Here is a 72,089-nt window from a genome sequence, read left to right on the forward strand (position 1 = left end):
TTACTCCTCCAGGAAAGTAGGTAGAAAGCCAGGAACTGCATGGACTGGACATCACAGAGCAATCTGACTTTGGGCATACTTCATACAACACTCATGAAAACGTGGAACTGCTGAGATCAGCGAAATCTGTAAGTTTTTGTGGCCTGGGGACGAGCACCCCTCCCTGCCAGGCTCAGTCCTGTGGGAGGAGGGGCTGTCAGCTCCGGAAAGGAGAAGGGAGAACTGCAGTGGCAGCCCTTATCGGAAACTCATTCTACTGATCCAAACTCCAACCATAGATAGACTGTGACCAGACACCAGAGAATCTGAGAGCAGCCAGCCCAGCAGAGAGGAGACAGGCATAGAAAAAAACAACACGAAAAACTCCAAAATAAAAGCGGAGGATTTTTGGAGTTCTGGTGAACATAGAAAGGAGAAGGGCAGAGCTCAGGCCCTGAGGCTCATATGCAAATCCCGAAGAAAAGCTGATCTCTCTGCCCTGTGGACCTTTCCTTAATGGCCCTAATTGCTTTGTCTCTTAGCATTTCAATAACCCATTAGATCTCTGAGGAGGGCCCTTTTTTTAATCCTTTTTTCTTTTTCTAAAACAATTACTCTAAGAAGCCCAGTACAGAAAGCTTCAAAGACTTGCAATTTGGGCAGGTCAAGACAAGAGCAGAACTAAGAGAGCTCTGAGACAAAAGGCAATAATCCAGTGGCCGAGAAAATTCACTAAACACCACAACTTCCCAAGAAAAGGGGGGTGTCTGCTCACAGCCATCATCCTAGTGGACAGGAAACACTCCTGCCCGTCGCCAGCCCCATAGCCCAGACCTGCCCCAGACAACCCAGTGGGATGGAAGCGCTTCAAATAACAGGCACACACCACAAAACTGGGTGTGGACATTAGCCTTCCCTGCAACCTCAGCTGATTGTCCCAGAGCTGGGAAAGTGGAGCAGTGTGAATTAACAAAGCCCCATTCAGCCATCATTTCAGCAGACTGGGAGCCTCCCTACACAGCCCAGCAGCCCGGAACTGCCCTGGGGGGATGGCACTCACCTGTGACATAGCACAGTCATCCCTCAACAGAGGACCCGGGGTGCACAGCCTGGAAGAGGGGCCCACTTGCAAGTCTCAGGAGCCATACGCCAATACCAAGGACTTGTGGGTCAGTGGCAGAGACAAACTGTGGCAGGACTGAACTGAAGGATTAGACTATTGCAGCAGCTTTAGAACTCTAGGATCGCCAGGGAGATTTGATTGTTAGAGCCACCCCCCCTCCCTGACTGCCCAGAAACACGCCCCATATACAGGGCAGGCAACACCAACTACACACGCAAGCTTGGTACACCAATTGGACCCCACAAGACTCACTCCCCCACTCACCAAAAAGGCTAAGCAGGGGAGAACTGGCTTGTGGAGAACAGGTGGCTCGTGGACGCCACCTGCTGCTTAGTTAGAGAAAGTGTACTCCACGAAGCTGTAGATCTGATAAATTAGAGATAAGGACTTCAATTGGTCTACAAATCCTAAAAGAACCCTATCAAGTTCAGCAAATGCCATGAGGCCAAAAACAACAGAAAATTATAAAGCACATGAAAAAAACAGACGATATGGATAACCCAAGGCCAAGCACCCAAATCAAAAGATCAGAAGAGTCACAGCACCTAGAGCAGCTACTCAAAGAACTAAAGATGAACAATGAGACCATAGTACGGGATACAAAGGAGATCAAGAAGACCCTAGAAGAGCATAAAGAAGACATTGCAAGACTAAATAAAAAAATGGATGATCTTATGGAAATTAAAGAAACTGTTGACCAAATTAAAAAGATTCTGGACACTCATAGTACAAGACTAGAGGAAGTTGAGCAACGAATCAGTGACCTGGAAGATGACAGAATGGAAAATGAAAGCATAAGAGAAAGAATGGGGAAAAAAATTGAAAAAATCGAAATGGACCTCAGGGATATGATAGATAATATGAAATGTCCGAATATAAGACTCATTGGTGTTCCAGAAGGGGAAGAAAAGGGTAAAGGTCTAGGAAGAGTATTCAAAGAAATTGTTGGGGAAAACTTACCAAATCTTCTAAACAACATAAATACACAAATCATAAATGCTCAGCGAACTCCAAATAGAATAAATCCAAATAAACCCACTCCGAGACATATTCTGATCACACTGTCAAACACAGAAGAGAAGGAGCAAGTTCTGAAAGCAGCAAGAGAAAAGCAATTCACCACATACAAAGGAAACAGCATAATACTAAGTAGTGACTACTTAGCAGCCACCACAGAGGCAAGAAGGCAGTGGCACGATATATTTAAAATTCTGAGTGAGAAAAATTTCCAACCAAGAATACTTTATCCAGCAAAGCTCTCCTTCACATTTGAGGGAGAGCTTAAATTTTTCACAGACAAACAAATGCTGAGAGAATTTGCTAACAAGAGGCCTGCCCTACTGGAGACACTAAAGGGAGCCCTACAGACAGAGAAACAAAGAAAGGACAGAGAGACTTGGAGAAAAGTTCAGTACTAAAGAGATTCGGTATGGGTACAATAAAGGATATTAATAGACAGAGGGGAAAAATATGACAAACATAAACCAAAGGATAAGATGGCTGATTCAAGAAATGCCTTCACGGTTATAACGTTGAATGTAAATGGATTAAACTCCCCAATTAAAAGATATAGATTCGCAGAAGGGATCAATAAAAATGAACCATCAATATGTTGCATACAAGAGACTCATCTTAGACACAGGGACACAAAGAAACTGAAAGTGAAAGGATGGAAAAAAATATTTCATGCAAGCTACAGCCAAAAGAAAGCAGGTGTAGCAATATTAACCTCAGATAAAATAGACTTTAAATGCAGGTATGTTTTGAGAGACAAAGAAGGCTACTACATACTAATAAAAGGGGCAATTCAACAAGAAGAAATAACAATCATAAATGTCTATGCACCCAATCAAGGTGCCACAAAATACATGAGAGAAACACTGGCAAAGCTAAAGGAAGCAATTGATGTTTCCACAATGATTGTGGGAGGCTTCAACACATCACTCTCTCCTATAGATAGATCAACCAGACAGAGGACCAATAAGGAAATTGAAAACCTAAACAATCTGATAAATGAATTGGATTTAACAGACATATATAGGACATTACATCCCAAATCACCAGGATACACATACTTTTCTAGTGCTCATGGAACTTTCTCCAGAATAGATCATATGCTGGGACATAAAACAAGCCTCAATAAATTTAAAAAGATTGAAATTATTCAAAGCACATTCTCTGACCACAATGGAATACAATTAGAAGTCAATAACCATCAGAGACTTAGAAAATTCACAAATACCTGGAGGTTAAACAACACACTCCTAAACAGTCAGTGGGTTAAAGAAGAAATAGCAAGAGAAATTGCTAAATATATAGAGACGAATGAAAATGAGAACACAACATACCAAAACCTATGGGATGCAGCAAAAGCAGTGCTAAGGGGGAAATTTATAGCACTAAACGCATATATTAAAAAGGAAGAACGAGCCAAAATCAAAGAACTAATGGATCAACTGAAGAAGCTAGAAAATGAACAGCAAACCAATCCTAAACCAAGTAGAAGAAAACAAATAACAAGGATTAAAGCAGAAATAAATGACATAGAGAACAAAAAAAAATAGAGAGGATAAATATCACCAAAAGTTGGTTCTTTGAGAAGATCAACAAGATTGACAAGCCCCTAGCTAGACTGACAAAATCAAAAAGAGAGAAGACCCATATAAACAAAATAATGAATGAAAAAGGTGACATAACTGCAGATCCTGAAGAAATTAAAAAAATTATAAGAGGATACTATGAACAACTGCATGCCAACAAACTGGATAACATAGAGGAAATGGACAATTTCCTGGAAACATATGAACAACCTAGACTGACCAGAGAAGAAATAGAAGACCTCAACCAACCCATCACAAGCAAAGAGATCCAATCAGTCATCAAAAATCTTCCCACAAATAAATGCCCAGGGCCAGATGGCTTCACAGGGGAATTCTACCAAACTTTCCAGAAAGAACTGACAGCAATCTTACTCAAACTCTTTCAAAACATTGAAGAAAATGGAACACTACCTAACTCATTTTATGAAGCTAACATCAATCTAATACCAAAACCAGGCAAAGATGCTACAAAAAAGGAAAACTACCGACCAATCTCCCTAATGAATATAGATGCAAAAATCCTCAACAAAATACTTGCAAATCGAATCCAAAGACACATTAAAAAAATCATACACCATGACCAAGTGGGGTTCATTCCAGGCATGCAAGGATGGTTCAACATAAGAAAATCAATCAATGTATTACAACACATTAACAAGTCAAAAGGGAAAAATCAATTGATCATCTCAATAGATGCTGAAAAAGCATTTGACAAAATCCAACATCCCTTTTTGATAAAAAACACTTCAAAAGGTAGGAATTGAAGGAAACTTCCTCAACATGATAAAGAGCATATATGAAAAACCCACAGCCAGCATAGTACTCAATGGTGAGAGACTGAAAGCCTTCCCTCTAAGATCAGGAACAAGACAAGGATGCCCGCTGTCACCACTGTAATTCAACATTGTGCTGGAAGTGCTAGCCAGGGCAATCCGGCAAGACAAAGAAATAAAAGGCATCCAAATTGGAAAAGAAGAAGTAAAACTGTCATTGTTTGCAGATGATATGATCTTATATCTAGAAAACCCTGAGAAATCGATGATACAGCTACTAGAGCTAATAAACAAATTTAGCAAAGTAGCGGGATACAAGATTAATGCACATAAGTCAGTAATGTTTCTATATGCTAGAAATGAACAAACTGAAGAGACACTCAAGAAAAAGATACCATTTTCAATAGCAACTAAAAAAATCAAGTACCTAGGAATAAACTTAACCAAGATGTAAAAGACCTATACAAAGAAAACTACATAACTCTACTAAAAGAAATAGAAGGGGACCTTAAAAGATGGAAAAATATTCCATGTTCATGGATAGGAAGACTAAATGTCATTAAGATGTCAATTCTACCCAAACTCATCTACAGATTCAATGCAATCCCAATCAAAATTCCAACCACCTACTTTGCAGACTTGGAAAAGCTAGTTATCAAATTTATTTGGAAAGGGAAGATGCCTCGAATTGCTAAAGACACTAAAAAAGAAAAACGAAGTGGGAGGACTTACACTCCCTGACTTTGAAGCTTATTATAAAGCCATAGTTGCCAAAACAGCATGGTACTGGCACAAAGATAGACATATAGATCAATGGAATCGAATTGAGAATTCAGAGATAGACCCTCAGATCTATGGCTGACTGATCTTTGATAAGGCCCCCAAAGTCACTGAACTGAGTCATAATGGTCTTTTCAACAAATGGGGCTGGGAGAGTTGGATATCCACATCCAAAAGAATAAAAGAGGACCCCTACCTCACCCCGTACACAAAAATTAACTCAAAATGGACCAAAGATCTCAATATAAAAGAAAGTACCATAAAACTCCTAGAAGATAATGTAGGAAATCATCTTCAAGACCTTGTATTAGGTGGCCACTTCCTAGACTTTACACCCAAAGCACAAGCAACAAAAGAAAAAATAGATAAATGGGAACTCCTCAAGCTTGAAGCTTCTGCACCTCAAAGGAATTTCTCAAAAAGGTAAAGAGGCAGCCAACTCAATGGGAAAAATTTTTTGGAAACCTTGTATCTGACAAAAGACTGATACCTTGCATATATAAAGAAATCCTACAACTCAATGACAATAGTACAGACAGCCCAATTATAAAATGGGCAAAAGATATGAAAAGACAGTTCTCTGAAGAGGAAATACAAATGGCCAAGAAACACATGAAGAAATGTTCAGCTTCACTAGCTATTAGAGAGATGCAGATTAAGACCACAATGAGATACCATCTAACACCGATTAGAATGGCTGCCATTAAACAAACAGGAAACTACAAATGCTGGAGGGGATGTGGAGAAATTGGAACTCTTATTCATTGTTGGTGGGACTGTATAATGGTTCAGCCACTCTGGAAGTCAGTCTGGCAGTTCCTTAGAAAACTAGAAATAGAGTTACCATTCGATCCAGCGATTGTACTTCTCGGTATATACCCGGAAGATCGGAAAGCAGTGACACGAACAGATATCTGCACGCCAATGTTCATAGCAGCATTATTCAGAATTGCCAAGAGATGGAAACAACCCAAATGTCCTTCAACAGATGAGTGGATAAATAAAATGTGGTATATACACACGATGGAATACTACGCGGCAGTAAGAAGGACCGATCTCGTGAAACATATGACAACATGGATGAACCTTGAAGACATAATGCTGGGCGAAATAAGCCAGGCACAAAAAGAGAAATATTATATGCTACCACTAATGTGAACTTTGAAAAATGTAAAACAAATGGTTTATAATGTAGAATGTAGGGGAACTAGCAATAGAGAGCAACTAAGGAAGGGGGAACAATAATCCAAGAAGAACAGATAAGCTATTTAACATTCTGGGGATGCCCAGGAATGACTATGGTCTGTTAATTTCTGATGGATATAGTAGGAACAAGTTCACAGAAATGTTGCTATATTAGGTAACTTTCTTGGGGTAAAGTAGGAACATGTTGGAAGTTAAGCAGTTATCTTAGGTTAGTTGTCTTTTTCTTACTCCCTTGTTATGGTCTCTTTGAAATGTTCTTTTATTGTATGTTTGTTTTCTCTTTAACTTTTTTTTCATACAGTTGATTTAAAAAAGAAGGGAAAGTTAAAAAAAAAAAACAAAAACAAGGAAAAAAAGATGTAGTGCCCCCTTGAGGAGCCTGTGGAGAATGCAGGGGTATTCACCTACCCCACCTCAATGGTTGCTAACATGACCACAGACATAGGGGAGTGGTGGTTTGATGGGTTGAGCCCTCTACCATAGGTTTTACCCTTGGGAAGACGGTTGCTGCAAAGGAGAGGCTAGGCCTCCCTATGGTTGTGCCTAAGAGCCTCCTCCCGAATGCCTCTTTGTTGCTCAGATGTGGCCCTGTCTCTCTAGCTAAGCCAACTTGAAAGGTGAAATCACTGCCCTCCCCCCTACGTGGGATCAGACACCCAGGGGAGTGAATCTCCCTGGCAACGTGGAATATGACTCCCGGGGAGGAATGTAGACCTGGCATCGTGGGACGGAGAACATCTTCTTGACCAAAAGGGGGATGTGAAAGGAAATGAAATAAGCTTCAGTGGCAGAGAGATTCCAAAAGGAGCCGAGAGGTCACTCTGGTGGGCACTCTTATGCACACTTTAGACAACCCTTTTTAGGTTCTAAAGAATTGGGGTAGCTGGTGGTGGATACCTGAAACTATCAAACTACAACCCAGAACCCATGTATCTCGAAGACAGTTGTATAAAAATGTAGCTTATGAGGGGTGACAATGGGATTGGGAAAGCCATAAGGACCACACTCCACTTTGTCTAGTTTATGGATGGATGAGTAGAAAAATAGGGGAAGGAAACAAACAGACAAAGGTACCCAGTGTTCTTTTTTACTTCAATTGCTCTTTTTCACTCTAATTATTATTCTTGTTATTTTTGTGTGTGTGCTAAGGAAGGTGTCAGGGATTGATTTAGGTGATGAATGTACAACTATGTAATGGTACTGTGAACAATCGAAAGTGTGATTTGTTTTGTATGACTGCGTGGTATGTGAATATATCTCAATAAAATGATTAAAAAAAAAACTAGAGGAAGAGGTAGCAACAGACAAGACGTAATTTAACAAAGGATTATGAATACTGAATCTCTATACAATTTTCTTTTTCTTAGTTTCTAGGGTATTAGAATAGCTAGAAAGAAAGAACTGAAATTGTGGAACTAACCAATAGCATTCTTTGAAATTTTCTCTATAGCTACCTGTTAAATTGCAATTTGAAAGTTACCAACTTTTTGTATATATGTTGTATTTCAGAATAAGGAAATAATTGAAACTATGGTACTGTAACTCATAACATTTTTGGAAATTTCCTGTATAACTACTATTAAGTTGTACTTTGAAAGTTATGACCTTTTTGCATATATGTTATATTTCACAATAAGTAAATAACAAACTGTGGAACTATAACCCATACCATTCTTTGAAATTTGCTCTCTAACTCCTTTTTAAATTGCACTTGGAAAGTTGTCACTTCTATGTCTATATGTTATATTCCACAATTGATAAAAAATGTGTAATCATCCAAATGCCCATTAGCAGATAAAAGGATAAACAAAATGTGGTATATCCACACAATAGAATATTACTCAGCCTTAAAAAGGAATAAGTTCTGATACATGCTACTACATGGATGAATCTTGAAGACACGTGGAATGAAAGAAGTCAGACACAAAGGGTCAGCTATTACATGATTCCCACTTATATGAAATAGCTATAATATGCAAATGCATAGAGACAGAAAGTAGACAGATTACTAGGCATGGGGAAAGGGGGAATGGGGAGTTAATGCATAATGGGTGTAGGCTTTCTGTTTGGGATGATGGGAAAGCTCTGGTAATGGATGGTGATGAGGGTAGTGCAACATTGTGAATGTGATTAATCCCACTGAATAGTAAGCTTGGGAGTGGTTGGTATGGGAAAGAATATATATATTTCCACAATTTTTTAAAAAAGAGTTACTAAAGAGAGAATTGCAATTAGATGCAACACATGATCCTGGACTGGATCAAATAATGGAGGAGAAAAGGCCCCAAAAGACATTACTGGGACATATGAAAAACTGGAATATAGACTGTAAGCTTTATATCAATGTTAAATTTCTCAAAGTTGAAAATTGCACTTAAGGCGGTTACATAAGTGAACATCCTTATTCTTAGGAAATGTACGTGGAAGTATTAAGTATAAATACTTAATAGGTGAAGTATTAAGTGTTAAAAGAGCATGATGGATACAACCTACTCAAAGATTTAGAAGACAGAGATAGATAGATAGATAGATAGATAGATAGATAGATAGATAGATAGATAGATAGATGGAAAGAATGACATGGCAAATGTGGCAAAATGTTACAAGTTGGTGGATCTGGGTATCTGGGGTGTGAGGGATAAGTTGAATTTCTCTGTATGGGTTTTGTATTATTTTTGCAACTGTCCTGTACATTTGAAATTTATTTCAAAATAAAAAAATTTAAAAATCAAAAAAAAAAAATATTGCAGGGGAAGACGAGAGTGGAATGTTGCAAAGGGGAAAAACAATGTCGCTCTTTCTCATTGTCTGATACCACTGTCATTGTTTGAGAAGGACATGAGCTTACTTTATGTAAACTGCTTGTAAGAGTGCTAGGCACACAGTAAGTATAAATGCTAGCTATTATTTTTAGGAATCTCTACAATGGGATTGAAAGAAAGAAAATCTTGGATGATTATTCCAAAGAGTACCCTGAGGTATGATGAGATCTCAATAAATTGGGCTTTACAAAACATCTGAATATATTAAAATCTAAAAGGTATTCAATAGAATTTTTTAAATTCCATCAAATATAGTCTCATGTTTTAAAAACGATGTATTTATTTTTCATGTTCAAAGTATTTCTATATTTACACATGATTTATTTTGGAGTTCCTTTAGCGGAAAAACACCCTTAGTATATCTAAGCTTGAAGTACGTGCCTACAGAAGATTCATCTTAGTTCATTGATTTGCTTAATGTTCAGTTAATTCACATAATCATTTATTGATTCCACCAGTATTTGTATTGAGCATCTATAATTGCATTACCATGGGCTTACTATAAAGGCCATAGAAGGAGGATTAATTACAGAGGTATGAAAACAAATGTATTCAGCTTCTTTTCCCATAAGACAGTTTTCTTTATCATGTCACCCCAAACTACCTTTTAGTGACATTTAAATTTTACCAGGTTGAAAGGAATGCTATTATGTGATACAAGGTCCACTTGAAACTGTCAGCACCCTTCTTCCTGCACTGAACTGTTGGTCAGAAAGAGAGATGCCTAAAAACTCCCCTGGGGGAGGCGTCTCCCCACATGGAAGGCAGAGAAGAGCACAGCAAAGCTTGCCACCAGGGACAGCAGTCTCAGGGGCCCACCGCTCTCCATGGTTTGCAGGTCTTGAGTTCTCCAACATAGCATGACTTACACAGGCACTGGATGGAGCCATGTGTACTCACACCGAAAAAAGACAGAGCAAGGTATTCACCAGCAGGGGCCGGTCCCCACTGCCAGCGTTTCTCAATCCATGGCCGAGGCAGGGAGATGATCTCTGCACAATCCTCCTGGGTCTTAAGGCAAGGACACTGCTCTCTACCCTCCAGGAACAGGTATCAGCAGGGGTGGGCCAGGTGCCATCAGACTGACATACTTGAGCCAGGCTGTCCCCAGTGAATGCTTATCTATGCTCCAGGCAAAGGGGGAAGGCATGGGCCAGCAGGCCACTCTCTGCAAGGGGATATGCTATACCCTAAGGCACCCCGGGAGGAGAGTCAGCCCACATGTGTCACCCTGGGAGGTGGGCTGGAGCCCGCGGTTTATCTGTGGGTCACAGGGAAAGACTCAGGCTGTGCTCAGATCGTGCCCTACTGCAGGACCACTGCAAGGAGAAAATGCCCGCTTTTATACATCTTTTTTTTTCTTTTTAAAGTCAGGTTTATTGAACTATACTTTAAAAACAGTAAAATTCACCCTTTGCAGTGTACAGTTTTATAAATTTTGATAAAGACATATAGTTGTGAAACTAATACCATAAACAAGATATAGAATATTTTCATCACCCCCAAATTTGTCTTGTGCCAATCTTATACCTTCAACCCTAGCCCCTGGCAAACACTGATGTTTTCAGTCTCTATTGTTTCAACATTTTCAAAATGTCATATAAATGTAACCATAGAACAGGGAGCTGTTTGAGCCTGAGTGTTTTCACTTTGCATAATACATTCGAGATTCATCCAGGTTTAACTACTATCAGTAATTTTTTTTTTTTTTTTTAATATATGTTTTAAAATTAGCATCCCATTTTGGGGATGTACCAGTTTATTTATTCATTCTGCAATTGATGAACATTTGAACTATTTCCAGTTTTGGCAAGAAAACCACTAGAGAAATTTTTAATGGGTTTTAGTGTGAATTCAGGTTTTCATTTCTCTTGGATAAATACCTAGGAGTGAGATTGTTGGGTCATATGAAAAGTGAATGCTTAACTTTATAAGAAATTGCCAAACTGCTTTTCAAGGTGGTTATGCCATTCTGAGTTTCTGTCAACAATATATGAGAGTTCCAGTTGCCTTGCTTCTTTGCAGGTACTTGTTATTGTCAGTTTTTTTTCCTTTAATTGAAACCATTCTAATAGGAGTTTAGTAGTAACTTCTTGTGGTTGTAGTTTGCATTTCCTTAATGTCTAAAAATGTCCAGCATCTATTCAGGTGTTTATTTTTCCTCATATCTTTTTTGTTGAAGTGAGTTTATAAATCTTTTGCCCATTTTTATTGGCTTGTTTGTTATTTTATTGCTGAGTTGTACGAGTTTTACATATACATTCTGAATTCCAGTCCTTTATTGGATAGATGTCCTGCAATATTTCCCCTAGTCTATGGCTTATCTTTTTATTTCTCAAGAGTCTTTCGAAGAGAAGACATTTTTAATTTTGGTGAAGTCCAATTTATTCATTTTTATCTGTTTATACTTTTCTGTTATTTTGTGTTATATCTAAGAACTATTTGCCTAACTCAAGGTTGCAAAGAGTTTTCCTATTTTTTTTAAGAAGTCTTATAGTTTTAGGTTTTACATTTAGGTGTATATTTCATTTTGAGTTGATTTTTCTTTTAATACAATGCTGGGTACAAGTCAATGTTCACCATTGGATATGAATATCCAATTGTTTCAGCACTATTGAAAAGAGAAAATTTTCTCCACTGAATTGCCTTGGCATCTTCGTCAAAAATCAGTTAACCATAATATGTGTGGGTGCATTTCTGTTCTGTGCTATTGATCTATGTGTCAATGCTTTTGACTGTAACATATTGTCTTGATAACTGTAGCTTTAAAGGAAGTCAATGTGAACCCTATAATTTTGTTCTTTTTTTTTTTTTTTAACAATTGTTTTAGCTATTCTAGTTACTTGGGGTTTCCAAATAATTTTAGAATCAGCTTGTTGATCTCTCTCTATATATATATATTTATAAACCTGCTGGGTTTTTGGAGTTGTGTTCAAATCTATGAGTCAATTTGGGGAGAACTGACATTTTAACAACATAGTAAGTCTTCTAATCTGTGATCACAAGAAGCACAGTACAGCGCTCCATTAATTTAGTATTTTTGTATTTCTCTCATCAATGTCACATAGTTTTTAGCATCCAAATCTTGTACATATTTTGTTAGATTTATTTCTAACTATCTTATGTTTTTGTCCTATTGTAAATACTTTTAAAATTTCAATTTTGACTTGTTTATTGCCAATATATACAAATGCAACTGATTTTTATACATTGTCCTTGTATCATGTGACCTTATTAACCTCAATTATCAGTTCTAGAAGTTTTGTTGTACATTCTTTTTTATTTTCTGGAGACAATCATATCATCTGTGAGTAGAGATACTTCTATTTCTCCTTTTAAACTATAGATTCCTTTTATTTATTTTTCTTGCTTCATGTTGTGGTTTGAAGCTGTATGTACCCCAGAAAAACATGTTCTTAAATTTAATCAATTCCTGTGGGTGTGAACCTATTATAAAGAGGACCTTTTGATGATGCTACCTCAGTTAAGGTGTGACCCATCTCATTCAGGATTGATCTTAATCCTCTTACTAGGGTCCTTTATAAACAGAACGAATACAGAGAAGAAGAAGGAGGAGGAGGAGAAGGGGACAGAGATGGGGGGACAGAGAGAGGGGGAGAGAGAGAGAGAGAGAGAGAGAGAGACAGAGAGAGACAGAGAGAATGCCATCCTTGAGCTCCTGATCTCAAAGAGGAAGCATTCAGTCTTTCACCCTTTACTATGGATAGAGTGGTAGATTTTTCATAGATGGCCTCTGTAAGTTGAGGAATTGTGCTTTAATTCCTACTTTGGTTAAAAAGTTTTGCATTTGTTTTGTTTTGTTTTGTTTTTAAACCATGAATAGATGTTTAATTTAAATTTTTTATCAGTACAGTTGTAGAAAGAACAGAGTTCCCATATACTATCCCCCTACACACACACTTTTTCCTGTTACTAACATTTCTCATTAGTGTGGTATCTTTGTTACCACTGATGAAACAGTATTATTATAATTATATTATTACTAGAGTCCATAATTTACATTAGGGCTCACTTTTTATGAGTTGTTTTTTAAAATTTTTATTCTGGCAACATATATACAACCTAAAATTTCCCATTTTTACCAGTTTCAAATATACATAATTCAGTGGTGTTGTTTCATTCTGTTGAATGTTTTTTGGATTTTCTCCTTTAGTCTGTTAATATAGTGAATTACAATGATTTTCAAATGTTGAATCAATCTTCCATTTCTATGATAAACTTCACTTTATCGTGTTGTATTATTCTTTTTATATATTGCTGAATTCAATTTGATAATATTTTTGAGCACTTCTGCATTTGTGTTCATAAGGGATATTTGTTTACAGGAGCACTCTCCAATAAATAGATAGTGTAAAATGACATGATATTGTAAATTTTCTTATATCCATATTTTAAAAACTAAAAAGGAACAAGACTGATTTTAAAAATACATTTTATGTGATCTAATTATTGTAATTTCATATTTTATCAATATAAAATATGTAATCAATATAAAAATATTAGCGAGATATTTTGTATTCATTCTTTTCCATACTAGGTCTTTGAAATCTGGTGCATATTTTACATTTACAGAATATCTTAATTCAGAGTAGCCACATATCAAGTGCAAAGTAATCACATGTGGCTATGTTTTGATTCCCACCAATTCACCCTATTAGTAGGTGATAGATCTCCTGCCCTAAATAGTACAAGATGGCGGAACACACAGCACCCACCACTGGACAGATGTTTGTTAACCAGACATAGGCACAGCCCAGGAGGAGGACACAGCAGACCAGGCAGGGCCACTAGGGGGTGCACTGAGAGCAGAATGACCTGCAGGGACTGAGGAAGGCAGGCATGGTAGTAACAAGAGGATGTGGTGTTGCCCAATTCCCACAGGAGGATGTGATTGGCTAGTTTGAAATAGTTCATGGGCTGGCAGGGAAGTGAAACCCATTAGGCTGAGGACCAGGTGGAGGGCAACTGTTCTCTCTTACAGGGAGGGCTTTTCTCGCTTGGAGGGGAGGCACATGTGGTAACAAGGGAACTCGTGGTTAGGCCCGGGGGCTTGAGAGATTCGGATGTATCAAAGCAGAGCATGAAATGTGAGACCTTACAATACAGCCCCTTGGCTAGTGTATGCCACATATAGGTCTACAGTTTCCTTTCCTTCAATGTCTTTGTCTCATTTTGGTACCAAGATAATACTGGCCTCATAAATGAGTTGGGAACTACTACCTCCTCTTCTATTTTTAAGAAGAGTTTATGTAGAATTGGTATTATTTTTTTCCTTAAATATTTGATAAAATTTTCTGTTAAGCAACCTGGGCCTAGAATTTTCTTTGTTGGTAGAAATTAACTATAAATTCAACTTTAAAAACAGATATAAGACTTCCCCAGTTATCTATTTCTTCTTCAGTGAGATTTTTTTCCTTTAAAGGAAGAAAAGTGATTCATAATGTTCTGATGATACCCTTTAACTATAGTCATAGGAATGTGTAGTGCTGTCCCTTCTTTCATTTCTGATATTAATAATTTGTGTCTTCTTTTCTGTTCTTTTGATCTGTCTAGCTAAAGATTTATTAATTGCATTGTTCTTTTCAGGTTTTGGTTTCATTGATTTTACCTTTTGTTTTTTGTTTTAAATTTTATTTATTTATGCTCTTATCTTTATTATTTCCTTTTTTCTGTTGACTTTATCCTTAATTTGCTCTCCCTGACACACACCCCCCACCCCACCATTTCTTACAGTAGATGTGTTGATCATTGATTTAAAACCTTTCCTCTTTTCTTCTATAAGCATATAAAGATAGAAAATTTCCTCTAAGAATTGCTTTAGCTATGTTCCAGATTTTGATATGGATAATGTGTGTTTTCATATTTATTCCATTCAAAATATTTTCTAATATCTCTTGTGAGTACTTCTTTGACATGTGTTTTATTTAGAAATATGTTGTTTTATTTTCAAATGTTTCTGGATTTTCCAAGTATCTTTCTGTTATTGGCTTGTAGTTTAATATCATTGTTTTCAGAGAATGTAGTTTGTATAACTTCAGTTCTTTTAAAGTTTTTGAGCATTGTTCAAGTCTAGAATATTATCTATCTTAATGAATGTTCCATATACACTTGAAAGGGATGTGTAGTCCCCTGCTGTTGGGTAGATTGATCTATAAATGTCGTTTAGGTAAAATCTGCTGATAGTTTTTTTCAGGTTGTCTCTATCTTTACTGATATTTTGTCTACTTGTTATACTAGTACTGAAAGAAGAATATTGAATTCTTCAACTATAATTGTGAATTTGTCTATTGTTCTGATCAATTCTATCATTTTTTGTTTCAGGTATATCAAAGCTCTTTTATTAGGTTGGTACCAATTAGAACTGTTGTCTGCTTGGTGAATTGAACCCTTTATTAGTATGTAATGCTGGTCAAAATGCTGAGAAATTCATAGTGTTTAGGTTGCTTATGAATCAATTATATACTGACCCCAAAACCAATTTATATCAGGTAGTTTTTATTTTTCATATTTGATTCACTAGATGAGTTTATTGATCATGAAAGCAGAATATTAAAAAAAAATTGCAGAAAGTTTAGTTTACTTATGTATTTAAAATATTTTATTTTAACAGATGTAGAAAACAAAATTCAACCTCAGAAAACAGAGCTGGGAAATATGCAAGTTATATTTCATTTTACCCCTCTGTGTGCCATGGTACCTTGTGCATATCTCTATACTGAATTCTCTTTATACTTCTCTCCCTTATTATACATCTTTGGGACAAGAACTGTGAATTTCTAATGTCCAGCCCAATAGCTGATTCATAAATTGTGCTCAAAAAAGTGTAACTATTTAAATACATAATGAATGACTCAGGCTTTCTTCACTTTGCAGAAGATATATTTTTTAAATACTGAACTATCCTAAGATATTTCTTTGAGTTTCTGATGTGAGGGACCAACTGTCTCATTTTCAGCATTGGAGATCTTACCTGCCAGGAACCCCCTCAGTCCCGGGCTTACCTGAATGGTTGGTCACCTTACAACTTCTCAGGATGCGCCTGAATGCTTACAATGGGAACCAAATAGTATGACCTGACATGCATTTTAAGCTGTGAGGCTGACATGCATCAGAATTATCCAAATGATTATAACTGGATAATGAAGTTCATTAATATGATTTTAAGTCTGGGACACAAAGGTGTTCAAAAATTACAATTTTGAATGAATGATGATTGTAAATTTTCTTTTTCTTTCTCAGTGTATACTTGTCCTTCTTTGTAAAACTAATACCGTTATAACTTGTTTTGGTTGATTCTTGATTCAGAGGAGGTAAAGAAAGCAAAATTGAATTTAAAAATGCTGTTTCTCTTTGGCTTTACACCCAACCAGGTGAAAAGTGGAACCCCGAGTTAAGAAGCCAGTTGGGGTCTGAGTAATGCCACAGAGCACCCATTTGACAAACTTGTTCTCTGTTATGTGTCAACTACTTCTGAGAGAAAATAGGCTTAATTTTGTTGGAACAAATTGATAGAATAATATGCTTTCTTTAACAATGATGATTAATAACCTCACTTTCTCATCTATAAACCCCAATTTCAGTACCTTGCTTTGTTTTTCAACGAAGTATGTGTGTTGTGTTTTGTTTTGTTTGGATATTATGTTAGCAGGATAATATGCAAATATAAATCACACCGGATTGGAATTTTTCCTTAGCAGCAAGAGCAATGTTCTTGCTGGCAGAGAAGTGTAAATGTCTTTAATTATCCTTTTCTTTATAGCAGTCTGAGGAAATGTACCAGGCTGCAAAAGGAATCAACCAGCCCGTACAGGCTGAGAATTAGATTGTTAATTCAATTCAGGGAGGACAAAGAAGTTAATTACCTTATAACACCAACTTTTGTGGTCTCTTATGATTTGAGATGTATTTGAGATGTATGAGCTGATACAGTCATCATCTGTATCTTTCATACAACTGATAGATTCCAACAAAATAATGACTGGCATAATTCAGAAACTATTTTTAGATATGAAAGTTAGAAGTTGCTACCATAGATGAGGCACTAAGATGAACACAAATGAGGGGATGGATGTAAATTTCCATAGCCATCTGTTTTTCCTGTTTCTTTTAATTTTTAAACCAAAAGATAGAAGACAAATAACAATGCTCAGTTTGAAAATGATTTATGTGTCTATTATGTCCTTATTTCTCTATGGGTATTGTCTGTTTAAAAAGAAGTTTTAGAAATAAAAGCAAAGTAAGGCATAAAGGAAGCAATATCTTTAGGCATCTTTCCTACCCTTTCGCCACAATAGGGATTTTCTTCTTTTATTTAGGTACAAATGAAGAGTTTTTTTTACTTTTCAAAATCAGCCAAAGAAATTTCCTTTTCCGCAAATTATTTACAACAATAGTTAACATGTATTGAGTGCTTATTACATGCAAAGCTAACCATGCCTGTGAAGGATTTACTATTATTATCATCACAATTTTAGAAATTAAAAAATACACACATACAAACCCAACCCTGAGACATAGAGAGCGTCTTTTGCTTGTTTAGAGTTACCTGGTTAGTAAACATAATAACTAGTTTTCAAGCTCAGGGTACATAAGTAAAACCAGTGTGTGTTACCAAGCTCTCTCCACAAGAAAGGATTTTGCATGCATCTATTGAAATTAGTGTGTCCACATTTTATGCACACACAGGTCCTACAACTGGGATATTCTTTTAGTTTATAAAGATATTTTTTTTTAAAAAAGTCTTAACTTTACTCCCAAATATCTAGTATTGAATTGTTTTGTCTCACCTATGAGATAAACTTATAACTGATCTGTCACTTATCATACATAGTTAATCAACCTTTTACAAAAAATTTACAGGTAGTTGAGAAGGGAAAGGAAGAATTCAAGATCATCGCCATCAGTAACCCAAATGACTATAGACAACTATTTATTGTTGACACCTAATACATCCTAACCTATAGGCCATGAAGTACCTTCCCTATTTTGTATCCAATCTCACTTTGGATACTGCACTGACTCTTTTCACAACTTACTGCCTTACATGCACTGTTGCTTCTTATGGATTTATTTATAGGCACATTACAGCCTTGCAGTCATTTCAGTTAAGTAGTATCTATAAAAAATAAGTTGTCCTGAATTGCTTCAGTAAGCCTTAGCTACCTTGTGACAGAGAGAACTTTTGGCTTCATAGATTGATCAAATTAATGACTTAAGAAAATCATTAGAGTACGTGTTAGATTCCAAGATACTCTATCCTTTAAATCTTATCTAGGGTGATCTGAGGCAGCCCAAGGTAAGATTACACATTCAGAGACAAGAATTGATGTTTAGGCTGTAAGTTATTTAGTTTGTACCTTGGTGCTTTTATTTCTTTAACTCTTACTCTAAATGCTACATGTATCATGTATATATTTTGTGCATGGTCAAAACAAGGTTAAAATCAACATCCAAATAAACATCAGAGGCACTGCCTTAGTTTGCCAGGGCTGTTATGACAAATACTGGTTTACTTAAACAGCAGGAATTTATTGTCTCACACTATAGAGACTAGAAGTCCAAAATCAAGAAATCAGTACGCCACACCTTCTCCAAAGTCCTCAGTGTTCTGGTGGTAGCATGTTGGCCATTAATCTCTGCCTCTGTCTCATGGCTACTGTTTCTTTCTGTTTTCCCTGTGGCGGTTACTAGCACTTCTGTGGCCAAATATCCTTTGCTTATAAGGACTCCAATCACACTGGGTTAAGGCCCACCCTCATTCAGTTTGTCCTTATCTTAATAGGATCTTCCAAGATCCTATTTACGAATGAGTTCATACCCACAGGACCTGGAGTTAAGACCTGTACTTGTCCTTATGGAGGGCATGAATCAGTCTGCCACAGGCTTTATGGGAGAGACAATAGTAAATGCTTTTATCCTAAAAAATATAATAATAAATAACAATAATAAATGACACACGCAGTAACAAATAATAAAGAAAAGGTACAACGTAGACCTGCGCTCTCCGATGATAGTTACTAGCCACATGTGGCCCTTGGCAACTTGAAATATAACTCATTTAAATTAAGATATGGTGTAATGTGAAATAAACACTTGATTTTGAAGACTCAGTATGAAAGAAAAAATGTAAAATAACATTTAAAAATATCTCAATAATTTTTATATCGATTATATATTACAATCATAAAATTTTGGATAATTTTATTGACTATTTTTGGATACCTTGTTAACATATCTCTAGCAAATATTATATTTCTCTTGGACAGTGTTGATGTAGAGGAAGAGAAAAGAGAAATATTTTTCAATGTGAGTGATTAAAGAAAGCATATCAGAGGAAAGCCTGGAGAAGGAAGCTGTATAAAATGCCTGTAATATGGGAAGAGAAACTCCACTTCTGAGTATCCTACACTGCCTTGGAGAAGCATATTCAAGCAAGTGTTTATATATGATCCTTTATAATGCTCCTTTCCTCTTTTATAATAGTTTTATAAATGCTATTTGGAGGAGATTGGTGAAGGACTAAGGGATACAGGATAGAGAGTCCTGGAAACAGCAATGATAGTGAACACACTGTATGCTTGACACTGTGCAACACACTTTATTTACATACCATGGCAGAGAGTATTGTGTGTTCACAAGACTTTGTTCCCCGTCCACTCTCGCCATGGTTTCTCAAAGGGCAATGAGTACTTCTCTACCTCATTGACTTTGGGCTTGGCCATGTGATTTGCTTTGACAAATGAAATGTGTATCAGTTCTGTGTGGAGATTTTAAAAGGCATTGCCTATTTCTATTTGCCCTTCTATAGTCCTATTATCTACCATGAGATGAGCAAGCTCCAGAAAATGGCTTCTCCTTCAGCCTGGGATCCAGAATAAAAGACACGTGGAGCAGATCTGAACCCAAGCCAGTCCAACCCTGTTGAGCAAGAATCTAACCATAGACATGGGCGGAAAAGAAATGTTTGTTTCTGTTAAGTCACTGGGTTAGAGAGTTGCTTGTTCTATAGCATTATTTCAGCAACATCTATTACACATACATGATATGATTTATCTTTACAACAGTTCTGTGAGGAAAATACTACTAATCCCATTTTTTAAAATTCAATTTTATTGAGATATATTGACAAACCATACAGTCATCCACAGTATGCAATCAATTGTTCACAGTACCATTAGATATTGTGCATTCATTACCACAATCAATTTTGAACATTTTCATTACCACCAAAAAAAAAAAAAAAAAAGAATAAGGAGAAAAATTAAAGTAAAAAAAGAATACCCAAAACATCCCATACCCCCATCCCTCCCTTGCTCTTTTACTTTTTGACCTCATTTTTCTACTCATCTGTCTATACACTGGATAAAGGAAGCATGAATCACAAGATTTTATAATCACATGGTCACACAGTGTAAGCTGTATAGTTATACAATTGTCTTCAAGAATCAAGGCTACTGAATTGCAGTTCAACAGTTTCAAGTATTTCCTTCTAGTTATTCCAATACACTAAAAACTAAAAGGGGATATCTACATAATGTATAAGAATGACCTCGTGACTCTATTTGAAATCTCGCAGCCACTAAAACTTTGTTTCATTTCTCTTCTCCCTTTTGGTCCAAGACTTTCTCAATCCCATGGCGCCAGGGCCAAGTTCAACTCCATGAGTCATGTCCCACATTTGCAGGGAGATTTACACCCCTGGGAGTCATGTCACACGTAGGGGGGAGTGCAGTGAGTTTACCTGCAGAGTTGGTTTAGAGAGAGAGGCTTCATCTGAGCAACAAAAGAGGTTCTCTGGGCTAGCTCCATTTTTAAATGAGGAAGATTAGGCACAGAGAGATAAAATACCCAAGCCAGGCAAGTAATAAATGGTATAAACAAGATTGGAACTCATGGAATTCTGATTCCAAACCCAGACTATACTGATGCCTAAGGAAAATTACTCTTCTTTTACACATAAGTGATATGAGAATTTTAGTGTTCTACTCTAGAAAATTTACTTAGGATTTGCATAATTGCTTTGTTTTGCTAATTATTATGAGTTCTCCCTAACCAAAGTGTAAGTGTCTTAAAAGCTTGGATCTTTGCCTAATGGCTTTTTTTGTGTATCAGTTCTAGGCTCAGTACATAAAAAAGTACTGAGCCTAGCACTTTTTATGTTGTTGACTCATAGAAAGGTTTGCAGATCAACAGACTGATGTAGTGGCATTTTGTCACAGACTCACTATGCATATAACATAACAAAGGTTATTAGTACCAAAAAAGTAGTCTTTGTGTCTATTCATAAGTACTCAGTCAAAGTAAGAATAGTGCTCTCTCACTCCTAGGATCTCCCCTTCCTTCATGGCCAGACCTAGACTAAGGACTCTTGGTTGATGGCTTGCACCCTCTACCCTTTGGAAGGTGACTGATTTTGCACTTTTGTGTAAGGAACAGCAAAGGATGGACAAGGGCACAGCAATAGAGAGCTACACTTTTTAAGAAACACAGCTACGGAATCCACTTATTTAAAAATTCTAAACAAAGTAGTAAATCATGTGATGAAAACAGATGACTATTTATATCTGATACAGTGCTTCTCTGTAAATTTCATTTCTAAAGAATCAAAATCTTTGATAAGAAGAATTATTTCAAATGTTAGCACATTTGTTTCTTTTCTCTTAAAATCAGAGAATTGCTCATTAACAAATCTGCTAAAATTGAAGTAACAGTTGAGCAATATATATGTTCAGGTAATGTTTTTATTGATGCATTTCAGGCAACCCACCTTGTTAGAAAAAAAAAGTTAATATTATGAGAAAAAAAAAGTCAGGGTGGAGACAAGTAAAAGGTGGTTACTGATAGAAAAGCCAGCATTTCAGTGGATCATAGAATTTGTAAGCTAAAAGTGAAATTAAAGGTCATTTGTCCAACCATTTTGACTAATGTAAATGAATATTTTATTCAAGTACTTTAATGATAACAAGAGTTAATTTTAAAATTCAGAATGCAAAATCTGAATCAGTTGCATATGAGGTAGAATTGTGTAATATCTGGATTTGATTACTTCTGCTTTGTAGGCTAAATCTAATTTATTTGAGGGCAGTCAATTAGACAGAGAGTCTATGATGCCAAGAAATACTCAGGCCACTCCTCTCTTATACAGAGCCATGGCAGACATCAATAATCAACCATGACATTTTTCACACAGAGCTCATACTGAGCTTTAGAATCCTTCTCAAAACATTTCCCAGTCTCCTACATTTTAGTTTATTTCTAAAATTGAGAGTGACAGCGTTTGGGAACATCTGAGATCTTTTCTCTGCTACCCTCAGGCTCATTTAACCTTATTCTCATTGGCTATACAAGAGGTCAGTTTGCAACCTTGGCTGCTGGATCCATCTGATGGGTCCAAAACCCCTTATTCCTTCATTGTGTTTCTTCATTTACCAAACAAACAAACAAACAAACAAAATGAGGACTAACTCAGAACAGCACAGAAATCAGTGGAAAAGGTACTTATAAATCAGATTTCTCACTCTTTCCTCCTTTCATTATTAACTCCTGCTTTTCCTGAAATTAAAGAGGCATGGGGGCAATATGCAGATAATTGATTAAAAGATAGGATTTCTACATCAGATGCCCTTTACTTACCCATTTGTTTCTCTCCTTTTCTATTTCAGGTATGAAGTTTAGTGTTTCACCTTTGGTTAAAAAAAAAAATGATTTGGCAGTCTCTATAGCTTCTGGCACTGCTCACATACCCAGGCGTCTACTTACAGATTAGGAGGTGCCATGGGAGACTGACAGCCACATGTTTCCTAATTTAGGCAAGTAAAAGGAGAGACAGAGCTGAGAGAAACAGGTGAGCAGAGGAAGTAAAGGAGCAGGTGCTGAATTTGTTCCCAGCCTACCCAGTGTCAAAGAGCTTAATCCTTTGGCAACTTATAAAGGACAAAGAGTATTTAACTCAATGAAGGCTTTGAGCATCTATGATTTCAAAGCAGAAACCAAGGGTGAGGTAGGGGCTATGATGAAGGCAGGGTGTGAAGGACGAGAAAAATTACCCAGAAAATATGTTTCTTAAGTATCCTTTCCATTTAAATTTAAATTTATAAAAGTTTCCTATTATAAATAATAAATAGTATTTATTATTATTATTTTTTTTTGGTGTGATAGGTAAAGGACATGTAACTGAACACAGACACCAAATATTCCTAGAACAACCTTCCTTAGAGCAAACTCTCTATCATAGCTAGAAAGTTTTGTAGAAGTAATCTAAAACAATCCATTCATATTTTAGATAAGGAGACTAAGGCTACCAAATTAAGTGATTTGCCTCAAGTTACAGAGTTGCTTAGAGGCTTGTTTGCAAAAGACCCTTTGATAAGCTTTTTCAACCAAGGCTATTTATCTGAACCAGAAAAAGCATAAAGTGATGTGTGTGACTATATATTGAATTCTCACGAGGTTGGTACATAGCTAGTGTCATTATAGAGTAATAGAAAAGAAGTTAATTCACAACAGGCAATGGGTGCCTTAGGATATTTGGGCTTAGTTCTCTTGAGAAAACCTTGTTGGAAAGGGCTGTAAATAGCCCACTATCACCATCTTAGCTTCCCTCCGTCACAAAGCATTTGGGAAGTGGTTCACAAACTGTTTGGGGATGATCCATATAATGAAGCTACAGTGAGTTTATAAGAGTTCTAAAATTAAAGTATAAACCTTACAGCATTTGGTTGCTAGAATATTCAGAACTATGGAAACACTGGCTGCTTCTTCTGTGACCTTGAGTTATGATTAATTTTAGATAAGCAGTGAATAATACATTTAAGGGAAATCATCTTTGCTCCACCTTGAAACAGAAGAATAAATTTCACTTGTGTTCCAATTCTTTGTAATAATGGCTTTGCTATAAAAAGTCTCCTAAATAGCTCAACACTGGAAAGGATGGCTAATAAAAGCACTTTGTGTGCTTATTAAAGAAGAGCAAAATGCTGCAAAATTGAACAATTACCTGCAAATATTTGCCAGCAACTTGTTTCCTAAAGGAATTGGCTCTTTCTCTAGGTGAATATTGACAGCCAAATGTGTAGGGAAGCAGCTGTTCCCCCTCCTTAGGTCGTGATGTTGGTACTCGGAACAGTTGAAGGTAAATCAGAAGAGCACTGAGAAATTGAGTGACTACAGGAGGCAGAATTCATCTAGGACAGGGCCAAGCAGTAATTTAGATTTGTCTCTATAGTAACAAATGACAACTTAGTTCTCCTGTACTTAGTTTATGGATAATTAAATGTTTGCAGGGGGAAGAAATAGCAACACTCACAAAAATGATTCCATCTTCGTGTATGATTCCCCTTTAAAGGAGGAGATAATCTTGGTTTTTTTGATGCCTTCACTAAAGCAAATTTTTAATTTAATTTCTGTGTAACCATTTCTTTGAACCCCAATGGCATGTTGTGTCAGGAGCTCAGGTCCTTCTCAAAGATGTGCTATTCTGGGTTTTTATGGAATCGGAGTATAGTTACGAATTAAGATTACTGAGTCATCAGGCAAAGTTGCTGAGTTGACCGAAATGAGAAACTGCAGTCAAGATCAAGGATCAAGATCACAAAACCAGACGTTACTCAGTAGGGTGGCTGCAGTCACCCCCGGGCCTTCCTACACAATGAAGGCTGGGAGAACCAACGATGATCCCCTTTCCAGGCTGCCTTTCGGTGAAGAACAACGTGCTTCTCTGTTCTGACCCATGAAGCAAAAGAAGACATTTTTTCTGGAGTTGGTTTTTGCTTTCCTGATAAAAATGGCCAAGGTGAGCGGGTATCCCCTTCCCTTATTCCTCCGCTGATGTGGATGCAATGCTTGATGCGGCAACAGCCATCTAGTATGGATGAAGGGAAGAACATGATGACAAAAGGTGATTTCTTAAGATGGGGCAAAGAAGTAAAAAGAGAGTTTAAGCGTGAGGCCCTGACAGTATCACTGAACAGGCAGAGCAAACTGTCAGCCCCCTGCATCAGGACGTTTTATGAGGAGAGAAAAATGAATCCCAGTTTGTCTATGCCACTGTAGGAACATATACTGTTATATGCAGGCACTTGAAATCCTAACCACTAAAAAGAATTAAGCCAAAAGGAACACAGAAAGCAGAGCCAGGAGGGATAAGGAAAATCTAGAGATCATAAATACTGCATTGCCCTTACTGTTTTCTTCTGTTCCTCCAGAATTTTACTTGAAAATTAACAATCACGGGTTTCTTTGTTCCCTTTCAGGAGCCTAATATAAGAGAAGAGAATTATGTAAGCAGAATGCAGGGGCTGAGTCTTGCATGTTTTCTTGGACAGTAGCTTTCTTCTTTTTCTTCCTGTTTTATTTAGAGCAAAGTGGATCATTTATACCTCTTATCAGACCTCAGAATTGACTTTTTTGCTGAATAGCTGGAAGTCTACCAGGGAAAGAAATTGTATGCACATGCATATCAAATACTTCCTGGGGACTACCATGCAAAGTGTAGGGTAAATTGAAAGTACGTAGCCTAAAACCACATATAAAAATGTCAAATATGAGCATCAGAGGAGGTGTACTTCTCCCTTACGCTAGTCCTCTTATGCTGGCAGGAGCTGCTCAGACGAGCGACTGGTTCTGCAAAGGCGGGCTTTCTGTGTTTGTATATTAGTGAATTGTCAATATAAAACAGCAAAATCAAAATGACAAGTGTTCGTATTTTTTCACACTTCAATAAAGGAAACACATTTGATATTTGCATATATGGTCACACTTCGTATTTGCATATAAAGTCTCAAGTCTGTGACTTTAAAACACCCCCTTTCCTACCTCCAGCCAGATCCAGGCTCCCCTGTGGCTGAAATGCTATCTTTGGGTAACCTGCTCTTGAATTCATTATTGCTCTCCTAAGGCTTCTTCTCTTAGGATCCAAAAAGAAGTGGGAGAGAGGAGAAGGGAGGAGAGATCTTATTAACATTTATGGAGTGTCTGCAGTGAACCAGATACTCTCCTAAGAACTCTATTAAACTATATACTGGGTGTAGTGCAGTGGGAAAGATGCGTGTTGTGGTGAGGACTTGGGGGAGGGAACATGGGGTGCAGAGGATGTGAGGCAGGCGGTCTGGGTGGGGGCATATGGGATGGATAGGATATAAGGTGGAGAGTGTGGAGTGGACCATGGGGGTGGGGGATGTAAGGAGATGTTGGTGGCAGGGGGACACTATATCTAGTATCACATTGGGATGAGTAGGTGAGATCTTAGGTCTCTTGGAAAAGAGATATTTGTCAAGCAGCATGGAACCTATTATGGGTTGAATTGAGTTCCCCATAAAAGATATGCTGAAGTCTTATTTCCACGTATATGTGGATGCAACCTTATTTGAGAATTAAGTTGTTACAGACGTAATCAAGTTAAGATGAGGTCATACCAAACTAGGCTGGGTCCTAATCCAATATGAATTATATAAAGAGGAGAAGAGACGCAAATAAGGACACCGGGAGAAGCCCATGTTAAGATGAAGGCAGAGGCTAGAGTGACATATCTACAAGCCAAGGAACATCAGCATTGCCCTCAGCCACCCAAGCCAGGAGAAATGTTGGAACAGATTCTTCCCTGGAGACTTCAGCAGGAGCAGGGCCCTGCCGACAACTTGATTTTGAACTTCTGGCTTCCAGAACTGTAAGAAAATAAATTTTGTTGTTTAAACGCTCCAGTTTCTGTTAGTTTGATACTGTAGCCCTAGGAAACTAATACAGAACTTGAGAGAGAGAGGAACAAAAGGTGAGAAAGGGGAGCGTTGAAAGTGGCAAAATATAGACAAATTTTAGCACTTCCCATTCTACCTGGAGGCAAGGCTTTGTGAATTCCGTGACTAGAATCCAAAGGGCTTTCAACAAACTCTATCTCCAGCACCTTTAAGAAAAACGAACAGATAAAAAAAAACACGCATTGAGGATTTCATCACATCTACTTTGCAGCAACTAACCTATCTCCACTCCCATAGGGCAATCCTGTTGAAGGTATTTAGCAAAGGAAACTATTCACAGCAGACTAGTTTTTGTTCAAGGAGCAATAGTGATGGTGAGTCGAATCAGTATTTACTGTCAATGAGGCTTAAAAAATATCTATACTTAGATTTTACTCTGTGCTGACTTCACACTATTTTTCTCCCCAAAAGTTAGCAGAAGTCATGTCACTAACACCTCACCTCACACAGAAAAGTAAAAGTACAGTGGTCAAAATGGCTGCAGAAGAAAAATAAGAGCATAGAGAATTTGAACAGATGGCCCTACGTCTTCCCTTCTGCCTAATAAAACTCTCTTTCCCAGCACAAACCATCAGAAAAATGAATATAAGGATTCACAGGGTATTAGCCAGGCTTAACCAATCTTAGTTGTTCATTAGAATTCACAAACCCTTTATTACCTCTATGGAGCTTGAAACCTTTTATTTGTTCTTCTGTGACTACCACTTAAAATGGATCAACATGGGAACTGGTATTCTTACTAGAAGGCATTTCTCTATTGGCTAAAAAGGCATCTGCTTTGTTTTCTACAATTCAGAAATGTAATTTACATATCAAGGAAATATTTACTCCCTTTTTCCTCAAGAGAAAACATGAAGCCATGGTTTGGGATCATGGAAGCACTAATAACTCTATAGTGCTGAATATTTTTATTTCTTTCTTTTTGGCAGAGAAAGTATCTTCTTACTTTTAGGAATACAGAAAAATGGAGCCTTGGACGTTTTCTAACATCCCTCTTTTTGCTTATCTGTTTCCTGATTCTTCAGAAGGTTGTGCTCTATGTTATATGTTATACATAGAAAAGAATCATGTAGAACAAATATAATGACTTGAAACATAAAAGTGATTTATGGAGAAGAAATATATTTATAGGAAACCATTCTCTGAGGGTCTTTCTGGAAAGTCTCTGGGAATTTACGAAATTATTTTACTGATGAACCTTATTTTCCGCTGAACCCCATGGCTGTCTCCTTGCAAAAGAAATGGGATTTCTCTTTTAGGCTACAGACATGGAAGTTCTGCACAGCAGTCAATAGAAAATAATGGATATCAATTACACAGCTAGAACTGCTGACTTGATCAGATTTTATAACACTCTTCTCTAGGGGTCGTCTTAATAAATCCACGGAGTATAGCATCATGTGTTTTATGGGAATGTTCCAGTGTTTTATTCTATACATAGAAACAAGTAACTAAAGAGGAACTTGACCACCTTACAGTAACTCATTTTCCTAAAAACATAAAAATTAATGAATAACAGATACAGAATATTAGATCTCTATTAGATCTGGATAGGAGTTGTTATCTTTGTTTGTAGGATTTAAAGGGCACCCTAGATCTTTTTATTTTTATTTTAACTTGATTTTTTAACTCTATGTTTTTCATCCCTGTACTCAAAGGGAAAGTAACCAGGAAAGTTACTTTGGACAAGGCCTTTTCACCTCCTTTCTGGTTTGACTTCTCCGTGAACTTCATTTATCTTGGGCAGGATCCAACTTAGAAAATCTCATCTAATTTTCTATCTGTAAATTGGGGATAATAAATAGCACCTATTACCTAATAAGTTTGTCATAAGGATTAAACGAGATAATACACAGAAAGAATTTATAGCAGTGTCTGGCATATACTGAGCTCTAAAAATATTGGCAGTGGGTCATCAGTCTAAGCCCTGTTTATTCTTTCACACTGCTTCTGATCCATTTAGAGAGAGATCTTAGTAAAAACAACAAAAATCAAAGCATACATTCCTCAATTCTTATGAGAAAAGGCTGCTGTGAGATTCTGAGTACAGGAGACTTTGTTATTTAATTTCTGTTTTATTGAATTTCCGGATTCCTCCTGGAGGCTTCCTCTAATGTTAGTAGGCATCAGAACAATCTGTGAGGTGGAGAGAGTGTTAAAATGCAGGTTGTCAAGTGCTTTCTCAATCTTTAGGAGATTCTTATTCAGTAGGGATGGGACCCAGGAATTTGCATGATTAACAAGCCCCTTGCCCCCATTCTGATGCAGGTGGTGCACTGACCACACTTCAGAGAAGCACAGCCTTACCATGTGGTTTAGGTCCCGAATTCGGCTCATTGAGCTTATCGAACTTCTACTAAATTGATTTTCTCAGTATGTCAATGTATTGGGAACTCTGTAGATTTCAGGTCTTTCAAAGAGATCTAAGAAGTCTCTACCTTGCTTTTGGACCATTCCTAGTTCTGCCTAAATTTTCTGGAGGAATCCCAAGTGGAATACCTAAGCCACCATCTCCGAATCCATGGGTCTTCTTCCAAAATCCTCAAGAGGAGTTGACAGCTCTCCAGGATCTGCCAATCAGAACTTTGCCACCAGCTGGATTAGGGTGCTAGGTGACCCAGGCCTATAGAAAGCACTTGGATGCTGTAATTTGATTTTTTTGGCTCCCACCTCAGGTGTGTAGAAATGATTGCAAAGTGTTAGCCGTATTTTTATGTGGGAACTACAGAAATGAGTCAGAAATTATTCCTTCCCCATCCTCTCCAATATACCTATCTCTCTTAAAGTAGGCTTTAGCTTCTTTATATGATACAAGACTAAAAATAAACATGCTTGGGGTCTCTGGAGTACTAGGGAAAAATGGTGTCTATAAGGTATCATTGAACTTCTGAGGGGAAACTGTACATTTTTTTTTCCCTAGAAAACATAAAGCTGCCTTCTCTCCTCATTCAAAGGAAAGTATAATCAGTTAAAAATCTTTCTTGGAGGTAAGCTGCCTGCTCATAAAATATAAAACATGGCATACAAACCTCCTCTCCATATACACAGTCAATTCCATTAGAATTAAAGGCACTTAGACATTTGCATTACAGGAGCACATCACCATATGTATTTAAACTGCAAGGAGAAAGGGAAGGTCTTTGGAATGTTTTATTTTTGTACATTTTTTATTTATTCATGTTCTTATGATTTCTAAATATAGAGGCACAGCATTTCCTATGTGACATCTTCACCATAGTAAATCTAATTAAACTGCCATTAAAGACTGTGTTTATTCTATTACACCAAGGTGACCGCAGCAGCAAGTAAATGTTAACAATATCTTTCCTTGCTCACTGCCAGGCATTTAGGGAACCAACAATAGTAGTCTTTATAGATATTGATTTTAACAATAATTGTTTTATTTTTTCTTTTTCTATAGGAAGTATTTGTTGATTTGAAAATTAGCAAAGACAATCCCCATTTGGAAAAAAATAATATATTTAGAAGATTATCTATATATGACAGGTTTTGATGGACAGTTAAAATAAATTTGGTTATTTATCTGAGAAGAAACATGTAGCTCCTCATTGTCTTTGGATCAAACGCTCCAGACTTTCTTTCAAAGATGCCCATATCTGGACACCTGCCTTTCCAGGCCTGAGAGCGCTTTGCTGACTTCTCACTATGGCACGCATGATACAGCCACCATGTTTTTGCTCATGCTATTTTCCATGTTTATTTTTTTATCTGAATCCTACCCATCTTGAAGTCTCCATTTGAAATGCAGCTTATGTTGAGCTCAACAGTCGAAAGTGATTTCTCCTTCACCTTAACTCAATCCACAGCTCTTGATGACCCTTACCTCAGATCAGCATGCATCATTTCTCATCATCTGCTCATCTACTTACAAAGAATATTTGCTTGGCCACAAATCTGACAAAGAATAATCAAAGAGATTCAGGAGTTCCTGTACCTATGCTTTCTCCATCACCAGAGTCTGCCTTTTGCTTCTCACTTACCTGGCGTAGAGGCATTGGAGTAGAGGGGGGATGCTCTTAACTCACAGAAACCACATAGTCTAAGGTCCTTCAGGCTGGGTTTTTTTCAGCATCATGGCCCCCTCATCTGCACATTCTCAGTTATTTTTATACCTTCATTGTCACTTCTATTTTATTGTTATATTGGTGCCCTTCCTATACTACTCTGCTCTAGGCAAGCAGGCTCTCCGCACCTCTATGCCCCATGCCCACACCAGCAAGCAAACGCACGCTACGCAGCACGCCCTCTCGACAGTCTCTGCTCTCTCATATCTCATGCCCACACTGGCAGCTCCAAACCTTTGAGGACCCAGGACACGCCAGGCTCTATGGCTCATCGGGGGGCCGCTGCCAGTTTTGTTCCCAACTCCAGTTCTCCTTTGAGTTGCACTGCTTTTCCTTGCCCCAGCTATTGAGGCATTGCTGTTGGTTCAGATCCACTCCCCTTGGATACTAATTGCTGCTCTAGACAGAGGTGTGTGTCATCTTCACCCTTCCCTTCTCTTCTTTGGTCAGTTTCTTCTCTTATCTATCTGTGATAGTTCGGTTTATATATCAAGTAGGCTAGGTTATGGTGTCTAGTTGTTTGGTCAAGCAAGTACTGGCCTGATTGTTACTGTGAGGTTATCTTGTGGATTCAAATAATGTTAGCTGATTGCATCTATGGATGATTATATTTGTAATCAACAAAGGAGATTGCCTTCAGCAATGGAAGAAACCTCATCTAATCAGCTGAAGGACTTTAAGGGAGACCCTATGGTTTCAGTAGGTGGAAAGAAGAATTTCCATCTCTGTTTTAGCCAGCCTGCTTCTCCTGGGGAATTCATTGAAACCTTCTTTGGGATTCCCAGCTTGTGGCCTGCCCTATGGAATTCGGACTTGCCAATCTCTAATTCCTGTAATAAATCCTGTCAGTTCTGTTTCCTTGGAGAAAACTAATATACCCTACTCCACAGCTGGATTTCTTTCTACCTGGATTTGTAGATCCACAAATGTGGCCCCAGAGGTGGATGCCCACTTTTGGCAGGAAGGGGGTTGGATGGACAAGCATATCTATCTCACTAACTAGATCCCTCGCTTTGTTCTAAGTTCCTGTGCTTAGGGGACCCTCAGCAAATGTTAGTTGTTGTTAATAATTTCAAGGGTCTCTTCAAACCCTCATAGCAGTTAGAGCTCCTATTCATCCAGTTTTTATTAGGCTGCCAAGGTCTATACTTGAATGATCTTATTAAATACTTTTTACTATGTGGCAGGTATTCTTATTTTCTACTTTATATGTGAAGAAACAGAGATTCAGGGACATTAAGTAACTTGCCCCAGGTTATTCAGTTAATAAGTATCAGAAAAAGGATTCAAACCCAGGTCTTCTGACTCTATAATATGTATGCCACTTCTACTATGACAGTCTCATTCCCCAGAGAAAAGCGAAGTCACTAAGAAGGTTTATATTTTAACTCTCGGTTTATGAGGTCAGTAGTTGAACTTCTATGGATAGTGCTGCGCAGAGGTTACCTGGTTATCTGCACATTTTGGCCAAAAATGTTGAAAGATACAAAAGGACACAGGCATGTTATTGTTTATCAGCCCATTTAATTATTTTATAATTACCTTGTATTTTGGAAAACTTACGCCAGACTGAGAGATTTTCTTCTTTGAATCCCAGAGTTGTGTTTTTATCCATTGATCTGGCTTTTGACCCAAATATATGGCATATACCACCCCCTCAAACAGTTAAATGGAAATATATCTCTCCTAAGTAGGTAATTTGTCAGCTGAAGGTTAATGACAGCAAAATGCTAATGACCAAATTAAATGTATCATATTTTTAAATCACACTCCCTGAAGAAGTATTACAGTATAATTATACTCTATGAAACCTGCATCATCTACTAAATCAAAGTCAGGGAAACTTTCCCTCTTAGCAGCAACATGTTTGTCTTCTATCTTTCTCTATTTGATTTCACAAGTTTCATAAATCATTTAGCAGCTGCAATTGTTGTCAAACTGTTTGGTTTTCAATGTAAATATTTGTAACTATTGTTTTATTTTCTAAAGCAAAGAGGAAGAACTGTGCTGAAAACAGCAACTAGAACTACCAATGCTTTCACCTTAGCCGCAGCTAAGCCGCTCTTGAGGCACCAGGATGCTTTCGGGAGCCTTCCCTAAGTTTTTCCTTGAGATTACATGGACCTCTCCAGGGGGCACATCCCAGCTCAAAAGCTGGGGTCTCAATTTGGGTTCAAGAATTCCTAAGACAGTGAGTGTCGAAAGTGAATGGGCTTAGTCTAGACTTGGCTTGGCCTTTGATGTGTGATCCTCATTCCAAATGAGAAGCCAAATACAGTTTTTCAAGGCATTTGCATTTCTGAGAGTTTCAAGGACTGTGAGAAGTATTAATCATTCCATATTTTTTTATAAGGGAACATAAATCATATGGGTAGACACTTAAAAAACCAAACAGGTTCATACTAGAATTTCTTTTCCATTATCCTTCTAATACTTCTTCCAGCTGGAATATTTGTCTGAGATTGCCCTTGCGAGTCAGGAAGACTTGTGACAATGCAAAACAGTCAAGGGTTATCAGTATCAGGGCACTTGCTGTCTTCTTATGAATGAACACATTAAGAAGGATTAATTCATCAGATTTGTTAGAAAAGCTTTTTTTTTTTCAAAAGAAATTTCAGGTGGCATACCATGAAAGTGTACAAATTGCAATTATCATAAAAAAATAAAAGCTATACATGGGGAGGGAAACATAGATCTATGTAGGCTAGTAGAAGTAACTGTATTTGAGCATTAAATATTATTTTAAGCTTCCAGAAGGCTCAGGAGAATTGCAATGCCATGCCCAGCTTTCATTGCTTCTTATTTAATTATCATAATTATTCTATGAATACATATGAGTGTTCTTTCTACTCACTAAAAAAAAAAAAAAAAAAAACACTCTGAAGCTTAAAAGATATAAGTAAACTGCCTAGGGTTTTGGTCTAAAGGATCTTCTCTTTCAATACATGTTTAGGCAAAAAGGAAAACACTTGATATCTTATGGTTTGATAAAAGAAATCATACTAATTTGGAAGTAGAGAAACACTTTCTCTCTAAAATATCTAAAATTAATTGTTCATTTATTTCCTTAGTTTAGTATCATGCCTAATAGCAATGACTTGGAATCAGACTATCTGCATTCAACTTCTTATTTCACTTGCCAACTCTGTGACCCTGAGCAGCCCCCATTTCCTCTTTGTGCCCCAGTTTCCTCATTTGTAAAATATGGGGAATAGTAATCACTATAAAATTGGTATGAGAGATAAAGTAGGTAATATTAGTATATGTAAACTCTTTAGTATCAAGCCCAAAACATAGTGAGTGCTCTATAAATGTCAGCTGACATTACTACAAAACAAAGATAAGAATGACATTTTCAACATAAGGATAATAGAAAGCAGAAGTTTTTTTTTAAAAATGTACATTCTGTTAGGTACTCCATCCTCTGGGGCTGGAACCAAAGTGTGGGGCAGAACCTGGAGTGACACTTGAGGTGTCCTGTTATGTGTCAGGGAGTTCTGAGCCAGGAAGAGGTGATTTCCTGAGGGACAGTCTCATACAGGGCCCTACCAGGAAGGAGCAAACTGAGAAAAGGTAGAAGTTGGAAATTGACCAATAGGAAAAGGAGAAAGGAAGGGCTGCTGCAGGCCAGAGTGCAGGGATCCTGATAAGGAGCAGAGAGAGTAGACATAACAGCAAACTGAAGTTCAGTGGACAGCTGCTCAGGCCTTAGCTCAAGCCAAACCAGTCCTCTTATTTGTACTTCAGTTCAAACGTACAGATTAGGGGCAGGGTTTGTGTCATTTAAGGGGCAGAATTCTCTTGAACAGATATATTTCTTAGGCCAACCCTTGAAAACAGTCAAGGGCATAACATTAAAACATTGCACAGTGAAAGCATTTCTACCAGAATCTGAGTTGACATTGTCCACGCATATAGCTTTTTCATGTGGAAAGAACACCGAATTTAGAGTTACGGGACTATGATGCATTCCCAGCTCTTCTGCTTACTAGCTGCAGGATCCTGGGCAAATCACTTTTCTGAACCTCAGTTTTCTCATCCAGAGAATAAAATCAAATATTGCTATTTGGTAGAAACTTTTGGTTTCAAGGTACCAGTTTATTTTCCCAGGGTAGTGGGATGCAGGATGAGAAATTTATTATAAGATAAAAGGTATGCAGCTGGGCCTCTCAGAAGAAACCACAGGGAAAACCATAAAATGAAGCAGAACAAACAAATGAGCAAGCAAAGCTAGGATATTTTCTTTTTGGTCCATGTCTCCGCTTTTATCTTTGTATGTGCTTTATTATTCGTTCTCTGAATACGTGTTTTCTTTGCTACTTAGTCTTCATGACAGAGGCTTGCCATGGAAGAGCTTCTGAGTTTTTATGCCCAATCCATTCAAAAGTCCAGTCTGGAAAGGATCTAGAATCATGGCCCTAATTCCCGATTCCCTAGGCAGGCTAGATTGATTGGTCAAGCCTGTCCTGGGGGCTTCTGGTCCAATCGAGTATGGCCAGGGAGATGGGGGCACATTGCTTGAACATGGTTGCCATAGGCCCATGTCTGTGGATGAGGCAATTCCTAGAGCACAGGGGTCAGAGTTTGGCTCTCTGGTTGCCTTGGTTGATGACCTTGATGAGTCACTTAGCCCTTTGAGGCTTAGGAAAGCAAAAATCTCCTCCCTAGAAAATTAGCAACCACACAATTAAAGGCAATTTTTCACGCAATTTTATGAAGATGTAGCACTCAGACTGACCGTGAAGGGATACCTGAGACCTGATGCCCACATATAAACATTCAGTCCTTATTCTCTCTCCTTTGTCTCAGTCCACACACTACTAGGGCTGCAAGTTCCCCTTTGGTGATTCTCTTTTACCCTTCTAGGCAGTATGTTGCCCCTTAACTAACAACTAACTATGGTGTATGTTATGAAGGAAGCACACAGAGTGAACTCCAGCAGAAGGCCCCAAGGTGAAAGGATGGGGGAGAGAAACATGTTTTGATGTGGAGAAGAGAGAGAAGGTGAAGACAGCAGATTCAAGATGCAACTATGCCAGAAGGGCCTCTGGTTTGAATGTGTGTATTTGTGTGCAGGTATAAAGACAACTGGGTATAGATGTTGGAGAGGAGAGATGCTAAAATACAAGCTCTGTCTAATACAAATCTTGGTGGAAAATGCTGCACGTAGAGAAAAACAATGCTTATAATTCTTCTTTTCCCAACTTCCAGTCATTTGCAAGGCAATTGGGGTAATTATTAAAATAATAACACTACCCAGATAAAGGTTCGGCAAAAGCTGTTGAAACAACCACATTTAGATTCTTTTTCTTACACTAAAAATCCTTTTATACTAAAAAAAAAAAAGTTTTTAATAACTGGGTTGATTCCTCTACTGAAGACAGATTTGGTCTTTAATTTAAACAAATCAACTCAGCACTAGGATTTTCTTCTCCCTGGATGTAGTCATAATACTGGATTTTCAATTCTGGCATTATAGAATCTGGAAGGTTTCCATCCCACTGCACTGAATAACAGTTGCTGATAAAAGGTTAAGAAGCTTGAGCCATTCCTGCCTGATTATTTTTGAAAAGACCCCTTGAGGAGAGTCTTGTCCATCAGTCACAGAAAACACAATCAGGGCTGACCTCATCAGGGACCAGGGACCAGCTGGGATAGAGAACCCCTTATTCAAATTCCTGCTCCAAACCTATCCCTTTGCTGCCACAACATTTCATTCCAAGAAATAAATCCTTCCTAATAAGGATCTGGCCCTGCCAGAAGGTCCGCAGATCTTTAGAGGCGAGGTCCTTAGCCTTGAAGCGGCCTTGTTACTTCTTTAAAAGATGTTTGCAAAACTAAGCCAATGACCGTCTTTGCCAAAGGCTTCAGAGACAGAGAAATTCTCCAGCATCAACGTCAGGTGAATGAATGAACCAATTCTGAGGCTGTAGCTATAGCCACACTCAGAGAGCAAAGAACCTTACTTAGCATGTGTGGTGGAGTTGGTGCTATGCCTATCTCCACCGCACTTTTGCCTCTGGAGTGGGAAGGATCGCGGCTGGGGACATCACGTGCTCAGGTCTGATGGGTGGGAAAGTGGAATGCCCAGTCTCTGAGATTTGATTAATCTCCTCACTGAGCTTCTATTTCTTTGCTTTCTCAAGACAAGGAATACTATTTACTACTGACACTTTATATACTGATGAACCATTTACAATTTGTCTCCATTACTTCCATATCCCTGTAATACAACTCATTTCCCCAAAGGAAACATAGGCTGAAGTGTCTGGGCATATGAAGGAACAAGGTAAAAAACACGTTCTATGGGAAAGCCAAGCTGGGTACTGTTCAGGCAGCACCCAGGCACCAGGAAAACTTGTATTTATTCCAGATGGTTCAAGGCTCCAGGGACACATTTTTGGTCTCTGCCTCTTGTGAAGTTCTCCTGTATTTTCACTGTTAACGACTCAAAGGGGGGTAAGGGGTGATGTGGGTTGGCAAAAAACATGATGATAAATCCTGCCTATGTACCTTTTCTGGAAAGAGCGGGCAGCTGTCTTCTGCTTCATATTCCAGGCATGCCCGGCACCTGTTTTTATCTTCATTTCCCAGTTCCCCGGTGGGGAGGAGTTGGCAAATGCACAGTTCCAAAACACCTTAATGAGAAGAATGCTATTGTGAGGTACTCATTATGGTGAACATCTGTGAACTGTAGAGTTTAATTGAGCTACAGCTAATGTTTATTGTGTGTGGAAAGACTAGAGGATTAATGGTTGTTTGATTGTCTTGAGATGGTTTCCTATTATCTTTTCCTTTCTTTGGTGATGTTTTGGCAGAACTTACAGAAAGGACCTGAGAGCCCAAGAGCAGGCATCTAAATCACCTAGAATCTTTGGATTTGCAAAAAAAAGCGGCACAGGGAAGTTTATCTAACAGCCTTCCTCAAGTATGTATAGTATAAAAACTAAGAGCAGAGTTAATCAGTAAGGAATAAAATAGCAGAACTTCTACCACTTCCCAGCAAAGGTAGATTTTACTAGAGAATTCATTGCAATTTCCTGAGTGATATCATTTTGCAATCTCACTTCCAAATGTACTTATCAGAAATAAAATGATAATTCAGGAATTGGGCTGGAGAAGTTAAAGTACGTGAAGGATCCTTTGGATCAAACAAAAAGGCTGAGATATTTTTGATTTTATTTTTTTCAGGCAGATATGTAAATAAATCTTAATTTCTTTTCCTGGACAAAGCTGAGTAAAAGTAAGCAGTTTCCATCATCTTGACTTCCCTAGACTGGCAGTCCTGTGGGTTTTCAGAATGCCCTTCCCTGTAGCCCTCTGTCCTTGACAAATCTCTCAAGGCTTAAAGCCACAGAACGGGCTTTTTGTTTCAGTGGGATGTAAATCTGGAGCCCAGAAAAACAATTTTACGGTTGCTTTTCAGAAAAAGCATTCCATGTGTCTGGGATCTTGACTTCATTTTCTTAAGAAATTTGGGAATATGCTGGTTTGGATGTATTATATACTCCAAAACGCCATTATCTTTTATGCAATCTTGTGTGGGTAGATGTATTAATGTTGATTAGATTATAATTCTTTGATTGAGTATTTCCATGGAGATGCGACCCACCCAACTGTAGGTGATAACTCTGATTGGATAATTTCCATGGGGGTGTGGTCCCGCCTATTCAGTGTGGGCCTTGATTAGTTTACTAGAGCACTATATAAGCTCAGACAGAAGGCCGTTGAAAGCAAACTTTTGCTCCAGAGGAGCTAAGGGAGGATAAAAGCCCCAAGAGCAAATGAAAGTGACATTTTGAAGAGGAGCTGCGGCCTAGAGGGGAACATCCTGGGAGAAAGCCATTTTGAAACCAGAACTCTGGAGGAGATGCCAGCCATGTGACTTCCCAGCTAACAGAGGTTTTCCGGACACCATTGGCCATCCTCCAGTGAAGGTACCCAATTGTTGATGTGTTTCCATGGACACTTTATGGCCTTAAGACTGTAACTGTGTAACCAAATAAACCCCCTTTTATAAAAGCTAATCCATTTCTGGTATTTTGCAAAAAAGCAGCATTAACAAACCAGAACAGGGAGCAGGTAAATGTTTCCATTCTAGACCCCAGGCTCTTTCATGCTATAGATGTGTGCTCACACTGCAGAGGAATTTCAGCATTCTTGCTTGTTACTTTTCAGAGAGCTACCTTTTGAAAGGACTCCATGGAAAACATGCATCAGCTTTTTCTTCCTGCCTGGTGAAAAATAATACCCTGCAAGGAGGATGCCAAGGTAAACAAATCTGCATAGGGCCTAAAGGTCTAATTAATGTAGGTTTCCTTCTCTCATAAATAATCCCAAGCAGTAGATCTCCAGCCGCATCAGTTGCTGCAACCCGTAGCACAGGAGCCATTTGCACAGAAGGAGCACTGATCTCTGAGAGGCCAGAGAATGCCGTTATATGCCACCTCAGTCTGAGGACAGCAAAACGAAAACAAACCCAAACAATGGAACAACAACAAAATAGAAGATGAGAAAAGCCTTTGGGATCAAGTTCCTTTGGTCTAAGTATACATTTTCCCCCTTTATTATTCTAGCTAGCAGTTTTCTTCGAGAAATCTAAAAGAAAAGGAAACCAGTGCTGAAAAACACATGTGTGATTGGAATTAGCCGTTATCTTCAGGATACCACCTGATTACACATGGGATAATGAATTAAATGAAGTAGAAACCATGGCCTGAACTGGAAATGTGCTTTCTGCCTAATGTAATTAATCTCGATTGAAACAGCTAAGCCATTTAATTTGTGTTGCATGAATGATGAAATGAAAGGGGCAAGTATGAATTAATTTTTTAACCAACAAAGAAGATGCAACTCCAGGCTTAAAAATTGATTATTGGCATTTTCTTTACAACTGTTCAGATCTATGTTTGTAAGTTACCATTCATTTTTTCTCATTGGTTGGTCCAAATATTTATTTTGCTTTTTAGCCGTTTCTAGTATATCCAGAATTTGGGGTACTCTACATTACAGGGACATTTTTGTATTTTGACCCAAAGGGTATGTGTATAGCCCAGATAGCTGCCAGCTGAATAGCCCTTCCATACAAAGTATTTAGCCTCTTCCTTTCAAGATTTTCTTCCTTGGAACACTTGGAGGGGGATGGTAGGATTATCTTATAGCTATTCTCATGTTGTTCTATGCATCTGAGACCACCATGTACCTTTCAAAAATGCTAGTTTGGCTATACTGGCCTCAGACAAAGGACCTCAGTCAACTCGTTGCTCATTCAAAGCATGAAAATGAAATCCTATCCCCCAAATTCCTTTAGCAGTTAACACAGTTTTACTAAAGACCCAGTAAGAGCACATGACATTATAAATAAAAGAAAAGCTCAGCCTAAATAGCATAGAGTCTGACCACCATGCTCTTCTCCTGGATCCTCCACTGGCTTCCTCTCTCCCCCACCTGCTGCCATGTTGCAGGGACTGGATTCATATTACCCTGTGTCCAAATATTTGGGCAGGGGTGAGAGGGTGAGGGCTCCAATAATGTCTCTTAGAAACAAATAAGAACTTTCTGGGACGGTCCAATCTAAATACACATATAGAAATTTTGAAAAATGGTTATCAAAAAGAGCACTGCTTTTTGGTAATATATAATAGTATATCACTTTAGTAGAAATATGCCCCTTTAGATAACTTTGTTTCTCTTAACCATCCATCTCTTTCCTCATCTTTTCCTCCCCATCATCACTGGCACAAAGACTCACTCACTGCTGAACTGGCAAACAGGACAGAGTTCTGACTATCATGGTCTAGAAAAATATGTTCTTAAGATGGAAACAATAGTAGCCGGAGGCAAGAAGAGCCAGGGAAAAGCGGATTTGGTGATTTATATGCACAAGTAAAAGTGCTGTCAGTTATAGTTCAGTGGCACAAGTTATTGAGCTCTTCTAGACAAATAGTTGAAGTTATAGTCTGTGAGCATTAGTCAGGATTCTGCCTTCCAGCCCTAAAAATTCTGTCAGCGTAATGGGTGAGGAAAAGGGCAAGGTGATCACACAGCTGACCCTGGACCAGAGTGGCAGGTTAGTGTTCCCAGGGTCCACAGATTTCCCTCACCCCCCTTCAATGCTTCCTCTTCTTCATGAACAGCTTCTTTCAAGGATGGGAAGTCACATGGGCACCCTCTGCTCCACCTTCCCTTTCCAGTAGCCTTCTCAGCGTCTGGTTACCTGTTCTAGTTTGCTAATGCTGCGGAATGCAAAACACCAGAGATGGATAGGCTTTTATAAAAAGGGGGTTTATCTGGCTACACAGTTACAGTCTTAAGGCCATAAAGTGTCCAAGGTAACACATTAGTAATCAGGTACCTTCACTGGTGGATGGCCGATGGCATCCGGAAAACCTCTGTTAGCTGGGAAGGCATGTGGCTGGCGTCTGCTCCAAAGTTCTGGTTTCAAAATGGCTTTCTCCCAGGATGTTCCTCTCTAGCAAGCTTGCTCCTCTTCAAAATGTCACTCACAACTGCACTGAGTTCCTTCTCTTTGAGTCAGCTCATTTATATGGCTCCACTGATCAAGGCCCACCCTGAATGGGTGGGACCATGCCTCCATGGGAATATCTCATCAGAGTCATCACCCACAGCTGGGTGGGGCACAGTCCAAGCAAATCTAATCAGCACCAAAACGTCTGCCTCACAAGACTACATTAAAGATAGTGGCATTTGGGGGACACAATACATTCAAACCGGCACAGCACCCATCTTACCTAGGAAGCTGAAGTGCCCTAATGTTCTTCCTAGATTGCTGCAGAGATCCACAGTGACTCCTCAACTGAGTCCATAGCCTCATCAATTATCCTTGCTTAGTACCCTTTCTTTCAATCAGCTACCGGAAATCTAGTCTGGATTTGGTCTGGAGGCTTCACTTCCAGGATGGCTCAGTCACAGGAGGCCTCAGTTCCTCGCCGTTTGGAACTCTTCATAGGAAGGCTTGAGTGTCCTCATGACAACTGCCTTCCCGTGGAGCGAGTGATCCCAGAATGAGGAAGTCTGAGCTGCAGAGCCTTCTGTGATCTAGTCTCAGAAGTCACCAACCACCTTATTCCTTACACAGGTCAGTCCTAGCCAATGCAGATTTTAGAAGGGCAACATGTGTATATACTATATATTTCCTACCCACCCCTCAAAGGATCTGGGGGCAACACTCATATTCAAATCCATTAAAATTTCTTCTGTAAAACATAGGAATATTCTCATTAGTTCATTTTTTTTTTTTTTAACCTAAGGAATTTGCCATAAATTCAATTTTCCAGAACTCTTTGGATCTGGGGATTGTAGAGAAGGTATTGTGGGTCTGTAAAATTCATATTTCTTTTTCTTTTACTTATATGTAGGTCTACAGCTGAGTTACCAAAACACTTATTTTAATCCAAGACACTGAGACAAATGCAGTCTAATTCCAAAGTAGAGTATACTATAAAGTTTGATATAAAATAGTTTTATTACATAGATACAAAAATAATTTTAATGTATCACATTGAAGTAATAAATCTTAAATATTTTATTCAGCATTATAAAAACATTCCCTATTTAAAATTATTTAATTATGAAAAATGTCCTTGGAAAAATTAGAACTCTTTGTCTTGAAATTTTCTGGGCTTAGTTGCTGTCCCAGGAGGTACACTGTGAACTATGTCTATTCAAAGTGAAAACAAAGAAAATATACACTAGCTTGGCAGCAAGGAATGCTGCTTATCTCATTTACAATTAGGAGTGATTCAGGGGGATGGAGCACTAATGTGAAACACTACTGAGGAGCTTGTTTGTCAAGCAGCAGGCTGCAGTGGCATGACTATGTGCCTAGGAGCCAGATAGGTGGGGATTTGAATCCTTACTTTTGTTTGGCCTCAGACAAGTGACTTAAACTCAAGCCTCAACTATAGACAGGAGATGATACCTTTCTTGCAGGTTAATTAGATGGACCAGAAGGAACTTTAGTAATGTGCTTACCATAGGTCCCCGCACCTGCAGGGGCTGGCACTGTCAGGGGCCAAAATAAATTAGCTTTTATTGTTACGTAGGTAATGCCATAACTCTGAAAAGCTGGGTATAAATTAAGTTTCTAGATATTGAGTCACATTTAAAATACACTTAGAAAGTTGCCTAATAAAACCCTTTGTTGACTGCTAAAGGAGAACAGTATTTCTTAAGGAAACTATGCCCTTCGCATTACCAATAGGTTAGTTTAGATAAATATTAGGTTGGCCTTGAGTGGAGTTCAACACACCCATGCAATGGTAGCTGTGGTTCTCATGAAAAGAGAGGGAAAAGGAAAGTTTCCCTGGCCTCTTACTCTGTCCCTTGGAATTCAATTATAGATAAAGGAGCAGCTGGGCCAATGCCAGAGACGATAAACATGATTTTTTTCCTTAAATACAAGTGCAGTGTCTACAAGTTTAGATGTCTAGCACAGGATTTTGACGTTATGTGATACAACTTCTGTTGTGTTAATGAATCTCATTCATATGCTGATAAGACTTCTGTTGCCAGTGGCAGAGGGATGCTTTTAAACTAATATAAAGGGCAGCTCTAAGTTTTAATTTATTACAACCTGATCAGTCCAATGAATGTGCTATTGTCATCATGAATTTAACTATGGTTACATTGCTTGAGTAGATAATTAGAAAGCAAACCATCACTCTTACCTTGAATACAATATGTATTTTGGTTTTAGCTGTATTTATTCTAATAGGTCAAAATAGTAAACTAAACTTCCATGCAGTTCTCATCAAGGTACATGAGGTAATATTTTGTTACAGCGACAAAAGACCTTGAAGATTATCTCTTTTACCTATGAGGAAACTGTTTCAAAGAAATAAAGAGATTTCTGGAAGATCAGACAGCTACTGGGAAGCAAAGCTGGAGCTGGAATCCATGTCTCCTGATTCTGGTCGAATTCCTTCACCTCTATATTTTACATCAACACCAATGTAACATTCCAATGGGAGAGCTAGGGTTTCTTTTTCTCATCCGGTCACATTCTGCCAACTTTCTACAGAGCACAAATTATCTGCTGAGCAATCACAGCATTTGTTGAACGGCTTTCAGATAGCGACCTGTCCCTGTCTTTTTAGGACCCCTCGGCCAATTCCATATCATCTCCTGCAAAGACTATTACCACGAATTCATCTCCCTACTTCTGTTTTCTCTCCACCCCATCCCAACCTGAAAAACCCTCATGGTAAACTCCACTCCCTTCCATTCCAAGAAACTGCCCTTGGTGAGGCACTGTTCTAAGTGATGGGCATGCTGTAAAGATAAAGAAACCAAGTCCTACATTCTTCTCACAGAACTCTGAGAGCTCATGACATTCCGTTGCACAAAATATTCTGACTTCTGTTGCTTGCTTCATGGAGCCTTCTCTTAATAGAGCATCCCAGGTCATTCTCGCCTTCTTTTGCACTTTTTCTCACTGGGAGTGCTGATTAAAACAAAAACAAAACAAAACAACAACAACAATAACAACCAAACAGATTTCTGGACTCTGCTTGAAACTACTGAAATCAGAATCTCTGTGTTAAAAATCTGCATTTTAAACAACACTCTAAGTGATTCTTAAGCACCTCAAAGATAGAAACTCACAGTCCTATAAAAATCCATGTGAGTTCCAATCACTGGGAGCTTACCATATGGCCTCACTTTACTATTTGTGTTTTATAATTGAAGAATGTATACTACTGACTTCTTGATAGTGGTTCTAATTTCACACTTTCCTATATGCCCCACAGAACCTAGCACTGTTTACTGAATAAATTAGCTTTCATTGCATTATGGGCCCCATAATTAAATGTTATTCATTCCTGATAAACATTTCCACAGGAAAGAAGCACAACATTTAATTTTATTTTCTGCATAAAAGTCTACTTTGCAAAATTGTCAACTAGACTGAAAGGCTGGTGAGGGCACTAAAGAGACTATTTTAGTTGTTACCTCCCGATGTGCATTCCACCTTCTCTTCCTACCCACCCTAGATCATTGGGCTTCTCCCCTCACTGCCTCAGCCCACGGGCTTTATCTTTAGTTCACTGTACCCCAGCTCTAGCATAGGATGTGTAGCTCAGGTCTAAACTACTCAGCATAATCCCATCTGTTGACCACAGCATGTTCAGAGATGGTTGTGACTCCGTTAGGGCCAGTGAATCACAAAGAGAGATGGGCTGGGAGCTTCTGGAACATGGAAGCTTCTGCATATGGGAGAGGAAGCACATAACCAAGGTAGGTATCTTGCAACCATGACAGCAACCAGCCGAATCAGATGGCAGACACAGTGGAAAGTAGAGCAGAGATGGAGAGAAACAGGGCCCCTAATGACCTCAATGAGTGGATGAATCAAGCCAGCCTTGAAGCCAACTTTGCCTTTGGTTTTCCTAGTTTTGTGAGGCAATAAATCTTTTTATTATTTACATCACTTTGAGCTGGATGTTCCATTACATGTGATCCAAAGTATGCTGAGTGACACAAGTAAGGACCATGTTTATCTTTTTCACTGCTGTATCGTCAAAGCCAAGCACAGTACATGATGCACAGTAAGCATTAAATATTTTTGATGAATAAATGAACTTCAGTTGTGCATTCTTATTTTCCCAGTGGAGTAAATGATTAAAATACATTCAGAAAGTATCATGGTTTGTTAAAGAGGATGGCTCATAGTGTCGGATTAACAAAGCTACACACTCATGTAATTCCACACCATATTCTAAATGCTGGGTTAGTTTCTCGGTATATAGAGATTCTAATAGGGATGGTGAAAGGAATTCGTGTTTGCCGACCACCTGAAATTGTCCAGGAACTGTGCCAGCTGCATTCATGTAAATTTTCTCAACTAACCCTCACTTAAACCTTATAAGGCATATATTATTATCTTTTAAAAAACAAACAAACAAACAAATTATCTCAGGATGATTACATGATTAGCCCAAAGTCACATAAATAACATGTAGGAAATTGATATTCAAACTCAGTTTCATGTCCTTTCTCCTACTATCACAGCCTTGTCAACCCTCATGGAGGCCTGGAGGAAGAGCCAGTAATGCCAAAGAAGTAGGAAGCAACTGTTTGTCCTCTGCAGAAGGATCTCAGTAAGTAATTCATTGTTCCAAGGTCATTGAAGGAAAAAATACAAGTTTTTGCCTCAGAGAAATAATAATGTTTTCTACTCACAGGGCTTTTCTGCTTCTTTTAAATTTTAATTGGAGCTACTTTTTAGCTTCTGTGACTGCCAAATGATCATGAGGTCGGTTGCCCTGCTGTGGGGTTTTCAGGCAATTCGTGAGGGTTATTTTACTTGACAAGGGTCCTGTTTAATGGGAAGGGTTGTCATATCCTATTCATATCCTGTTTTTGAGCTCACTGCAGCAAATTTGGTTAAAATCCTCCCCTGCCCTCCACTCTGTCCCTTCCCAGACTTTTCTTTCAGCAGTCCTACTCTGATATGCAGAGAGAGAGCTTGTCCTGGTCAAGCTGTTCCCGCCTCATTGGACTTCCCCCAACACCTGAAAGTGCTCCTTGGTATCAAGCAGTGTGGAGAGTGCCAGGCTCCACAGCAGCTGCAGAGCCAGCTGCTTTGGGATGCCGGGCAATGTGGGCGAAGACCTTATCAGACCTGGCTTCACAATCAGCACCATCAAGCGCTCTTCCCGGCTCAACAAGACTATTACGTGCTGCGCTGCTCTACTTAGCGGTAGTTTTCATTTCTTCTCAGCAGCAGATGCCATTGTTCCAGTGGCAGACAAATGTCTTCAAACGAGTCTCTGGGCAGCCCTGCTTTGAGTAAGAAGGCACATCAGCTTTGCATGCCTTCTCGGTGGGTGGTAACCAGAGCCAGATAACTTCAGTAACTGTCAGAGACAACCACAGAGCCTGGGGCATCAGAATCTGGAGGAAGACACGGACAAAGGAGAAGGACGGGTGAGAGGAAGAGGTGTGAAAGAAAGGAGAGAACTAAAGAGAATGGAGGAAGGAAACAAAGGCATGTGCCCCTTAAAAGTGTAGGGGTAAGACATTTAGGAACATGAGGACCCTACCCTCCCTCTCCACTGTAGTTGCTCAGGTCCTTTCCACCCAGGTTAACTCGACAAATCCTAGGGTGTGGAGCATGATAGAATTCTCATTATCATTGCAGCTGAGTCCGGGAATTAGTCTCAATTTCCTAAAATCACACTCCTGTTGTGAATCCAGGGTTCTCTAACACTTTTTCATCTTCAACTTCCTCTATACCCTTACCAAGATGTCTCAGTATGTCTAGGTTTCTGCATAGGGCCTTCTTTCTTAAGCTGCTTAGCAGGACTAGGGTCCTATTCTGATTCCCAGCTCAGTGGTGCCTACGACGCTGCACAATTCCAAGAGATGCCCTTCAGGTTGTGGCCTCTGTGAATCAAGCTCCTCGGAGCTGTGCACGCAGACTGTCTGACCTTCTGCGACAGTCCTGTTGTCAATATTCTAACACTCTTAATGTGATGGGGGTTGTGTCTCTTCCGTGCAGACCTTGGCTAGGCTCCTGTATCACTAAATCATTATGTTCTGTTCCACCTTAGTCAGGAAAATGCTGGTTGTACTGTGCCTCCTAAATTGAAACCTCCCTCCCAGGATATGGAGCTTGGCCTGAATCAGGCAAAGTCCTCTAATATCCTTGGAATGCTGCCCCCACATCCTGATCTCCCATCAGGGAAGAGCATTATTTCATAGCTGAGTCAGTTTTCTTCCCAGCCTTGCCCACATCTAGTCCCTGAGTTCTCTCTTGCCCGACAGCTGAGTCCTGGAGATTGCAGTGGAACTGAAGTCCCAGCCTGCCTTTGGTGTTCTCCTCTCCAGCTATGTCCTCAGAGCAGGCAGAATGATCTTTCAAAGTGCAAACTTCTGCAGGCCATGCACCTGATTGTCAGTGGTGTCTTGTTGGCCTCAGAAGGAAATAAATAAATAAATAAATAAATAAATAAATAAATAAATATAAAAGAAAATAATAAATTTTATTAATTTCAATTAAAAGTAGATGTTTTAACAAATAAAAATTATAAACATCTAGCTAATTTAGTTGAGAAAAATAAGAAAGAAGATAAAGATATAGAGAATGATAAGACAGATTTCCACAGATAAAGTTTTCTTACAGATTATATATAGATATATTTAAATAGTTCATGTATATGATTTTAATACTAAAATTAGAAATCTTAATGATATTTTACTAAATTATATATAAGGCCATTTTAAATGACTCAATTTGATTAATATAGATGAAGAAATTAGACTAGGCCAAAATGTGAAAGAAAATTTTAAAAGTTCATGACGTCTCCAGAAACGATGCCGGTGGGCTTTAGGGAGAGTTATTTCAAACATTCAAGAAACAGTTAATCCTAATACCATTTAAATGGTTTCAAAGATTCAAAGGAAGTAAAAGGCTTAAAATTCCATAACCCTGATATTAAAGCCAAATAAATTGTTTAAAAAATGAAATATTTAGACCAAAATAATCTATGAGTATAGATGCCAAATATACTAAAAGAGAATAATAGTTCATCAAATAATACCCTTCATCCAAGTAGGTTTAATCTAAGAACACATGGCTCATTAAATATTAGAAGACCTATAAATATAATTTATAATATTAGTAGATCAAAGGAAAAGAAATGATGAATTTGATAGGTTCAAATTTCATTACAGATTTTAAAAAAGTAGTAAAATCGTCATAGAAGATGTTTTTAATATAATAAAAAATGATCTCAAAATAATAACAAATGTCACATATAATGGTGAGAATACTAGTGGTACTGCTCTTGAGGTCAAGCAAAGACAAGAAGGCCCCTTTTACTACATTTTGATTGTCCAAGGCACTGGATTCTGTGTTCTAGCCTTCTACTATTATGTTCCCCATGATTAACAGTGTATGTGAATTAAAAAGTAGTAATGGTATCCCAAACCTTTCAGGTGTGTATGTGTGTCTGTGGGTGCAGGAGTGTAATTCATTTTAATCACTGTAATAAGAAAAAAATAAATCTATGTTTTAAAAAAGGAAAAGCGATATTATCAATTCTTCTGCAGGATTTCCTAAGGAGCAAGGTATCAGGCACTTTTTTAATATACTAATAAGAGTGCTTGTAGTAAAACATTTCAGAAGGACCCTTTGGTAGTGGGTATCAAAAACTTTGAACATGTATAAGAAATTCTTTAATTTCTGACAAGTAAAAGTTTATTAATGCAGTCTTTTCAATATTTATATAAGTAGAAATTGAAATGGAGCTATACATGTGAAATGTATACACAAACATAGAGCTATGCACATAGAATAAAATTTAATAGCATGTTAATAGTGGTTCTGGGTAGTGGACCTGCTAAAGTAGACTCTTCAACAAGGTAAAATCCATGACTCATAAAAATATAAAATTAACACATATCTAAGATTTTATTCAATCTATTAATTAATGAGGGAACCAGAAGGATGTTGACATGTTCAGAGAACATTTGAGGAGCTAGATATTTATAGAATTTAATAAAGGAATGCTAGAATATATTTGCTGGGCTAGATGCAAAGCTGGTTAATTTTCTACAGGCCAAAATGAGCTTTAGGGTTATCTTTCCTCCTGAACAGAAATTATTTGGATCTCTACTGGGAAAGAAACCTACAAATTAACTTGTGGCTTCACTAAGTCTGAAACCTTTCATCAAGAGTAAACAGTGAGTTGAACAAAGGACCTTCTCCTAGATCTGTGTTGTCCAATATGGCTGTTACTAGCCACATGTGGCTTTTGAACACTTGAAATATAGATACTAAGATGTGCTATAAGCATAAAAGTCACATCAGATTTCAAAGGCTTAGTACAACAGAAGAATATAAAATTTCTCATCAAAAATTTCTTATATATATTGATTATATATTAAATTGATATTTTAGATGTATTGGGTTAAATAAATTATATTATAAAAATAATTTTACTTATTTCTTTTCAGATTTTTAAATTTAATATTATGTGGCTTGCACTTGTGTTTCACAAAATAATTTTATTGGCCCTAGGTAATCCTTGCATTGACCTTTGCCTTCCTATGACATTGAAAGGACATGCCACCCACCTTTATGTCTCATTTTGGAGATTTAAATAAAATTTTTAACAGAAGTATGGATCCTTTTAATTTAATTTTTTATTTTATAAAATCTCTAAAATAAATACTAATTTTATGGTCTGAAAATAGTATTTTTTACATCCCTGTAAATACAGGGATAAAACAACTAAATCGGGTTAGAAAATAAAAAGCACACAGAGCAGGATTTTGAAAAGAACTCTGATGGCATGTTCAGCTATGTTAGCTCAAAAGTCCTCCTGTGAGATATTTTCACTAATGATTTTAAGCATCCAAGCATCTCTGAAAGTCTATTTCAGAGAAAATGAGGGAGGCCTCTGGCATAAGCTGTGAAAACCTTGTCTGGATGAGTCGTCTTACCGTACATTTCTCTGGGTACCACTTAATCTCCTAGGTAGCTATCTGGCTGGCTGGCCCAGGAGCAATCACACAGGTAAATTAGGTGACAATGTAAGTTTGAGCTGCAGAGTTTTGGAGATTGAGGTCTATTGCATGGGTCACTAAATTGTAGGCTACCAGAGAGTCAAGAGTCAGAGATGGCCTCAAAATAAAGGGGGGAGAGATTTCCAGGGGTCTTCAGATCCTAGGGCAAATCCAGTAGATCTTTATCCCATTTGATAATCTCTGCATATTACAGGCCCAAAGGTATTAATCAACTTCTGTGGGGAACACATATCCCTGAGGTAGACTCCTTAAGGGATAGCTTTTATTTTGTTGGGCTTTCACAATATCCTTCTATGTTTGGGAAATATTTAGGGTTAAAGAAACAAACAAAAAGAGCCAAGGCACTGGATTCTGTGTTCTAGCATTATACTATTACGTTCCCCATGATTAACAATGTAAAACCTCTCAATTTATGAAGATAATTGTTATACATTTAGAAAAAAAGGTGACCCATAATCCCAAATCTTATCTTTTTGCTTTCCCAAGCTATACATATTTTCTTTAAAGTATGTGAATTAAAAAGTAGTAATGGTGTCCCTAACCCTTTGGGTGTATATGTGTGTCTGTGGGTGGAAGGGTGTAATTCATACAGAAAAATAGTATTTACATGAACTGTAAAACTAAAATGGCAGTTGGCTTTAAAAATAATAAATTATCTTTCCCTCTTTTTTTTTTTAAAGGAGAGGGACAAATTTTTCAGTAAGACATGTGGCAAAAGAGGTTTATTCATGGTTGTCTTTGAATTTTGGACTTCAATCAATTGCCCAGATTTCAAGTTCACTCAGCAAAGTGTAGACCAATTGAAGTTGAGACTGCTTCACTGAGGTTGATTCAATAAACAAACTAAAAAAGAAACATCATCTTTGTAGATGCTTTTGTGTTTAGTGGCAGGACAAAAGCAGGTTAAGCAGCTGTTTCTGATTGTCCAAACTCTGCTCTATGTAGATTGATAGAACATATTTCTCCCACTCACATTTCAATGCATCCACATAATCCTGTGTATCAACTAGGTCTCCAGTGAAACAGAACCAATAGGACATTGTATTCATAAATAAAGAGATTTGTTTTATGGAATTGACTCTCACAATTAGGGAGCTGGCAAGTCCAAAATTTGTAGCACAGAATGCCAGGCTGGAAACTTGGGCAAGAGTTGGATGCAGCAGTCTTGAATCAGAATATCTTCTTTCCTGGGAAACCTCAGGTTGTGCCCTTAAGACCTCTGACTGATTAGATGAGGCCTACCTACTTTATTGAGGTTAATATCTTTTACTTAAAGTCAACTGATTATAGATGCTTACCTCTTCATAGAAACATCTAGACTAGTGTTTGAGCATATGACAGGCACCATAGCCTACCCAAGTTCACACATAAAATTAACCATCACAGTCTACCCCTTGTCAACTTGGCACCCATACTCATCTCCTTAAACAGTACTGAATCTCCAAATAAAGACAATAAAGTCATCCTTCTACCTAACATGAACTATCCTGTGTACAAGTGAAAGGTCACTAACCCTTTCTGAAGAAGATGCAAAGTCCTTGGGTGATGTTCACTCCTCTCCTTGATATCCTGCAACTTAAGTACTATGATGTAAAATTAATACATCTTATATTATATGATAAAGGGAAGAATATATATATACACACATAAGAGCATATACACAAACATATTCATAACATATAAGCAAATACTCATAAAATTACTGTCTTCATTTTTGCAACTGGTCATAGGCTGTAGCAGGAAATAACTACCTTCTTCCAGTATCTGTTCCATATTGCCTTTACTCTCAGCAAACTTCTCAACTGGTAATGGTTCTTTGTCTGGTAGGGTGACTCAAAACTTCATTCCTGAAGGGACTGGGCTATTAATAGTTCTGCCTGAATTGGTTAGTTGTAGTTTTCCATTGACTTTAATTGCAGAGCATGGAAGTACTCAGAGATGCCCTAAGGGATCTCCTGTATTCCAGACTTGCTCTTTCTTACTTCCACTGTGTAGTAACAGCCCAATTTTCCCCCTGGTAATCATGACAAATCACCCCAGGCTATTCAGTAACTCCTTTATTTTTGCCTGTTGATTCCACAGCCAAAGTTGCTTGGTGACAGTGTTAACTTCTAGTTGAACAGAATTACTGTTGTGTTTCCTGGTGGACGCATTCCTCCCTTTGGAACTAAAACCTCTCGACTAGCAGAGAATAAGGTCTCAGGGATAAGAAAGAAAAATTTTGCTAGTGTATTACTAGGAGTAATAGTGAGTGGTGTCATTGCAATTTCCACCCATTTCCTGGACCCATGAATCTTGGATATGGGAGAAAAGTTTCATTATTGGACACTGATTAAAGCACGTATAGCCTCATGAAGAACACTGCTCCAATCCTATAAGATATTGCCACCTAACTTGTGCTGAAATTGGGTTTTCAAAAGGCCATCCACCATTCTACCAAGCCAGCTATTGCAGCATGATGAGAATATGGTAAGACCAGTGATTTCCTCAAGCGTGGGCCCACTGCCACACTTCATTCCCCTTGAAGTGAGCTCCCGGATGAGGATTAATGCTGTGTGGAGTACCATGCTGGCAGATAAAGACATTGCGTAGGTCCACAGATGGTAGTTTTGGCAGAAGCACTGCATACAGGGAAGACAAATCTGAATCTGAGAACTATCTATTCCAATAAGAACAAAATGCTGCCCTTTCTATGTGGGAGCAGTCCAGTGTAATCTACCTGCCACCAGTTAGCTGGCTGATCATCTCAGGAAGTGGTGCTATATTCAGGACTGAGTGGTGGTCTCTGCTGCTGGCAGATTGGGAACTCAGCAGTGGCTGTAACCAGGTCAGCCTTGGTGAGTGGAAGGCCATGTTGCTGAGCCCAGGTCTATTCTCCATTCCAACTATCATGACTGCTTTATTCATGAGTATATTGGGCAGTAATAGGGGTGGCTGGCAAAAGAGACTAATGGGTATCACAGACTGGGTTATCCTATCCACATGATTATTGCAATCCTCCTATGTTGAGGTCACTTTTGGTGAGTATTCACATGGGACACAAATATCTTCATTTTTGCCCATTCAGAGAGGTCTATCCACATATCACTTCCTCAGATCTCCCTAACACTAATTTTCCAATAATGTATCTTCCAAGTCCCTGACCATCCAGCCATGGACATAGCCATTGTATTATATTATAACTTTCATCTCTGGCCATTTCTTCTTCTAATAAAATGAACAATCAGGTACATTGCTTGATGTTCTGTCCACTGGAAGGATTTCCCTTTACCACTATCCTTCAGGGATGTCCCAGAAAGGGGATGTAGTGCTCCAGCTGTCCTTTGTCAGATGTGGCCTGCAAATCATGCAGAGTTGTCTATAAACCAGGCCAAAGTTTTATCTTCCTCCATCAACTGATCTTAGGGAACTTGCTATGAGACCATGGGTGTGGGCTGGGAGGGAGAAGGTAATGTGGCAGGAGTGGGAGCCATGAGCATTTAGGCCACTTCTTCATGTAACTTACCTGGCTTTTAGAACCTACTTGAGCCTGATCTCACGTCACCACTTCCATTTGATGATGGAGTGCTGCTGTGCCTTTATATCTTAGTGGGTCAGAAAACACAAAGTTCATGATGGGCAACTTGGTGGCACATGGTCATGTGTTCAATTTCTACTAAGACACAGTAACAGGCCAAAAGTTGTGTCTCAAAAGGAGAGTAGTCATCTGCAGAAGGTGTCAGGGCTTTGTTCCAAAATCCTAAGGGACGAACTGCTCTCTGATTCACCTATGGGGCCTGCCAAAGTCTCAAAACTGCATTCCTATCTGCCACTGACATTCTAAGCACCATTAGATCTGTTGGATCATATGGCCCAGTCAGCAGAGCAGCTTGCATGGCACCTGGACTTGTTGCACAGCCTGCTCTTGTTATAAGCACCATTCAAAACCAGCAGTTTTGAGTCATTTGGTAAATGGACCGGAGTAGCACACCCAACTAAAGAATACATTGCCTCCTAAATCCAGAGGACTAATAGGCATTGTGCCACTTTTTTGTGTAGGAGGAGCTAAATATAACAACTTATACTCATCTTAGAAGGGATATCTTGATATGCTCCATACACCACTGGATCCACAGAAATTTCATTGAGATGGAAGGCCCCTGAGTATTTGTCAGATTCATTTCCTACCCTCTGACACACAAATGTCTAACCGATAAGTCCAGAGTAGTTGCTACTTCTTGCTCACTAGGTCCAATCAGCATAATGTCATCTAAGTAACGGATCAGTGTGATGTCTTGGGTAAGACAAAAGTGATCAAGTTCCTTGAGGACTAGTTTATAACATGCAACTGAAGAGTTGTTATACCCCTGAGGTAGGATATTAAAGGCAAAGACAAGAAAAGGTGCATTGCTGGTCACCAGCTGAAAGCAAACTGCTTCTGGTGGTCAATACAAGGAGGTATAAAAAAAAAAAAAGCATTTTCCAGATGAATAGTTGCATATCAAGTCCAAGGGGATGTGTTTATTTGCTCAAATATTGAAACCATGTGTGAAATAGCAGCTACCATTAGATCCACTCTCATTATCTAAGATCCATCTATTTTCTGCACAGGCTAAATAGGAGAGCTGAATGAAGATATGGTGGGAATCAGCACCTTGCATTCTTCAAGTCCTTGATGATGTCACTAATCTCTGCAATCCCTTCAGGAATGAGGTACTGCTTTTGGTTTTCTGTTTTCCTAGGTAGAGACAATCCTAGTGGCTTCTACTTGGCCTTTTCTACCATAACAGATCCCACTCTACATGTCAGGGTAGAGTATGGCTATTCCATTTATGCAGTCCAGAACTGTGACACAGCTACAAGATGGATTTATGGATCCACTGGATCCACTGTGAGATAGAGCTGAACTAAAACTTCGTTGATCACCTGACTTCCACAAGCTTCTACTCTGACTGGTGAATCACAGAATCACAATGATGTTTTGGTTCTCCTGGAATTAATGTAAGTTCAGAGTCACTGTCCAGGAATACCTGAAAATTCTGATTATGTCCTTTTCCCCAGAGTACAGTGACTCTGATAAAAGGTTGTAGGTCTCTTTAGGGAAGACTGGGAGAAAGATTAACAGTATCAATTTTTTTTTTTCAAATGCAATTTTTTGAGATATATTCACATACCATACAATCATCCAAAGTGGACAATCAATCGTTTACAGCATCATCACATAGTTGTGTATTTATCACCACAAGCAGTTTTTTGAACATTTTCATTACTCAAAAAAAAAGAATAAAAATAAAAGTAAAAAACAATACCCAAAACATCTCATATTCCTTTCCCCCACCTCATTATTCATTTACTTTTTGTCACCCTTTTTCTACTCATTTGTCCATACATTGGATAAAGGGAGTGTGAGCCACAAGGTTTTCACAATCACGCAGTTACATCATATAAGCTATATAGTTATACGATCATCTTCAGGAATCAAGGATACTAGATTGCCGTTCAACCATTTCAGGTATTTCCTTCTAGCTATTCCAATACACTAAAAACTAAAAAGGGATATCTATATAATGTATAAGAATAACCTCCAGAATGATCTCTCAACTCCATTTGAGATCTCTCAGCCACTGAAACTTTTTGGTTAGGAAGGCTTTCTCAGTCCTATGATGCTGGGTCCATTCATCCCTGTGAGTCATGTCTCATGTTGCCAGGGAGATTTACACCCCTCGGAGTCATGTCCCATGTAGGAGGGAAGGACAGTGAATTTACCTGCCAAGTGGGCTTAGAAAGAGATGGGCCACATCTGAGCAACAAAAGAAGTTCTCTGGGGGTAACTCTTAGCCACCATTATAAGTAGGCTTAGTCTCTCCTTTGCAGTAACAATCTTCATACAGGCAAGCCCCAAGATCAAGGACCCTGCCCACCACAATGGTGGTCCCCAATGCTTATGAGAATTTCCCAGGTGGGGGATTTTAATGTTTCCACTTTTTCCCCAGGACCTCAAGGGGGTCCTGCAAATAGTCCTTACTTTCTGCCAAAATTACTCTGGGATGTATTGGGGTTTCATGCTAACCTGTATAAACCAATCAAGTCTCAACCCCTATTCAAGTTTCCATGTAATTATGGTGTTTGAATAAACTGACCATACAAGTTAAATTATATAGCATGCTACAGAAAGTATAGATTTTGCACCAAATAAACATCTTTTCCTTTGGTGTCACACAGAAGTTGAGGTTTTAAAACACAGTCAGTATTACCCTTTACCCTTTAGTCTGCTTTTTACCTTAGTCCTAATCAAGTCTACTTCATTCATATCTCTAATTGAACTCTGATCTCTTTTTCAGTTTTTTAAACGTTTGCTGTACAGGGTAATGCTGACATTCACAACTGCTGAACTCTGGCTCTGAGTCTCAGGTATCACACAGATACCCAAAGTTATAGGGACTGACCAGGTTATACATAAACAGCTTAGCATCTCAGAATTTAGAGATAACCATTACAACTTAGGAACAGATGTGACTACTGTAAGAGCTTACAATCTAGGAACCTTTACCATAAGCTTTTCCCTGATAACCTATGCTATCAGATTCAATTCTCAGAATTTGCACATTATAGTTAGTCCATATTAGTGAGGAGTTATAATGTTTGTCTTTTCAATTCTGGCTTATTTTACTCAAATACTGTCCTCAAGGTCCATTCACCTAGGTGCATACCTCACAACTTCATTTCTTCTTCCTGCTGCTCGGTATTCCATTGTATGTACATACCACTGTTCACCATTCCATTTATCAGTTGATGTACACTAAGGCCACCTCCAACAGTATCAATTTTTGGCAGTAAAGTGTAGCCCTTCCTCAAGGGAAAGGGCTCTCATTCACTCAAGAGATTCTGGGTCTGTATACTTTCTGAAGTCTTGGAATGATTGAGGGGACATGACTCTATTTTGGTGATTCAAGTTAGACATCTCTTCACTTGATCTAGAACTCTTTGCTGATACAGAATAAGGAAGAATTTAGTAGGTGGCCCATGTTTTGCTCTTCTAGAGAGACTGTGATCAACTAGTTAATGCCACAGGCCTCTGAGAGTCAGAGTATTCTGATTACTGCTTTGTCTCTGCTCTCCAGTATGGTAACCACACCTATCTTGTATTTTGTGACTAAGTGCCACCATTTGGATCATGTCTCCCCAGGATCTAAGGATCCTCATTGTACTCAGGGATCTCAATTCAGAGACAGTGACCACAGTAATTTCTGACCTACAAAGATGAGTGAACACAGAGCTTCTCAATGATGCTGGGGTACTCCTCACAATTTTATTTCTCACAGTCACAGTGAAATGTGTTTCCTCTGGAACCTCCTGGGGTGGACAAGCAGGAATTACATGATAAATCCACTCTAACATTTCAGTCTCCCTATGCTTTTACATTCCTTTCACTACAGTATACCAAGCAGTTCTGGCATTTCAACTCCATTTAGGGTAAGCTACTTTTGGCCCATGTTTTAGACAACCAACCAAACTGTTAGAGCCCTTTCTAATCCCTCGAGCTATAGCATTAAATCGAGAGAGAGAGAGAGAGAGAGAGAGAGAGAGAGAGAGAGAGAGAGAGAGAGAGAGTTATTTAGTTATTTTAAGGATTTTAATTGGCTCATGCAACTGTGGAGGCTGGAAAGCCCAAATTCTATAATCTTGGGGAAGAATTTTTTCTTTTCTCAGAAACCTCGGTTTTTGCATTTAAGCCCTTTAATTGATTGGATGAGATTCACTGACATTATCAAAGGTAATGTCCTTTACTTAAGGTCAACTGATTATAAATGTTGCCCACATCTAGGAAAAACCTTCAACACAACATCTAGACTAGTGTTTGGCCAAACTACTGCACATCATAGCCCAGCCAAGTTGACTCATAAAATTAACCATCACATCCTGTATAGCCCTTAATTTCCCCAAGGCTCTCATCTAAATTATGCCTCTTGATGCTCTACTCAATGAGTCTTAAAGTATGGTCAGAGGACTCTTACAGTCCCCCATCAAGGCTGTCTGAGAGGTCAATATTATTTTTTATAATGATACCACGATCGTCTAGTTTTCAGGCTGCTATGACAAATATACAATGGGTTGGCTTAAACCATGGGAATTTATTGCCTCATAGTTTCATAGACTGGATGGCTTGTTTTCTTCTGGGGTCGTTTTTGTTCTAGCTGTTTGGCAATCCTTGGGCTCCTTGGCTTTCCCATCACCTGGTAATGGCCTCTCCTTTTTCTTCTAGTTTCCCATTGACTTTCTGCTTCCAGCTTCTTCGTGTGGCTTTCTCTTTATAAGGTCTCCAGTAATAAGATTAAGACACATCCTGATTCACTTGGCCACACCTTAACCAAAATGACATCTTCAAAGTCCTATTTGCAATGGGTTCTCACCTAGAGCAATGGTATTAAGATTAGGAAATGTCTTTTATTCAGGGTTACATAATTCAACCTACCTCAGGGATATTATTTGCTTTCATCACTATGTTAAAATGAGCACTGATAGTGCAAAAGCCATTGTGGATACAACTACTGGTGCTTTAGCATGAATATAGGCAGTGGCTCCAAACTGTATCAGTTGTCCCTGTACTCCTCACTATGCTGTACTCAGTTTGCACTTAAGAATGTCCTGGGTGAAACAGTAAAAGTTATTAATTTTATTAATCTTGACTTCTAAGTACATTTTATTTTAATATTCTGTGTGAGGAAATGGGAAATATGCAAAATGTACTTCTACTGCATTTCAAAGTATGATGGTTGTCCTGAGGAAAAACACTTGCACAATGAGCTCTTAATACCACTCCAATGAAATCTGTTAGTCAATATTCATTCTGTTACATTAAAATCCATTCATCTATTTTGAATGGATATTTTAACATGTATGCATTTTGTAACATTATGCATTGGTCATTTGGAAAATATTGCTTAATTGAATTATGGAGGTCTTCCAAATGTTGACTCATTAAATTTCAGATTCTACATTGTAACTAAACTTTAAGAAACTATCATTTATAAAGTTTTTGTGGAGTAACAAAGGAGAATATCCACAATTACCTGAAAAGAATATTAAAATACTCCTACTTTTCAAAGTACATATGTGTGTGGGGCCAAGTTTTCTTCATATACTTAAAGCAAAACAGTATAACATAACATACTGAATGCCAAAGAGGATATGACAATCCAGCTGTCTTCTATTAAGTCAGACATTAACGGGAAAAACAAAACATATAAGCAAGAGGTTTTCTGGATCCTCAATCATTTTTAAGAGTATAAAGGAGTCCTAAAACAACAAAATTTGAAAACTTATAGTCTGGTCAAATACTGTCTCATCTTTGAGGCCTTTGCTCACCTCCAGTACACCTTGTTCACTCCTCTTCTGGTATCTTCTAACACAATGCTTCTCAAACTTAAAAATCAAAAAAATCAACTGGGGAAAGGGCTAAATAAAATACAGATTCTGATGCAGTGGGTCTGGGGAGAGACCTGAGCTCCTGAATTTCTACCAGGCTCCCAGAAGATGTGATGGTGCTTGTCTAGGGACCCCATCTTATGTAGCAAGGCTCTAGCCCACACTACCTGTATCACTCACGTGACTCTCACCATTTGGTGCCTGTGACGTCTCTTGAGTTGTTAACTTATTTCTATTATTATTATTATTATTTATGCATATATTATCAGTGTAGTGCTAGACACTACACTAAGAACTTAAGTGTATTATCTCATGTAATGCTCACAGCATTCCTATGAAGTAGGTTCTGTTACTATTCCAAATCCACAAAGAGGGAAAATGAGAATGAGGAACTTGCCAAGGTTATAAACTGCTAGTGAAAATCAGGATTTAATGCCATGTCTGTCTGACTCCAGAGCCAATGCTACCTATGTTATATGGCCTAATATTCTTTTAATTCTCATAATATAATTTTTCACTTTTATACACCTTGTTTTCTGTTCAGATTATATGTTTCTTAAGGTCAAAACTCAGGCATTATCTTAATCTTCTCTGCATTTTACCAAGTACTCTATTCAGTATTCAAACTATGATGGGCATATATGTATACAGACACACACATGCAATTTTTATATATACGTGTACATATTTATATATATATATATATTACATACACATATAATCATATATATATAATAAATGAAACAACATAAATTAAGAAAATAATACGTGTCCTTTGGAGTCTAAAACCATTGCTATTCACATACCTTCGGTAGAACATATACTGTGGATTATTTTAATACCCAATAGTGGGGCTGGATCTGGACCGAAGGATTTTATTCTTTTTTTCTTAGCTTCTTTAGGCCAAAATATAGGCCCACGTAAGTTTTATAACTTTCCTGTGGCCCCAGAACTGGTGGTTCTTTACCTTTTTTTTTTTAAATTAATCACTTGGCAATATTAAAAAATCAGGGAGTTTTACAAAAAATCCAGATCAATTGGTCTGGCCAAAATGGATCATCATTTCCACATTAAAATAATTGAAAGGGAGTAGCACCAGCCCCCTTCAGAAGGGCTTGCACTTTCCGGGTCAATGTGGTGCCCAACATCTTTGAGTCTGCTTTCCTCTCTCAGATACCTGCCCAGAGCCATCAATCATTTAGGGTATGACCCCAATTTTAGGAAACTGCCATGCTTTATCAAATGACATTTTTTTCCACTGAAAAAAAAGTGATTCAAAGAAGCTGCCATTTATTAATCATTCTGACAAAATGAGTGACAGTAAGTTCATCTTAAAGATCAGTTTAAGTCTTCACATAATGGAACTTCATATTGCCATGATGCTGAGGTCTCAGCTGAGCACCTCCTAGCTAGCCTGCTCTTCTCTCGGAAGTGTTGTGTCAAGAAAAAGGAAATAGAAAAAAAAGCAGAAAGAAAATTTCTACCAAGAAGAGATGAGAAGAAGGGGCCAAAGTTTGGGCAAACACAGGAAATGGCAATGGGACATGAATGAAGGAGAATAGGTAGAGTTTAAAAATTGGGTATTTTTGAAAAGTTATCTGTTCTTATTTTTTTAAGTTCAAATCGTAATTCATAGACTGTACTAAAGGGGCAATTTTTTTGAAAAACCAAAGTCAACTTTGCCTTACTCTGAAAGACTTCATCAGGAAGGACAAGAGCACCCTTAGGGGAGAGGAAAATAGCAACAATGGACATTTGTATAGACCTCTTAAAGGTTATAGAGCTCTTTTGCTCACCCTCCTTGATCCTTCCTGCAATTGTGTCAGGTAGGTATTATTACCATTCTATTATAGATAAAGACTCCAGGGTCAAAGCACCTTTCCATTTGCTCAAGGTCACATATCTATTAAGTAGACAGACAATCTAACCACATCCTGTGATTCTTTCCCTCCCTGAAGTAGTGTTATTGGCATAAAACTACTATGAAAGTTAAGTCACATATTGGCTGGAGTTCTGTAAGTGTAAGAACAATAGCTTTCATCTCTGACTCTCTGAGAAAACAATGAGCAAATATTTAATTAATTTAATGTGGGTATTACATTTAATATAATTATTTTGGTCACTACAGTTACCTGTATTTAGAGAGGTTACTTTCTATTCTGTACCCATCTTTGCCCTGAAGTGAAGTTTATGATTGTCTCTTCTATGTTCATATTTATGATATGAATAGTATCTGAGTGGTGAATGAATGGAAATCCCACTGCATTCTCATTTTTGTCCTGTTTCTAATGAGTGTGTGTGTGTCTGCATGAATATATATGGAGTGGACAGAGATTAAAGCCAAAAATCAGATTTAAAGATTTATATCCCTTTACCCTGATTAACATTTGGCCTATCTCTAGGGCCAATAGCTTTCTTTCATGTTAACTGCTGTCTTTAATCATAAAAGGAGAGGACTGATTAGATAGATGATTTCTGATGCCCCACCTAAAATGAAAACCTCTATGTCTAAATTTTGCTTTTATATATGTTTGCTCTTACAGTAGTGGGGTCATCAAGATATGTGGTAAGGAGGGTGCTTTGCCCATTCTGTAAATCTCCTTTTCTTTGAGAAGAACAGTTGACATTTTATTCAGTCATTCATGATGTTTTATGTAAACTTACCTCCAGTAAGTTTCTAGGCCCCTACTACCAAGTAAATCAATACTCTTAAGGATCTTCTGAAAAAATTCTGGAGTCACCATTTTCTGTAGCACCCAAATGGGAGCTCAAGGCATGTGGATGTGCATCTTTCAACAGCTGCCGTCATATGTTCCTAAGAACTCTGCTCTCCTCACATGGCAAAGACCTCCTTGCAAGACACACAAAGCTCTGTGAGCATGCCTACCTAGACATGCTGAGTTTGGCATAATCCCAATGTGCCTGTGTAGCTAAAATTCTTGTCTCTCTCTTCATGCCTTATTGATAAAATTGGACACCATTTAACAAATGACTACCATGTGCCAAGCATTTTGCATACATTATCAATACCCATGCAAGATATAATTATCCCCAAGTTACTAATGACAGAATTCAGATTCAGAAAGGATGGAATTGACTACAGGTCTGCTCAATTTTAAACACTCTATTTTTCAGTATATAATCATGCTGTTGCAGTATTTTGGCCTTTTCCTGGCTACAACTAACATCTTTGGTCCAAACAGTTCATATACAATATAAAACAGAGCAATCAATAAGTGCTTCTTCCCTAGAATCAACACTCATCATCTCTGCTTACTTCCTGTTCAGACATAGGGGTCCCCACCTCTCACTGCATCAAATGTAGGGGCTTAACCTCTGGCTGGTTGCGGCGCCCAGGTTCTCTCAGACCCCACCTACTAGATCCTTCGAAGATCTCCCAGCTAAAAAGGGGAGCTGGCTTTAGCTTTCATTTGTTCATCCTTAACTCATTATTGACTAATGATCATTAACCAGCAGTAATTGTAATTACTTAGAGGGCTTCAGTTCAAGAGCTGCCCTAGGTCATGTATCATCTCACAAGTTCTCATCTGAAAAGACTGTTGTCCAATTCCACGCAATTCCACATTTTTGAACAGGAATAAATCCCAGAGATAATTTCTTATACCCTTTTCCTTTGGGGATGATGAAAACAAGGTCTAGTGAGGAGAAATGACTTTTTGGCAATGTTACCTAGTAGACAGTGGAGGAGAACAGGAATGCAGCTCCCCTAACTTCCCATATAGACTTTGCCACCACCACACCAACCTGAATCCAGGAGACTCATGACCCAGCTGAAATATTTTTGCTTGATCCTTAGTTCCAGCTGAGCCAACATCCTACGTTGCCCTGAGATTGTCCTAATCTGAAAGGAAAGCCTGACAAATGATGAATGTTGATCTAGAGCCCATTGTCCTTGAGCAAACTGAAAAGAACCCTGCTGTCAGACAACCTGGTTAGAAACCCAAACAACACAAGGCAGCCAGTCCTGTCAGCTAGAGACAGGCATCCTGCTGGCAAACTAAGTGCTCAAAGGCAGTTACATTTCAACTTGTCTCAAAAACAAGCTTCCAAGAGCTGTGAAGCCAAAAATTTATTGAACCACAGAGAAAATAGTACAGGGCTCTCATTTAGACATTTTCCTTCCTTTGTCATTGAACGTTTTAAAGTTCATTGGAAATTGAGGGAGAATGAGTGATCATAGCTGGGACGCCATGTGAAGGGAAGGTTGTGTGGGAGAAACTGCCTAGTGGCAGACTCCTTCTTCATTGATAATTGGTGCCTTGGCTTTTTTCAAATAGACCTCTTTTTAGCTGGGAGATCTTCGAAGGATCACTGCACTTTTGTGGGCCGTTGCTTCTTCATTGGTAAAATGAGGAGTTTGGGCCAAGCCATTAATAAAATCTGTTAGACCTTCAAAGGTAAAACAGAGAAATTACAAATTTAATCTGTATTTTCCACCTAGCCTTCATCATCACTCCACTATGCATATTCATTGCCCCATAATGACCTGCAGACAGACATCTGACCCCTTCCCTATTTAAAGTTGACATTCCTCTCCTAGCTTCTCTTACTTCCTTGACCAGCCTAAAATCTGCTCATCAGTATTCTTAGCTCCCTTACCACTTCATCCTTCTGCTCCACCAGCTTTGTTAATTCCTACTGTTTGCCCAGTTTAGTCGTCTCCTATTCCTGAGGGCTAAGTCTTGATGGAAAAAAAACAAACAGATTTAACTAAATGAATTTGTTCATATTAGTCAGTGTTCTCCAGAGAAACAGAAACAACAGAATATGTTTTTTTTATATATGAAGAATAATTCTAAGGAATTGGCTCATGCAACCACACAGCTGGCAAGACTGAATTCCACAGGGCAGGTCACAAGCTGGAAACTCCAATAAAGGTGAGTTGAAGTCTTTAGTCTGAATTCCCCAGGGGAAACTTGCTGGCTGGAAATTATGACAAGAGTCAATGTTGAAGCTGAGGCACAAATTCTCCTTTTGACCTCTATAATCCTCGGTTCTGGCTTTTAAGATTTCCAAATGATAGGACGAGGAAATTCCTCACATTACTGAGGGTAATCTTTACTGTAGATGCAATCAGCTGATTATAAATGTAAGTTCCATCATGAAATACCCTCACAGTAACAAGTAGGGCAGTGCTTGACCAAACAATGTGATGCCAAAATCTTAGCCAAGTTGACAAATGAAATTAACCATTCAAAATTTATGGTTTTCTTCTACAAGATGATTCTCAATACTCATTAGAAATTCTCCTTATCATTTCTAGTTTGCTTCCTCTTATAATTGCTGTAATAGTAAGCCCAAACATTTACTATCTTTATAAAAACCTTTCTTTTGCTCATGATTATAAATTAGATGGTGATTTTGTCCAAATATATGGAGAAAGTCAACAGTGAATAAAACACTTAGAAGTACTAAGCACAGTTCCAAATAACAAGGATAAAATAAAATACTATCTCTACTTTTATATTCTAGTAGAAAGGATGGAAACAAAAACAAACAAATAAATAAAACTACAAAGGACTCTCCTTGAGTCTTGTATGAACACTAAGTTGCTCATGTGCAGGACAAGATTACACAATGCTGTCCATAGAAAAATTATTGGGGACTTGTAAGCCAAATAAGGATTCCAGAGTTGGCACAGGGCTGGGAGATGTTTAAGTAAGTCAAGTATTGCTAAGTGCTTTGAAGAAAATAAAATAGGGTAAGGGGGATAGAAAGTGATAAGGGATATATAATATTAATGACTACTCTTATAGGTGAATAGAAACCTGAAAGAAGTGAGGAAATAAACCATGTAGACAATAAGGGAAAGCATATTTAGCCAGAAAACAGCTGAGGTGAAAGGAATTTATGGAGCAAAGAATCAGAGAAGAGAGACCTTGGCAGAAAATAAGCTCAAGAAAATGGCTTTGGGCTCCCGTTGAGTCTTGGGCTAATACTAAGATGCTCACGTGCAGGACAAGATTTCATGATACTGGGGAAACGAACAAACAAACAAACAAAAAATAACTATTGGGAAGCTGTGAGCCAAATAAAGATTCTGGAGCTCACACAAGGCTGGGAGATGTTGGAGTTCTGACTGGCCTGAAGGTAGGGACTTTATAGATTAACCCAGGCATTTTGTAGAGATTTGATAAAGGTCACAACCAAGCAGTAGTGCTACCATAGCCCAAATTCTAGGTTCTCAGATTCTCCCTATCAAAATTTTAGAAAGACCTAAAATAACCAAAATGACCCAAAACAAAACTCTAACATTTATTAAAGAAAGACAACAAAACTTTAACACTCAAAAAAATATGAACAGGATATTGATGTCAAACATCAAGAAAAATGAATGGATAAATAAAATGTGATATAACTTTATAATGAAATATTATTCAGCCATTAAAAATATTGATGTACTGATATGTGCTACAACATAAATGAACCTTGTAAACATTAAGCCAGTCAAAAACAACCACATATTATATGACTCCATTTATACAAAATGTCTATAATAGGCAAATCTATAAATGCATAAATTAGTTATCGTTTCAGGCTAGGGGTGAGTGTGTAAGAATGGGAAATGACTGCTAGTGGGTAAGAGTTTCTTTTGAGGATGAAAAAAAATTTATGAAATTAGATTGTAGTGATGGTTGCAGAACTCAGTGAGTATAATAAAAACCATTGAATTGTACACTTTGTTATGGATGTGCTGCATGATACATGAATTATATTTCAATAAAGCTGTTAAAAATTTTTGTGGGTGCCACTAAAGCATGCTTAGGGAGAAGTTCATAGCTTTAGATTCTTTTCTTAAAAAGGAAGGAGAGTTTAAAATCAATGATCTAAAATTCCTTCTGAAGAAGCTAGGAAAAGAAGAACAAATTAAACCCAAACTGAGTAGAAGTAAGGAAATAAGGACAAGATCAGATATTTGTGAAATAGAAAATGGACAAAAATTAGAGAAAATTGAAGAAAAAAAGTTGATTATTTGAAGTAATAATTAAAATTGATAAATCTCTAGTTGGACTGATTAAGTAAAAAAAGTGAGAAGATACAAGTTGCTAAAATCAAAATAAAAGAGAATACATAACCAAAGGTCCTGCACACATTGAAAACAACATGGGATATTATAAACAACTTTACACCAACAAATTTGACAACTTTGATGAAATGGTCATATTCCTTAAAATACACATTACCACAACTGATGCCAGAAGAAATTAAAAAAAATCTGAATAGCCCTAAAGAAACAGCAATTCTAATTAAAAGCTTTCCCACAAAGAATAATATAGATCCAGGGAGCTTCACTGATGAGTTATATTAATAGAGACATAAACTAATCTTTCTCACATACCCTTATAAATAATAATGGAGGAAAGCATTTTTCCCAACTAATTTTAGGAGCTATGCATTTTTTTGATACCAAAATCTGACAAAGACATTGCAGAAAAAGAAATATATAAATTAATATCACTGAGGTATATAGCACATCAGGATGGTTGGCCATCTGAAATATTAGCATAATAAAGGGTAAAGATCACGTGAACATCTCAATAGATGCACAAGAGCATTTGAGATTACTCATCACCTATTAGAGATAAAAAAATTCTCAGCAAACTAACAATAGAAGAAAAGTGCTAAACTTAATAAGGGGCTCTTCTAAAAACCTGTAGTTAACACTGCAACTTAATGGTGAAATACAGAACTCTGTCCTCCCTAAATTGGAAGCAGTGGAAGAATGCCCACTCTCACTGCTTTTGTCCCTCATTGCACTAAAGATCTTAGCCAACAGTAAGGCTAGAAAAATAAATAAGAGGCAAAGAGATAGGGAAAATTATTTTACCTGGTTTATTGGTAGACAATATAGTTGTGTACATAGAAAATCCTAAAATTCTCGTTTACAAAACAGTTAGTACTAGTAAGTGAATTAATCAAGGTCAAGAGGTAGAAGATCAATAAATGAAAATCAATTGTATATCTATATGTGTATTAAAGAAGCAGAACCAACAGGATGTAAATATGTGTATAAATATTAAGAGATGTATAATAAGAATGGACTCACACAACCATGGGGATTGGCAAGTTTGAATTCCACAGGAAAAGCTGCAAGTTGGGAGCTCGATGATGACGTTGAATTCCCTAGGGGAAGCCACAAGTTGGGCACACCAATGAAAGTGATGAGGAATTCCCCAGGAGAAGCTGGTTTGCTGAGGGAGGGATAGAACTTGTTTCTGACTGCTGAAATCCTCAGTTCTTCCTGTAAGGCCTCAAATTGGCTGAATCAGTACACTTCTCTCATTGCTGAAGACACCCTCGTTTGTTGATTGTAGTGTAATCAGTCTCAGATGCAACTGACTGACTGGTGATTTAAATTTATCAGCTACCCTCACAGTAACAATCATGCCAGTCTTCCTTGACCAAACAACTGGACACTATAACCTAGCCAAGTTGACACATGAACTTAACCTTCACAGTCCACTCCTTGTCAACTTTGTACCTATACACATATCCTTAAGCCATATTTAATCTCTAAGTAAAGACAATATCATAGTCATATTTTCACTTAACATAATTCAGCTCTCTTGTGTACAACTGGGAATGCAGAAGGTAATGCAAGTTCTTGAGCAAATATACTCTTAAACTTGATATCTTGTGACTTAAATGCTATGAACTAAAGTTAATATAACTTATGTTATATGATAGGGGAATAAGAGAAGGAAGAAAATGAAGATATTTGCTTTATGTATAAATACAAATATATTCATAACAAAAAGAAGAAATGCTCATAACCATTACAGCCCTCATTTCTGCAAGTGGTCACTTGGTTGCAGCTGGCATTTATAACTACCTTCTTCCACCACCCATTCCATATTCCCTTTACTCTCAGCAAGTACCTCAGCTGGTCATGGTTCCTCGCCTGGTGGGTTGACACAAACCTTCATTCCTGAAGGGTCTGGGCAGTTAGTAATCCTGCCTGGATTGGGTTGTTGCATTTTTCTGGGGCATGGTAGTAATAAGAGATGACCTAAGGAATGCCCTGTATTCCAGACAAACTCTTCCTTATCTCCACTGTGTGGTAGCAGTCCTATTTCTACTTGATGATCAGAATAAATCATCATGGTAAATTCCTTTCTCTGTTTATTCAGAGGCATGAGGATCCCAAAATGGCTGAATTGCAGTTTTAACTTCCACTTTGATGGACTCATTGTTGTGTCTCCTGGTAGAAGTAAAACTCCTTTGGGGACTAAGACCTGTAGACCAACATAGTGTAAGGTCAAAGGGACAGGAAGCAATTTTTTTCTATTGGAATACAAGGGGTAATAATAAATGGTGTCAATCCCATTTCCACCCCTTGATTTCGGACCCATGAAACCTAGCTATGGGAGAAAATACAGCATAGAGTAGATGCTGATTTATAGCATATACAGCCTCTTGGAGAACATTGCCCCAGCCATTCAAGGTATTGCATCTTCAAAAGGCCACTGCACCATTCTATCAATCCAACTACGATAGGGAACATAGTAAGACCAGTGAATTCAATGAGCATGTGTCCATACCTGCACTTCATTTGCTGTGAAGTGGGTTCCTTGAAACAATGCTGTGTAGAATAATATGACAATGGATAAGGCATTCTGTATGTGCATGGATGATAGTTTGGGCAGAATCATCATATGAAGGAATGGCAAATCCATATCCAAAGTATGTGTCTATTCCAGTAAGAACAAAATGCTTCTCCTTCCATGACAGACGTGATCCAATGTAATCAACCTGCCCCTAGGTAGCAGGTCGATCATCTTGGGGTATGGTGCTATATTGGGGCCTTGAGTATTGGTCTCTGCTGCTGGCAGGTTGGGCACTCAGCAGTGGCTGTAGCCGGGTCAGCCTTGGTGAGTGGAAGTCCATGTTGCTAAGTCCAGGCAAAACCTCCATCCCTGCTCCCATGGACACTTTGATCATGAACCCAGTGGACAATGATAGGAGTGGCTGGGGAGAGAGGTTGACTGGTATCCACAGACTGGGTCATCCTAACCACTTGATTATTAAAACTCACCTCTGATGAAGTCACCCTCTGTTGAGCATTCGCATCAGGTACAAATATCTCCATGTTTTTCACTCATTCAGAAAGGTCTATCCACATACCTCTCCCCCAGACCTCTTTGTCACCAATTTATCAATCATGTTCTTTCTGAGCCCCTGAGCATCTAGCCAAACCCTTGGCCACAGCCCCTAAAATGGTATACATATGCATAGCTGGCCATTTCTCTTTCCAAGCAAAATGAACTACCAGTTGTATTGCTTGACATTTCCCTTCATCATTGTCCTAGAGATGTCTGAGAAAGGGGCTGTAGTGCTGCAGGTGTTCACTTTTGGGTGCAGAATTATCTATAAACTAGGCCCAAGTTTCCTTTTCATCCATCCACTGATCATAGGGAACTTCCCAAGATGACATAATTATGGGATGAGAAGGAGAAGGTGATGTGGCAAGAGTGGCATCTGGGCCACTTCTTCATGAAATCTACTTGTGTATGCAGGTCCTGCTAGAACTGTATCTTATATATTCCACTTCCATTTGATGATTGAGTTCTGCTGTGCATGACCAACATTATGGCTTGATGTGTCAGACAAAACTCAGTTCATAATAGGTAACTCAGGTCTCTTGGGAACATGGTGACACATGGTTAAGTGTTCAGTCTCTACTAAGGCTCAGTAGCAGGCCAAAAGCTGTTTCTCAAAAGGAGAGTAGTTATCTGCAGAGGATGGCAGGGCTTTGCTCTGTGATTTTCCTATGGAGTCCTGTCATAAGCTCCAAACACTATCTCTATTTGACACTGAAACTTCCAGCACCATTAGATCTGCTGGATCATATGGCCCAAGAGGCAGAGCAGCCTGCATGGCAGACCTGACCTGTTGCAGAACATCCTACTGTTCTTATCCCTACTCAAAACTGGCAGCTCATTGGGTCACTGAACAAATGGGTTGTAGTAGCACATCTAGATGAAGAATATGTTGCCTCCCAAGTCCAACAATGATGACATTTCCCTTCATCATTGTCCTAGGGTTATAGGAGTGGCCAGATGTAACAATTATCCTTCTCTTTAGAAGGGAAATCTCAACAGGCCCCAAACACTGGACACCTAGGAATTTCACTGAAATGGAAAGTCCCTGAATTTTTGTTGGATTTCTCTTCCACCCTCAAATATGCAAATGCATTACCAATAAGTCTAGAATAGTTGCTGCTCCTTGCTCACTGGGTCCAATCTGCATAATGTTATCAGTGTAATGAACCAGTGTGATATCTTGTGGAAGCCAAAGGCAATCAAGGGCACTGTAGACTACATTATGACATAGGGCTGAAGAATTGATATACCCCTGAGGTAGGACAGTGAAAGTGTATTACTTACCTTGCCAACTGAAAACAAACTGTTTCTCATTGTTTTTACTAACATATTTCAAGAAAAAAGCATTTTCAAGATCAATGACTGTATACCAGATACCAGGGGATATGTTGATTTGCTCAAGCAATGATACCACATCTGGAACAGCAGCTGCAATTGGAGCCACCACCTGGTAAATTTTATGATAATTCACTGTCATCTTCAAGATCCATTTCTTTTCTGCACAGGTCAAATAAGAGTTGAATGGGGATATGGTGGGACTCACAACCTCTGCAAACTTTATGGCAGCAGTAATCTCTGAAATTCCTCCAGGACCCTCCAGGAATGAGATACCGCTTTGATTTACTATTTTCCTAGGTAGAGGCTAGTCTACTGGCTTCCACTAGGCCTCTCCTGACAGCGTAGCCCTCACTCCACAAGTTAGGGAGCCAAAGTGGGGATTCTGCCAGTTGCTGAGTATGTCTATTCCAATTATGTATTCTGGAGCTGGAGAAATAACCACAGAATAGGTTTGGGGACCCACCAGACCCACAATGAGATGGACCTGGGCTAAAACTCCATTGCTCATCTGATGTTCCATAAGCCT

The 72,089-nt window shown here is 38.3% G+C and overlaps 1 long non-coding RNA gene across 1 annotated transcript; it reads right to left on the bottom strand.

The window, feature by feature from the left end:
* Positions 1-25,510: 25,510 nt before the first annotated feature.
* On the bottom strand, positions 25,511-37,685 carry LOC119516265. Its single transcript, XR_005213263.1, has 3 exons — positions 37,653-37,685; positions 27,131-27,200; positions 25,511-25,558 (listed from the first exon to the last, which is right to left on the bottom strand). It is a non-coding gene; the product is annotated as an uncharacterized LOC119516265 (long non-coding RNA).
* Between the last annotated feature and the right edge of the window lie 34,404 nt (positions 37,686-72,089).

Source organism: Choloepus didactylus, chromosome 20 (genome assembly GCF_015220235.1).
Source record: "Choloepus didactylus isolate mChoDid1 chromosome 20, mChoDid1.pri, whole genome shotgun sequence".
Taxonomy (NCBI): domain Eukaryota; kingdom Metazoa; phylum Chordata; class Mammalia; order Pilosa; family Megalonychidae; genus Choloepus; species Choloepus didactylus.